The following is a 72,089-nucleotide window of genomic DNA, read 5'->3' as shown; positions in this document are numbered from 1 at the left end:
TTCACTTAATTGGTTAATCCCTAACAGAATTTTGCTCTTCGAATGGATTTAGCGATTAAGCAATTAAGTAAATCTGATGTCCGAAGTCACGCATACAAGAGAGAAATACAAAGAATTATACATTAGGTAGATTAAATGACGTAAAGTGGAAAGAAATTAAAAATCAAGAGACGTAAAGTGTCCAAATTAAAAGTGAAGGACTAATTTTGGAAAATCAATATAGTCGGATGACCATTGTTGGAATTAACTCGTATACTAAATGCTCTGTAGGTAGACTCTGCTGGTCCACTTTTACCTTCTTCAATCTTGACTTCTACTGATATTCAGTCTTTTGAGTCCACTGATTTACTATAACAGCTCCTTTGGCAAGAATTCAGTTGATACCTAGCAACTAATAAGCTTGAACAGACTCAAGCTAATCCAACAGAAATACTATAATTTTACCTTATGAAAGAAAAACAATATTGTGGGTGTCTAAAGTTTTAATACATTTCGTAAGATCAACATTTAAATTACAATGATTCCTAATACAGTAATACATTACCATCAGGTGTTCTGAATAGATTCTAAATAAGAAAAATTTTTCACACATAAAGATGAGAATTTTCAAAATCCTTCAAAATTTAAAATTAATGGTGTTAAAATGAATTGAATAAATATAGTAATACAATTGTAATTTTATAGAAGTTTGAATAACAAAGTTAACAACCCAACAGGATAGCTCAAGTGGCAAATGAGCTCTCTTTGTGAGGGAGGATTATGGGATAACTCGGATTTGATTCCCACAAGTAAGGATTCCCTTTGGACAAGCTCTCGTGCCTCTCGGAGCGAACACCTCGTGGTTTGCACAAAAAAAAAAAAAAAAAAAAAAAAAAAACAAAGTTAACAAGCTAACAGTATGTTGATTATAAAGGAAAATCTTAAAATACACTTTGGTAAAAGTACTACATTTTAATTCTATCTGTGCACCATTTTTTTTTTTTTTTTAAAGTGCATAATGTTTAGGTTAATGCACCTTTAGTGTTTGTAGAGTCTACTTTTAGAATATTTGAGTTGAACTTTTATGATCATATTGTGCACATTTAGTTATCATATTATGCAGTTTTATAATTTTTTTTTTTTTTTTTGCAGTTTTATAATTTTAATTGTGCACTTTTAAATATCATATGCTATCCCTTCAATATATATATATATATATATATATATATATATATATATATATATATATATATATATATATAACACATGCTATACTTTTTGTGCACTTTAAGAATTTCTATTTTGAGTTAATAATCAAAATGGTCCTCGACTATAGTGATTTTTCTCAATTTTGTCCTAAACGACTTTGGTGACTTAATATAGTCCCAGAGTTCTATGTTTTTACTCAATTTAGTCCCAAATTTTTGTGTTTTTGCTCAATTTAGTCCCCCATTTGTTATTTCGTCCATTTGTTGTTAATAAATAGACAATTCAGTAATTTTAATATTGGCATCTCTTTACTCATACACATGTGAAGTGCGAAATCCATCTTTTTTTACGAATTACTCCCAAAATCACTCTTAAACTTGCGAATATAAAATTTGATTCGTAGGTCTGAGATTAATTCTGGGTGTAATTTGTGCAAGAAAGAAGGATTTCTCACTTTGCATGTTGAAAGTAAAGAGAGGTCAATATTGATATTATTGAATTGTCCCTTTATTTAACACCAATTTGATCGAATAACAAACGGAGGACTAAATTGAGCGAAACATAAAAGTCTGGGATAATATTAGGTTACCAAAATCATTTAAGTCAAAATTAAAAAAAAAAAAAAAACCACTACAGTCGATGACAATTTTAAGTATTAACTCTTTCTATTTTGTACTTTACTTCAAATACTCTAGACTTTCATAATTAGGTACATTGTACATTTGTATTGATGCACATTATTATTATTATTATTATTATTATTATTATTATTATTATTATTATTATTATTATTATTATTATTATTATTATTATTATTATTATTATTATTGTTATTGTTATTGTTATTGTTATTGTTATTGTTATTGTTATTGTTATTGTTATTGTTATTGTTATTGTTATTGTTATTGTTATTGTTATTGTTATTGTTATTGTTATTGTTATTGTTATTGTTATTGTTATTGTTATTGTTATTGTTATTGTTATTGTTATTGTTATTGTTATTGTTATTGTTATTGTTATTGTTATTGTTATTGTTATTGTTATTGTTATTGTTATTGTTATTGTTATTGTTATTGTTATTGTTATTGTTATTGTTATTGTTATTGTTATTGTTATTGTTATTGTTATTGTTATTGTTATTGTTATTGTTATTGTTATTGTTATTGTTATTGTTATTGTTATTGTTATTGTTATTGTTATTGTTATTGTTATTGTTATTGTTATTGTTATTGTTATTGTTATTGTTATTGTTATTGTTATTGTTATTGTTATTGTTATTGTTATTGTTATTGTTATTGTTATTGTTATTTTTTTTTTTTTTTTTTTTTTTTTTTTTTTTGTTATTGTTATTATTATTATTATTATTATTATTATTATTATTATTATTAGGGTTCATGTATGTCATTGCTTGGCTATTCCTTTGATTCAAGTCATTTTGTTGTATTTGGTGAGATTTGACATGTTTTGAACTTGAATTTGAGCTTGGTGTTGAAAATCCCCAACGAGATTATTTGGTGTACAGGTATGTACCCGCGTGCGGAACGGCGGGCAGTGGCCTACCCGCCGCCCCACCCGCGGGGTATAAGGTGGCTTGTGGGTATGTACCCGCAGGCAGAACCACGGGTGGGGGTCCACCCGCGGGGAACAATATGGTGTTGTTTGGGGATTTGTTCCCCGTGATTCTTTTGACTCGGTATTTGGTCTTTTGACTTCCCGATGTTCTTTTGTGGAACTATTTGAGCGTCTTCTTGATGTTTCGTATGTCTAGAAATATATGGTAGGAATCCATGTAGGTTTTGGTGTCTTGAATCGTGCTAAGTGTTCAACATTGTGTTTCGTTGAACCATGATGAGTCTGGTGTGTTCTTCGGAACTACGTTTGGTTTACCCGTTTGATAAGCATGCTAGTTCGGTGTTTAAATGCTAGCGTGTGTGTTGTTTGTATCTTCCTATTGTTGATGATGACTTGTGTTATTCGTCGTTGTTGTTGGACTGTGATCCATTTCTTGATTGAGTATGGTTTCATATCTTCGTTGTGATCTGTTGATTGATTCCTGTTGAGGTGTGATGTGTGTGGCTGTACCTGGATTGCACGATTTCAGTTTTTGGGGCCTTAATCACCAAGGTACGGCAGTGGTCCTCGTGGGGCCATGACTCAATTATGGAGTTTGTGACCTTTGTGTAAGGTTCACGTATTTCTTGGGTGGCATGTGTTGCCGTGTGTGTGATCGGTACCCTCGTGTACTATGAAATCGGTGGTTCTGTTGGAGGGACTGTTGGAGGGGGAACGACGGTTCCCGGGGGAATAAGGTTGGACTTGGTGTACAGGGGTCTTGGAGGTAAAGAATGGAACTAGATATAAGGTTGGGGGTAACCATAAGTGATGAGTGATGTCACGAAGGCTTGTGTAGCCGTGGTTGTGTATTTCTCTATTTGTGACATGTGTTGTCACAAAGGCAATGTGTTGCCAATGGTTGTGTCCTTTCTCTTGAATCATGCATGTCGGGTGTTAATCTACTGTGTGATGGTAGATTATGCCTTGAGCCGTTCTTGTGGGTTGTTCTTACTTCTTGTGGTCTTGGGATGTGTTCCCGTATTCTTGTTATGAGTGCATTGAATCTTGTGTTGACTTCTGCTCTTGGTTTTGAACTTTTATATATATATATATATATATATATATATATATATATATATATATATATATTCTGTTTCGCAAATGATTTTACATACGTATAACCTATCTATGTATGATATTTCACATGTATTGGTGGGTTACCAGCATTATTCGCTGACCGGGCGTCGTCCCATCTTTTATGTGTCTATTTCAGATGATGTGTAGACGTGAGCGCGATCTAGAACCTGCTAGTGTAGTTCCCTTTGTTTGTGTTGTTATGGCCTGTGTGCCAAGGATAGACTTTAGTGCTTTGGTTATGTATGGATTTTAGATTGTGAATTATGCAGATGTTTAGCCTGTGCGTTCACCTCTGGGTGAGCGTGGCATAGCACCCTTTTCATTTCCAGTTTATATAATCTTTGTTAGTCTTCCGCTGTGTTTGATGTTTTGGTAAGTTATCTGCATGTTTAAGGCTTAATTCAGTATGGAAATTAGGGGGTGTTACAAAGTGCACCTAACGTTATAACTAGGTACACATATAGTTATAAGTAGTTGCACCTAGGTGCATGAATGTTAACAAGGTAAAATTATATGCATTTGTAAGAGATTTTACCTGCACTTTTTACTTGCAAAGGTGCACCAGCTACTTGCTCTTATAACATATTTACATGCACTAACGAAAATTCCACCGCATCGTTTTTTTTTAAAATTACATCTGATTCATTCATCTGGACTCGTGGATGACGCAGAAAGATTTCTTGTACACAAGAAAAACTTATTTGCACCCCCCTACATGTGAGAGAAATCCTCTATATTATACAATTCAACCTTCTTTTAAAAAGCTCTTGTATATATAGTGGTGCAAACCCACGTCCCAAACCAATGTGTGGCAAGTGCTTTTTACAAAACCTTTCCACCACCATTTCCAACTCAAATGAGTCTATTTTGATAATCAATTTCTCATTCACCCATTATCTGTTTTGAGCGTATAAAAATTCCAACATGTTTATTATTATCTTTATGCACTTTCACAATTTAAATTATGCTTTGCTTGTTTGTAGTTTATATTGAGCGCTATTTATCTTCTATATATATATATATATATATATATATATATATATATATATATATTTTAAGATAAAAAACACCTTGCCACTGCCTTTCCTTCCTCATCATCATCTTCTTAGAAAATGTCTCTTTTTGCATACCTATAAACCTTCCCAATAAAGAATGATAATACAAGACAATCCATGACAAGTAGGATAACTGATTAAGGGTTGAACCCCTTCACTTCAACATGCTAAGCCAAATTTCTCATTTGAGAAAGTTTCACTTTTGATCTTTTGACTATTGCGTCCCATTCATATTTAACCTCTAATTATCAAACTTTTCAAAATTGGTAAATGGTGTAAGAATATTTCTCACAACTCTAAAATAAAAATTTCTCAAAAATTCACATCATGATAATACAGTTAATCCAAGGCATGCGAAATACATTTTTCTTAAAATAGATTTTCTTCATGTCGAGGGTGCTAGGAACGTTGAAGCATTAGTTTCTGAAGATACCATGGATTACAAGAGTAAATTCGAGCACTCAAATATACTACTTTCGACAAACTTAAACAAAGGGAACATAAAAATATAATAAAAGGTTACTACATAATTTTTTTGGGAGTTGAGAGTACTCGAAGTACTGGAAGGACCATCCACATTCAACGACTTATGTCGATTCGAAGTGGATCATCGACTGGTTAGTAGTAATGGAATTCAAAATTTGAATTTCATACCCCCCAACTTAATATAAAATAACACATGTGGGTAAAACAGTTACATATTAAATTCTCAACTTAAAAAATGGAGTTAAATATTTTAACTCCTGAAATTTACAAGAATTTAATCACCCTTAGTTAATTTCGACAAATAAAAAAACGAAGGAGGTATGTTGTACACTACACAAACATTCAACGAGACCTATCCACATGTATACATAGAATAGTTCGAAGTAATTAGCACTAAATAGCATTCGAAACTTTAATAGTGTAACCCCCACAATTTGAAATATTCTCAACTTCTTCGTCTCCGAAATATTCTCAACTTGAAAATTAAACATGTCGGTGCACACGAGTTCAAACTTTCAAAGCTTAGTTTGAGAGCTCGATTTGAAACTCATTTTAGGAGCTCGTCTTCTCAATTCAAGCTCCTTTGTTTCATCGTCATCCATCCAACTAATCCCCACAGTCCCTGCATACAGAATCAATGAATAAATAAAATAAAATAAGTACAAAAATTAACTTACCGCATCCATTAGTTCTCGTATCTCTATATCGTTGATTGTCTGAGAGGAATTTATTTCTGAAGAAAATAGAAAATTTATTAATGAGGAATTTATGCAATGAAGATGCCGTTAAGGGGGATAATAAATTTTTAACGGTGGAGAGTAATTAAAAAATATATGACTTCTTAATAAAATTTATAATTATATAACTTCAAGGATTAAAAGTGACAAAGTGAACGGACTAAGTTTGTTCAAATCAATTGACAGGACCAAATTTACAAGAGTAAAACAAATTCAGAGGCAAAAAGCATTGTTTTTTTTTTTTTATATATATGCCACTCAAGGCTTTCGTTTGGGAGAGGGGTGTGATTGGGCGATTAAACTATCGTATCTATATAATAGTTCGAATTTTGTAATCAATAAGTTGAGATGGCCGAGTTGGTCTAAGGCGCCAGATTAAGGTTCTGGTCCGAAAGGGCGTGGGTTCAAATCCCACTCTCAACAAAATGCTATTTTAAACTTTTTTCCCCGGCTACGTTCCTGTAATACAGATCGAATGTCGAAAAAGAAATTTGTTTGGTCATCTCACTCTCCAGTCTCCATATTATTGTTTTATACATATTCCCAACTTCATTCCTGTAGTAATTTTGTAAAATAAATTTGTTAGGTCCATGAATAATATATACTACTATGCCATGTAATAATTTTGTAAAATAAATTTGTTTCGTCCATGAATAATATATATTACGAGTTAATTCCATTTTTGGTCATAGATTAGTTGAGGGATAAACTTAACTCATCCTCCCATTAAATGTGATGACCAATACCACTCATTAAACAAATAAATGGGGGCAAACATTATGTCCTTAGAATTATGGGTGATAGTCCACTTTTAGTTATTTTTTATTAGAACATCCTCATTTAGTCCAAGTATTATTGTGGCATGACCATTTTTTACTCATCATTCAACAAAATCGTTGAAATGTCGTTAAAACAAAGACATTTCAATCTTTTTTTATACATAGTAGGTTGGACCGCTATATTTTTTTTATTTATTTTTTTGAAAAAAACCCATAATTATTGAAGACCGGAATGCCATTGTATTTAACGATATTTAAAATGTTTTGTTGATAAAGGACCAAAAATGATCATGTCACAATAATACTAGGACCAAAAGTAGATGTTCTAATAAAAAATGAGTTAAAGTGGATTGCCACCTATAAATCTAGGACAAAAAATGGAATTAATTCTACATGTTACTGTGTCATTTAAAATATAATGGAGAAGAGAAAGCATGTATCAACTAGTAATATTTTAACTTTTTCTTGGATGATGGTTTTATTTGACTAGACTCATTGTGGAATTGGGTTGTTAATTTGTCGGCGATAAAATTGGTAACGAATGTAAATATTAATAAAATAGTCAAATACGATGATGGGTCGCAAGTCCCATTTCGATTTGTAATGAAAAATATTAAAAACTACGCACAATGAACAAGCGTGAGATACTAGTCAATGCCCAATAGAGGGTTTATTACAATTTTAGACAAATTAGGCAAGTTGTCTCAAAAAAAAAAAGAGAAAGTAGACAATGGACTAGGGAAGTCAAGTCTCCGTTAATTAAAGTGATAATAATGTTTGAAGGGAATCCAAAACTCCTGATTTATAGTATTTTTTGGAGTTGAAAATAGTGAGAGATGAGTGAACACCAATCTCTAGGAATTTCATACCACACATTCATCGCGCCAGGCATTGTTCGATATCCGATCACCCACCTTTCCATTCACGTGACCCCTAAGCCTAATTGCCTGTCGGCAATAACTGACATTCAATTGCACCAACTGGCCACACCTTGCCATCCCCCATCACACTCTTAGCCAAACACGTGGGCACTGACTGGCATCTTTATCGTCAAAAGATGGGCAGAAAGGTGTCCCTACTGTTTGCCCCTCCTTTCTTCCCCCTTACACCCTCATTTTTTCCATTATTTGCCAAACAACACCCCACTTATCCTATCAAACCTCTCTTCCTAGTCTTTACGCCATGGGATCATATACTTTATGTCTTGCCGCCCTTTAGCTCCAAACTTTCTCCTTTTCCCTTTACACCATTTCTTAATTCTTTGAGCTGCTGATATGAATATTTTTGTAATATAGTTTGATGAGCCAAATGTATCTTAGATCCCCATAATTTTTATTCATTGTAATATAAGCATCATAGTACAAATAGTCAAGTCAAAGATAAAGCCAAGAGATAAAGTCTACTACATGTTGGGATTTATTGAAGAATAAAATTAATTTTGAAGATTAATTTTGTTCATACAAGTATTCGCCCTGGAGATTAGTTGATAATCATTGTTTTCACAATAGTTAATTGAATGAGCTAATGGTGTAATGGTAAAATATTTTGCATTTGTTGTTACATTTAGGATCAAATCTCCTTGAAGATTTTTTTTTTCTTTTTTTTTTTTTGAAAAGCAAAATCTGAAGGAATTTATTTAGCTTAAGTCTTGGTTAAAGAAGCAAAGATACTAGACAAGCAAGAAGTGATCAAATTGTTCCAAGCAAGAAGATGGAACAAGCACAAAGTGATGAAATAGTTCTAAGCAAGAAGGCGGAACAAGCAAGATGTTATACAAGCAAGGTGTGGCTAAATCGAGACAAGCAAACGTGGCTGATTTACTACAAGCTATTTTTGAGAAATCAAGCAAGAGAAGGAGATACCAAGAAAGGGGGAATGCTAAAAAAAAAAAAAAAAAAGAAAGGGGGAATGCTAAATAATTTATTGAAGCAAAAAGTGTTATAATATACTTAGACTTGTCTGCACATGTCACAAAAATCCAAGAGACTGAGGATATGATCAGAACGGTAAAAATTTATATTATCCATCTGACAAGGAGAAGTTGAGAAACAAAGAGTTATGGAGAAAATCTTATCTTCAGAAACAACTTGAAAATCAAGTCAGAAGATTATTTTGCCTTGTCAGAAGACGTTGGTGATCAAAGAAGAAGAAGATATTATTTTTTAGAAACAACTTGAAAATCAAGTTTGATAAAAAAATATTATCTTGTCAGATATAAGTTGACAATCAATCAAAAATGAAGATCTCAAATTGTCAACAATATCAGGCTACAAGATTCAAAATTCGAATATCAAATTATCCCGCTCCAACAGATTCATTTGATTATCTATATAAAAGGCATGGATACTTGAAAAAAAAAAGAACACACGAGACAAGAGATACTGACGAATAACTAGCAAGAGAAATATGCAAGTGTAGAAATATCTTTGAGTCAAAATACTCATTGAAATATTCAAAAGAGACTTAGTCTGAATAGTCTAAAAAAGAGTTGGAGAGAAAAACAATTACCGTCATTTGTAATTGTGAGAGTATAACTGTGTGCAAAATACTCTAGAGAGTGTAGCTGTGTGCAAGACACTCATGATTGCTAAGTGTAGCTGTGCGCAAGACACTTGGCTGGCGTAGGAGTATAGTTGTGTGCGATATACTCGTGGTGGAGTGTAGTTGTGTGCGATATACTCGGGGTTGGGTATAGCTGTGTGCAAAACACTCAAAGAAGTGCCTATGTAGCACTTATACACTATTGTAACTATGTGGAAAAATAGTGAATTACTCCTAGACGTGAGAGGAGTAAAGTGGACTAGGAAGATTATGTCACTTCCGAACCACTATAAATTCTCTCTCTCATATACTTGCTGCACTTACATAACTTGCTTTGCATGATTATTATTTGACTAACCCAATTACTATTCATTGCACAACTTTATCTGATTGGGTTTGTTGATTTTCACGTGTGCATGTAACTCAAACTTTCCATGCATCATCTCTAAGCTATATTGAGAAATCCTAACGTGATACATCTCTTGATTTACTCTGCACGTGAACTTATAATTAATCTCATTTAGTCTTATAACATATTGAGTGAATCATCTCCTACAACTATTTAAAAATAAGTTCTTCGCCTGCTCATAACATTTGATATATTCTAAACTCAATCTAAGTGATAAATCTCTCTACTTGTGCATAACACTTTACATATATTATTCCGTTGTGCATCCAAGTTGAATATCTTGTTATTTACTTGTTACTTGCGATTGAAATTACCAAAGTGTTATTTATTGTGAAAAAGTTTAAGAAGTCTATCCACCCCCCCCCCCCCCCCCCCCCCCCCTACTGTTCGCCCCTTCTTTCTTTCCCCTTACACCCTCTTTTTCCCATTATTTTCCAAACAACACCCCACTTATCCTATCTAACCCATCTTCCTAGTCTTTACGCATTAGGATCATATACTTTATGTCTTACCGCCCTTTAGCCCCAAACTTTCCCCTTTTCACTTTACATCATTCCTTAAGTCTTTGAGTTGCCAACCCCTTAATTTTGCTCCTTAGATCAATTCACACCATAACTCTCTTCCCTCTTTACATAGATTCCTAAAACCATGCACACGAGTTCTAAATCATGATCTAAACCTAATTAACTCCTAGGTCTTGACTCCCTATGCTCAGTTAGCTCTGTACTCCGTGCCCATTCTTCATCATGAGCTCATCAATTCTTCTAGATGGCTAGAACTCTAGAGGAAGTAGTAAACACTAACACTACCACATCACAATATAACAGTTTGTTTGAGCACTCAAATATAGTACTTTCAGTGAATTTGAACAAAGGAAACGTGAAAATTTAGTAGAAGGTTGGCAGAGAATAGTATGAGCATGAAAAAAAAAATAGTACGTAAAACATTCTGTTCAACCACAAGTATATATAGGAGAGAGTTGGATGTAATTAGCACTAATGGAATTCAAAATTTGAATTCTATAAGTTATAACTCCCACTTTAATTTGAAATAACACCTAAGGTTACAACAATTGTATGCACGGGAATATATACAAGTGCAATGTAATGTGATACAAATGATTCTTAAATAAGGCCAGACTAGACACATGAATATATACAATTCTATGCACATAAAGATGGATAATAATTCTCATGTTTATCAAAACTATATATTGTCGGCACTTTGAAAGTCCTTTGTCTTGGGAAGAAGGCCTGATTTGATGAGTGCATCTAGATACGCTATAATTCCCTGCCACTAAAAAACAAATATTTTTCAAGCATGAGTAATAAATCATTCAAACTATATATTCAACTCAACCAGATAGTGAATTTACATGGCTTTTATACTTTCCTGTAGTTATATTTAATTTCTAACATAACTTTTCTTTGTTAATATTTCATTTAGTTGCTTATAGCATGTAATCAATTTCCATTCCAGCAGTATACTCCCCAAAACAAAAATTTACATAACAAAGAAATGATAAATAAAATTCTAAACTTTAGTTATACCTTCAAATGTTGGTATGCCCCTTGAGATCATTAACTAAGTTGTCAAAACTTGATGAATACCCATGAAGACCTCTACAATGCTAAATCTAAGCTAATTCATGGAAAAATCTCCATATTTAGAAGTATCCAACTTCTGAGGAATGCCTGCAAGGGATGCGACAATTTTAATTCTCTTTGAAATGTTTTCTATATTCTTTTATTATGAACACTTGAAGAATACAAAAAGATCTTCAACTACTTCAATTCCTTGACACAAAAATAGATAATAATAAAAACAAAAATTCGCTTTGCAAAATTCTATATGATCCTGTTAGAACAAAACATTTCTTGGGATAACAAAGGGAAAGTAAGTATTCTCACTATGACAAACATCTTAAAAAAAAAAAAAAAATCAAAGTTTCATATGTTAAACATTACCTCCACAAGTTCTAACAAAATGTCAAAAGAGAATCCAAATTAAGCTAGTATGTTAAACTCATAAATTTAAGTTTTATAAAGACAAATAAAATTTACTAAGTCTATGAAAAAATTTCTGGAGAAAACCACCATAAAAATTTAGATATCAAGTATTCCATCCATAGCAATATGTACCTTTTTGTAGATCAAGTTGCCAATCTTGATGATACCATATATATTGTAACTCAAATTCATAATTTTAATTTCCTAAGAGAAAGAACACCACAATTGTGATCAAACAAAAATTAAGAAATAAAACTTAAAGCAAACCACATAAAAATATCAGAATACCATCGAAAGGAACTTTGTGTAAACGACAAAAAATTGAGTAGTGCATGTAATGGTTAAAGTCCCTTCGTGCCTTCATTGTTCATGGTAACTGTGATCCCATTTGTGCCTTCAATAGTTGATGGAGATTTAGTGCATTTTTTCACTTGACTAGGTGCCAATTTATAAACTGAAAAGGGAAAAAAATAATTAAGCTAAAACAATGGTTTGCAATTTTTATGATGCTAAATCATTCATTTTTAAGTAACATACTTTCACAAATAAGAGCTTCATCTTCATCATTTGATATTATAAAATCATCCACCTCTCTTTCTGTTTCAACCACTGTGGGTTGCACAATAGTAGCTTGTACAATATTTGATTCAACACCTACTCTATGCAAGGATGTAGAAATATCACCAAATACTTCGATTTACATGTCATTACTAACTACAATCTCATTATCTTTATAAACTGCATCATTATCTATCTCATTTTCCTAAAAAATATGCCTATGTTGGAACTGTTGGACAACTCGCCAACTTAATCCTAACTTTGGATCATTCAAGTAAAAAACTTGTTTTGCTTGGAATGCTAAAACATATGGATCATTTTTATACCAAAAGTTTGAAATTTTAATGCTAGTGCAACTTCCGTCATGTTGAATGTAGGACTTTTTTCCAATATCAAACCAATCACACTTGAAAGAACAATACAATGATCTTTTATGTATTCCAACTCAATTACATCATTTAGTACTTCATAAAAATCAATCAACTCATCTACATGGTTTCCTTGCACAACAATTCCACTATTTTGGGTTTTATGACAGCTATCTCGACTAGCAATCTTCTCTTGTTGGTTACAAAAGCCATAATTCAAGATCTAGCAATCTTTTCTTATTGTACAGTATGTCATTATCACAGTGATCCTTAATTTTCTTCAGCATTTTCAAGTTTGACGATTAACGACCAAAAAAGTTTTATGTAGAGAAAGCATTCTTATGTAATTATCATTTATCAAAACAATAGGTATACTTAAAGTTATATATGCATACTTTATAGAGGATTTGAGGTATTCTACGATCTTAGCATCATTAGTTTATATTAATTGCTAACTAAGTTCTTTATTGATTTTATCCCCTCCTACTTTTTAGTTCTTACCACTCAAAAAGAGTTAAAGAAAAAATTTCACATCATAAAAAAATACAAAGAAAATTCAAGAATCATCACGCAACTAATAAACCCCCCATTCTCCCTTCTGCTCGGGTGGTCCTAATTTTCTACTTGCACTTGTCTTATTTGGTACCTGCATGAATCTCTCCCCCTAAGGAACTCTCTTCTACATTAGGCGCAAATAGTACATGCACCTAACAGTGTATAACTTCAATCAATATATAACAATAATTATTGGATATACTTATTATAAGTTTTCCATTGACTACATCAATGATAAAAGAAGGGAGAATGCATGAAAATAAAGTGGTACAACTAAGAAAAGGAGAAAAATGAAGCATTACAAATGAGTACAATAGTAAATTAACAACTGTTTAATGTTAACTTCAAGATGAGTAGTTAAGTCACAGTCCAATAATGTGATTATAAATATTCTTTTACTTACAATTCAATACTCCAAAAACAAGCCTCATTGGGCTAGAGTGCTAAAAGGTTGCACTCAGAAGACACCTATCAATCCTATCATAAAATGATAAAACAGGTGCATGAAAATTGTTCCTTGAAGAGAAAACTAGCACAGTTCATTTTCATATTGGATAATATACGCAGTATTGGTACACAAGAAACTAGAAGCACATTGTTATTTCATATTTCCCCATATTGATAGGTTACTTGGAAGATTTTTCTTTAAAGAAGAAGTTGATGACATTTAGAGAGTGAATGGAAACAAACATAGTTTTCAGATAGGGACTATCATGGTTTAATGTAAAAATCAGGCAGAAAACTCATTTCAAAACCTAGCCACTACAACTAGTATTTTGAATACAAGGATCAACACCTTATCCATCAAGCCCACCCTTCACCTATCCTCACTCTCTCTGATGAGAAATTAGCACAATATATCACTTTGAACTTGACAGAAACTAACCTTTAGGAAAAGAGAAGACAATGGATTCTTGTAATTATTTCAAGATGGGAAAATCAAGTTGAGTTATATGGTGGTTCAACTATTCCCAATGGAATATTTTAAATATTGATTCGTTGATAAAAATCTCTCTAATATTGAATTATCGAAGCTACACCTCAAGTAAATTCTTATATAGTATCTAAATAATAAATACTCGACTAATTGTAAGCAGTAAATCACATCCAACCTCACAATCAATCCAACAAACAACATAAAAAACCAAACTAATGCTATAACTCAAGCCATCTACAAAAATATGCCAAAACAAACACCCAGATTTATCACAGTAAAAACTAGATGCCTCCTCCAGAACCTGCAGCAAACAGTAGCAAATTGCTGCTTCTTAAGCCTCTTTAGAGGCCTCATTCCCCATTAATAAGTTGAAACCATCATCAAAACCCAAAAACAACACCTCAATATCCATCATCAATCAAAACCAACAACCAATCCACACTCAAGCTTGCTGCATATATACAGAGATTGCAGCTAGTTGTATCCTACAGCCACCCAAAAACTGCAACAACTAATCCTAGCAACATCATCCCCTAATCTCACATCAAAACCAACATCCAACCTCCCCTCAAAACCACTTGCAAAAACCCAAATCCCACCCCCAAATCTGCTACATCCTGCAGCCAAAACCGCAGGATGCATCACTACCCTAGATTAATATGTTTATTTCTAAACCCCTCACATATGTATAAATAATTCATAATAAATTTAAATATATATATTGTTAGATCTATATAGTCTAACTATATTGAACAATAATATACGAGAGATCTGACCTTGATAAGTGCATATTTGTTCATATTTATACCCCATATTTAGCCTTGTTTTGCTTACGAAGTGTCACAATGTTGTTTAAAATGATCTTTATTTTGCTCATTTGATTCATTATGCACAATTCATTATCTTTGAGTAGAAATGAAGGATTTTAGATCATGTTGGATGCATTTGGAGTCAAGGGGAGCCAAGGTGAAGCTAAGGAGATGGATGCAACACTTCCAAAGGAGCCAAAGAGTGATGTTTTCAATGGTGTTGATCATATGGACAAATTAAACCAAGGCAAAAGTGAAACAAGTGTCAACAAGCTGAAATTCTCGCATGGATTGGCCACTGTTTTGTTTTCGGGCCATATCTCGGTCTACAAATATCCAAATTATGTTATTCTTGTCCCATTTGAAAGAAGACTCAAAGATCTACAACTCATATTCAGACATCGAAGCCTAAAAAGGAAGAAACAGGGGTCGAAATTATCCTTGAAGTTGAAGTTCCAAACTTACAATTCAAAACTGACCACTGTTTGGTTTTTGGACCATATCTCAGCCTAGGAATGTCCAAATGAAGTGATTCTTGCGTCATTAGAAAGAAGACTCGAAGGGATACAACTTTCATGAAGATCATAGTTCCAAATTCTGACGTTTTGAAGGCCAAAAGACACGGACAAGTACACGTCCGTGTCTATGGCCGTGTATTTTCTGTGCAATTCCAGTGTTCACTGCTGTTTTTGGACACGGCCAGGGACATGGCCATGTCCCTGGCAGTGTCACCTGCGCTCTGTTTTATATATGCACGAATTTTGGTCATTTCTACTTGGTTTTGACTCTTGTTAGAACCCTAGACACTCTCTTTCATTCTCCTTCATATTTTTAGGTTAGATTAGGCTTAGATTTATATTTCTTAACACTTTTGAAGCTTGTAATCTTGGATTTGAAGCTTGGATTCCAACATTTGAAGATTGTTCTTCCATTTTCAATACATAAGTTCTTACTTCCTTTTATCTCTTTCTTTTGCAAGATTTATGTTTAATGTTTGTGTTCTTGTGTTCTTTATGCTATTTAATCATGAGTAGTTAGTTTATAGACTTGAGTTAGGGTTGTATTATCTATCTTGATGCTTGATTTGTGATTATTGCAAAAAAGGGGAAGAACTCCAACCTAGGGTTCATGTGTTTGTGAAGGTTTTGTATTTATATCTTGTTAATGTTTGATGTACACATTCATTAGCTTGTTTTTGGAGGATTCCTTGCCTCAACGAGAGTTGGGTGATGAATCCAAGCCACCCCTTGCATAGACCCGATTTCTTCCTACGAAAATAGGGGAAATTGGGGGATTAGATGCTTTGTGTGCTTGATGGACTTGGAATTGATTCACCACGAAAGTGGGGCAATTCCTTGTTCTAATCCTTGTTTATTAATCACGAGAATGGTTCGTAGACTAGGATACCTACGTGCATTCCCGCTTGATTCCTTGGTTACTTGTTCTCCCTAATCCCTTAGGTTGTTAAAGCATCTAGATGATAATGCACCCTAGCTTGAGTCCTATTTCTTTATTTTGTGTTTATATTTGTGTATATGTGTTAGTCTTATCATTTCCTTAAACTTGTAGTTTGCTTAGCTTCTTGTTGATTGCCTAGTGCTAGTGCCTAGTTTCTTGTGATTGCGTATTGCGTGCCATATCCCCCAATCCCCTGAGGACGACATAACACACCCGAGCTCACATCTTATTTTTGCTACTACATCAGACCTCGTATAAGAGCGGAAGCGTAGCCGTGTTGATCTCCAGTCATGGTTGATATTCTTGTTGTGTTGCCTCAACAGTAGACCGTTAGCCGTTATTTGTCTCATACCTGACTCAGAACCCTATATGGTGCATTGGTGTCTACTGAGCAGTACGAGTACCGTAACTGAATGTGATATCATCAATCATCCTGTATCCCATCAATCCATGATTATATTAGGCACAGAGTCTGGTTGACTAACAACTTCTAGTTATTTAGTCCAATCAGACCACTTAATAAGCCTAGTCAACTTGCACCACTTAATTAAGGCCCTAATATATAATATATAATATATATTATTATATATTATTAGGGAAAATCTTACATTCTCCCACTTGGTGCAAGTACTAGCACAACCTTCATCAAAGAACAAAACACACGAATCATAGTGATATGTCCTCTATTTAATCTCAGTAGTATCCATTATGGTCACATGCATTTTAATTCTCCAACTCAGGTCCTTTATGTTCAAACCCTATGTTTATTCTTGGTACCTTAAGGGATGTTTCTCAAAATACATTATGTGCACAACTGAAGGAGAAACATATCCAAATTGTACAAAGAGTACACTGTATGATCTCTAAAACCTTAGAAGCATGCCTTAAGTAGAGATCTCTTAATGTTAGCATAATGTTAACTATATTCTATGACTTCTTTATAAGTTAACTTTTAGTACTATCTCTAACAGCTAAGGGCTTGGAGTTGACACGTCTGTCACTCCCACTCATCAAAAATAACCAAAAGATAGTCAAGTCAAAGAAGTATTCCAATAACTTAGACAATAAACCAAACGTCTAAGTCCATAAATTTAGAATCTTAATCATACACCATAACTTTCCAAATAACTTCAATGTCGTCCATTTTAAATGAACTGAACATAATGAGTCTTACTTATATGTCCCACAAAATTGTTTTGAGCCTTACAAACCAAAATGGCCCAGGATCAATTTTGAAGAAACTAAAGACTCTATTAACCACTGAAGAATTTATTAAATGACAGTGCACCACAAGTTAAATGCTTTTGTTCTAATAAATTCCTTAATATTGTTACAACATTTTCATAAATATGTTGCACAACCAAATGTTCAGTAATTTGAACTTATGAATTTATATGAACAAATGCAAGATTAATACTTGTGGAATCTTTTGGACTTATTGTTTAACATACAACCCAATTTGGAATGTATGAAGACAATAATTAAATCCATAACCTTTAGTGGAGCATCTTAATGATCTTTTTCTAAATGATCACTCCCACTAATTAAAATATTCTTCAGCGAAATTAATAAATGAACTTAATAACATGCATACTCATAATTGATTTGACTAACTAACAAATGAAGATATAATTCCCCACCATTAGTTGGACATACTAAATAATCAATTTTTGATTCCAATTAATGTCCAACTAAATAATGAAGATATAATTCCCCACCATAGTTGGACATACTAAAAAAAACAAAATACACCTTCCAAAACCAAGTTAGAATTTGGCTCAAAAGATACATTTTATCATTATTGGAATTCAAGAGGTATGTCAAATCACGTAACTTACTACAGTTAGTCTGAAGATCCAAGCAAGATTTGTGGATTAATTAATAAAAGTGGCTAAATTTTGGGAAGTAACTGAAAACATGTTTTGCCAATGCAAATCATGAAACTTAGGATTATAATTGAGCTAAATTTATAAATTCTAAGAATTGTGATAAAATTATTATCTAATGGGTTAAGGGATTTATTGACATAAAACTTGCCTATGGGCTAAAGTTTTAATTCTATTAAATCCAATTAAGAAACCCTTATGATAATATTTTTCACAATTACTAAAGAGGCAGAAGAATCTAGTGACATAAAACTTGCCTGTGGGCTATTAGATCCAACTGAAAAATTTTATTTATGATGAAACAATTATCAAATGAGTTGAAGACTCAAATGACATAAAACTTGCATGTAGGCTAAAGTTTTACTCAATAAGATTTATTACAACCATTATGATAAAACCTTAAGAAATCATGTTCCTTTCCTTAATCCCTGTGGGCAAATTAAGAAATATGATCTAAAGTTTACATCATAAAACTAAACTTCATGATAGAATTGGAAATTATTTACAAATAACCATAAAGTAAATAAATTGATTTATTTCTATCATCACTGATAAAACTACTAAACTACATTCCGATACATAATTGCATGTGGGCTAAATTATGACCGTAGTCCAGTATTTCATCCTGATTAATTATACAAATATAACGAAATTGTCTGTGGGCTAAATTCCATCATATTACATACAATTAATCACAAATGATATGTCAAAAACTTTATGTGATCAAAATAAACCGCTTAATATATAATTTTAACAGATTAAGGATGATGTGGCTACTCCCGAACCAAATTAAAATTATAAGATCACTAGACAATTATCTATTCCTTGCCTAACCTATATAATTTTAACTGATTAAGGATGCTGTGGCTACTCCCTAACCAAGTATCAGTTAGGAACGCGGTGAGGTCGTGAGTTCCTTTGTGATTGCTTATATGTTTTGTGCTTTATCAATGTGTTTAAAGTGCTTGTTTATATCCTTTGAAAGTGAAACAGAGAAGTTTTCAATGAGAAGTTAAAAGTGAGAAGTTGAAAGAGAAAAACCAAGAGTTCCAATGTTGAAAGTGAAAAGCTAGAAGTTGAGACTTTGAAAGCTAAAGTTTGAAAGTGGAAGTTTTGTAAAAGTTGCTTGTGTGAAAAGTATAAGAGCTTATACTTGATTCTTGTTTATGTGTCTTACTTGTTGTAAGCCTTGCTTAAAGAATAGAGAAGTTAAAAGTAGTTAATTCCTGAGTATCTTGTTGTGCTCATTGTGCCAAACTTCCATTCCAAATCCCTTGTTGTTAATGGCATGATAATTCTTGAAATTCTATCATCGAGTTTGAGCTTATGCTTCTAGAAATTTTCTCGTAGCTTGATATTGATCCCTAAGTCATTATGACTACTTTTAGTTTGCTTTCAATATCTATCGAAGCTATCTAATGTCTAGAGTTGAGAATGAGAAGTTGTTTTGTTTGAGTTGAGCCTTGAATCCTTGCTAATGTCTATTCTTGACATTCCACGATTTATTGTTGAATCTGTATCTAGAATGCTTATAAATTCCTTCTAAGTATTCTTGTAAGCTTCCGTTGACTTGCAATGCTAGTATAATTGAATCTTGAAGCTAGTAAAATCTTGTTGAAAGCCTTATTCTTGGGATCTCATTGTATTGAATTAAGCTTATATCCCTTGAAATCCATATTGTTGGAATCTATTGAGACGTTGAGCCAAGATCTATTCGTTGTTGTTATGCCGTTGGAATCCATATTTGTTGAGTAATTCCTATGAGCTTGTATCTATTGAGTATTCTTGAAAGTGTTTTGTTATTAAAGAGCTATTTTATTGACCATGTGTTCTTTTGTACACTCGGATCAAGTTGCTATAGTATTGAGATCGTCCAGTGTAGCATTCTTTCTTTGTTATTGAGCTATTGAGCAATTGAACTATTGAGCTATTGATTCTAGATCATCTCTCTTTTATACCTTCATTTGGAATCCACTAGTGTTGATTCTATTGTTTTGAGATTAAATCCTTATTACATCTTTTATTTGGAACCCCATTAGTATTGAGTTATCTCATTGAGATTATTCTTTGTGGTGTCCTTCTCTTGGAATTCGATCCATAAGTTTTGTTTCACAAGACCTTGTTGAATCTTCGAAAATCTTGGAATTGATAATCAGGACTTTGGTTATAACCAGTAGTACCCTCAAGTTTCAACGTTAGAAACCTTTTCCTTTCTTCCTTGGTGAAGTCAAATTCCTTCAAATCAAGTGCATACCTATCTGGTGAAATCAAGTTTGTTAGTTCAGCAGTTGCCTCGTTTAGCCTTGTTGCTACCTTTGTAAAGTTGAAGAATTAAAAGTTGAAAGTTAAGTTGTTAATGTGATAAGTATAAGAGTTATGCTTATATCATGTTGGTGTGCTTTGCTTGTGTGATCTTTGCTTTTGAGAAAAGAAAGTTAGAAGTAGTTATATCTTTTGTTGCGTAAAAGTGAAGTAGTAGCGTGCTTATCTAGCCAACCGAAGAACGTGATGAAGAAGGTTACTCCACGTGCGGCTTGGAGCCAGTTGTAGCAGTCCTTGCTTGAAAAGAGAGGCACCCTCACACGTGCAGCATCATCTGCATGACTTAAGCAAACCCCAAAAGCTGGAGAGAATCTTCGTACAACTGGAGATAAATATGAAGGAAAAGAAGCAACGAGAGCTTAAAGACGAAGGTTTAAAGGTTCTCAATCGTGAAGAAGAGACAAGTGTGAATGCTGATGCAACCAGAAGGAAGACAAATGTAAATGTTTATGCAGTAAGAAGAAGTCGAAGCCACCCAAGTAGATGCTTTTGAGAGCAATGGTGAAGAGAATTTCAAATATTAAACCCGAAGGTTAAAAGTAAAACTTGAAGCACCGAGAAATTGGACTTAAGGATGGATTGAATAAACGTGAAGATGATTCCTTCTATCTTTGAAGAAATAGTAAACGGATGAGACAAGAGTTGTGAACTCCGAAAGAAATGAAGCCTAAGATGATTGACAATGCCTTTTGGCTTGTGAGATATATGAAGATGAGAATAAAATATGTAAGGAGGTTTGTGATCTTATGAAGATTGAGAAATTTAGAATTGAATTAAGTAAGAAATGATAAGTTGTGGGAGAACAGAAAGAAAAAAAACTTAGTGTTGAGATTGAAGAAGTGGTAAGAACGATAAGAATAAGAGGAGTAACAAAGAAACTTTGGGTTAGTGAGTTCTAGTAGTTAGATTGAGCTTAGCGCCTTAGTTATTTGGGTGCCTGTTTGGAATTCAGAGATTCCATTTCTTCTTAGTATTCCAAGAGAACTTCTAAGCCAATTCGTGAAATTCTTACCATCTTTTCGAAAGCTTCTGTTTGAGAAAATTCGTCCGTTCCTTCTAAGTTCCGGGACGAAACTTCCTTTAAGGGGGATAGAGTGTAACAACCCAAAATTTAATTTCATAAATCCAAATTTTAAGAAATTCTGAAATAGCCATTTTCCACCCTGTAAAAATTTTTGCGATGAAATTGGTGTTGAATAAATTATTTTGAGCCACTTTTAAGAAAATTCAACATCGGGATTTATTTTAAATTTAAAATCCCAAGTTTTCAGGTACTTTGCGTACCAAGATTTAAACTGAGAAACCAATCTGAGTGAGGCCGGGAGAAATCTGAACCAAGTGGTTGTTTGGAAATCTTTTTGGAAAAATACATTTTGACCCCAAGTTATTCAAAAATCATCTTTCTAGACTATGGTTCATGATGCAAGGTGAACCCTACAATTTTACTTTACATTTTTACCCCCAAACCCCAAGTATAAGAAGTAGCTTTTTCCTTGAACACTATTCATTCAATAGAAATCAGCAGCACCATCTCTCTCTCTCTCTCCCTGATATATTTTCCTCCTCCATCTTTGAAGCTTCATCTTCCAAAAACCTAGGTCCAAGATTTGTAAGCTACCTCCTCTCTTCTTCCATTCCATTCTCTAGTTTAAGTTGATAAGATGATGTATTTATGTGGGTTTGTTTGTGTGCTTGTGAGTGGAAATGGTGAAGTTGTTGCTATGTTTTGGTTTGGAGAAGGAAGATGAAGGGTGAAGAAGAAGAGTTTAGACATGGTTTTGGCTAGATCAAGGATGCTCAAGGTATAACCCATGGATTCCCAAATCTAACATTTTGCCGTAAGATATGTGTTTTAGTTGTTCAAATGTGTTTTGGGTGCCTAAAATGATGAAATGTAAGTTGTTTGTTGTTGAATTGATCTGTATTGTTAAGAGACGGGAAACAGAGAGTTGCAGAACCCAGTTCTGGGAGATTCACGGACCATGGGACGGATCTAGGCAAGATCCGCCACCATGGCCCGCTGGTGTCACGGACTATAAGGAGGATCTTGAAAAGATTTGTCACTATGGTCCGTGGTAGGCTACTGGTTCGAGCGTTAGTCAAAAATCAAGAGGTCCCAGGGTCGATTCTTGCGCCTAGCATTGATGCTTAGTTTTAGACTTTAGTGTTTAATTGTTTTGGAAAATTTGTTTAAGATGGGATTCAAAACCCCTAATCCTTTTTCTAATAATCCAAGCCTCTTCCACTTAAACTATTCCAACCTTTGAGAAATTATCTTGGAATATATATTATATTACTTAGGCTTGAAGGATTATTCATATATAAAAGTATTTTCCTAAGAAAATCATAAATATGTTGAGAAGGATTTTGATCTACCAAAAGCTATGATTTGCCAAGAAAGCTCTATTTCAAGAATTATATATATGAGTATATATGTTTTGGGGAATGTTATACTTGAATTTGAGAATATATACATATATAACTATGTATGAGATATATATTTGATCACAAAGATATTTGGATCTTATTCTATTATTTTCCTAAAAATACTTAGTTAGTAACATCGTATATTTTGAGAAATACTATGTATCCCTAGAAAGATTTTACCAAGAACTTTTGATCTACAAAGTATATAACCCCATGATTTCTCAATCTCTTTTTCACTCTGTGAAGTCATTGTTATAAAGATAAGAATGTGTAGAAAGGCTAAAGTTTTGTGTTTGAGTTCTCCGTTGGTGTTTGCTCGTGTAGTGGCCGGGCCCTTGTGGCTCAGCCACGTGTCGTTTCGAACCGAGTGTTACAGGCCCTTGTGGCTCGGCTCTTCGGGATCGTCTCGACGCACGTTTTGGCTTTGATTTCGTTGACTTTGGATTAAAAACGAGTATGTTATGAAGGAATTTGTGAAGAATTGCTACACAGTGTATATTTGCTAGTTTACTGTGTATGAAGAATTATTTGATTATTGTGATCTGATGATATTTTATTGAGTAAAGAAGCATGATCATTTGAGAATATGATTTATTATGAATGTATGATTAAATTGCGTTATTTGATCAATGAGAATAGAAGCATTTTTGTTGAGTGAATTATATAGAAATTGCTATGTCGCAAACCGAGCATGATGATATATTCTTGAATACTTCATGTTAGTTTATACATGATTTAGAAGCATGTTATAGAGCATTTTGACATTTCACATGAGTCATATTTCAAAAATGCATAAGGGGCCAACGTGAGCCCAAGAATACTTTCAAAAACCATAAGCATGTGGTATATCATTCTTTGATGCATTGAGGAGTAGTAGAATTGTTGCATGTATGAGAGATATATTTATGTATTATCTACATCGGTGAGGTTTTGGAGGATACCGTTTGGACTATGTTCCTCTCGGGAGATATTTATGGACATTGCGGTCCCAGTATATGTAACACGGCGTATTCTCACGTTACGAGGTTGGAAACTTCCCGCCAGGCTTGGAATCCTGGTTAGGGGGTGTGCACACTAATAGTTCGATACATGATTCCACAGAGTTTGAACCACGAGATTGGTTCCGTAGACGGTAGGAGATATTGGGTCGGGATTAAGCCGTTCCCGATGGGGTAATTCACACTTCTGTGAAACCCTAAGCCGTCTACAAGTATAAGAGAAAGAAAGAGAGTCAACAGAGACTCAAGAAAGAGAGTCAATAAGCACTCGAGAGAAAGAAAGAAAGTCAAGAGAGACTCGAGAATGTAACAAATTAGATAGACCTCCACAGAATGTACTCTAATTTATAAAGAGAGTGTATGTGTATATTATTGCACTAGATTGCATATGAGTATGAGTATATCGTTGCACTAGATTGCACATGAGTATGAGTATATTGTTGCACTAGATTGCATAAGAGTATGATTATATTGTTGCACGAGATTGCATATGAGTATGAGTGTATTGTTGCACTAGATTGCATAAGAGTATGATTATATTGTTGCACCAGATTGCATATGAGTATGAGTATATTGTTGCACTAGATTGCATAAGAGTATGATTATATTGTTGCACTAGATTGCATATGAGTATATTGTTGCACTAGATTGCATAAGAGTATGATTATATAATTGCACGAGATTGCACATGAGTATGAGTATATTGTTGCACTAGATTGCATAAGAAGTATGATCATAATGTTATACGTGATTGCATGCGAATAGAGCATCGTAAGAGATTGTATAACAAGAAGTTTGACTTAAGATATTCCTTTGAGCATAATTATTGTGTTGTATTAGAAGCTCTACTTATCAAGTTATGTGATAAGAATGTGAAAGCATGTAAACACATGTTATATGGTCTTTTAACATGATCCAATCCGTAAGCATGAGTTGCTTGTTATGTTATCTGAGAAGTTTATAAGCTGTTGAATCTATGTGAACAGTCTTGTACATACATAAGCATACCAGCTGATATTATAGGGTGCAAGCATCTAGAAAGAGTATGATAATCTAAAGATGATTTGAGATTAGTTTATTGCTATAAAGATATCAAATGTTTTCAAAGTATATGCTAGAATGCTTTACAGGGTTGAGTGTGGTTATACTTAGCTTCTTGCTAACGGGTGCTTTCCTATTTGTCTATGTGTTGCTTGCAAAAACCCCTTTCAGATGGGCCCAGCAGTGTGAAGATGTCGAGTTAGATTAGTCTCGTAGATAGAGATGTCTAAACTCTAGTACCATTGATGCTATGTATGGATTGTAGTTTTATCGACTTTATGTTTGAGGATTGATGTAGACTATGTTGGGGTGACGTTTTTCCCCTTACATTTCCAGTATTTATTTTAGTACCCAGACTTAATCTTATTTCTAGTTTTACCCTTTTAGCCTGTGCAATCACCAAAGAGTGGTGGTTGTGGCGGTGACACTCCCACTATTTATCTTTTAGTTTTCCGCTGCTTAGTTACGTTAATGACTGTTTAGAGATGTAATTCAGAGTTAGAAAAGTGGGGTGTTACAGGCACGGAATGAGATATCAGCAGTGGTTCTGGCAGCTCATCATTGGGCACGGGATTCGAAGCAATGGTTGGGGTGCTGTGGCTTAGAACATATTCGGCCCACGGTGCATAATGAGAGATAGATAGATCCTGCAAAGAAGTTTTAGTAGCAAAAGAAAAAACTTCTTCATCAAATCAGACATGCATGCATGTGTAAATCTTATTAGTCTGTAAGTCCATACATCTATACCCCCTAAAGGACTCAGGCATAGAGTCCTAATAGTGCAAACCCACATCCCAAACCAATATGGGACAAGTGCTTTTTACAAAACCTTTCCACCTTCATTTCCAACTCAAATGGGTCTACTTTGAGAATCAATTTCTCATTCACCCATTATCCGTTTTGAGCGTACAATTTATCATTTTTTTCGTCTCACTACGAAGAGTAGTGCGAATCCACTTTGACCTGACCCAAATTGGAAGTGGACCTCATATATATTTGTACCATAAAAGAGCTACTTAAATGTTATTTTAAGCTAAAAATTCCAACATGTTTATTATTATCTTTATGCACTTTCACAATTTAAATTATGCTTTGCTTGTTTGTAGTTTATATTGAACGCTATGTATCATGTATATATTTTTCAAGATCAAAGACACCTTGCCACTGCCTTTCCTTCCTCATCATCATCTTCTTAGAAAAAAGTCTCTTTTTGCCAAATTTCTCATTTGAAAAAGTTTCACTTTTGCTCTTTTGACTAGTGCATCCCGTTCATATTTAGCCTCTAACTATCAAACTTTTCAAAATTGGTAAATGGTGTAAGAATATTTCTCACAACTCTAAAATAAAAATTCCTCAAAAATTCACATCATGATAATACAGTTAATCCAAGGCATGCGAAATACATTTTTCTTAAAATAGATTTTCTTCATCTCGAGGATGCTAGGAACGTTGAAGCATTAGTTTCTGAAGATACCATGGATTACAAGAGTAAATTCGAGCACTCAAATATACTACTTTCGACAAACTTAAACAAAGGGAACATAAAAATATAGTAAAAAGTTACTACATAATTTTTTTGGGAGTTGAGAGTACTCGAAGTACTAGAAGGACCATCCACATTCAACGACTTATGTCGATTCGAAGTGGATCATCGACTGGTTAGTACTAATGGAATTCAAAATTTGAATTTCATACCCCCCAACTTAATATAAAATAACACATGTGGGTAAAACAGTTACATATTAAATTCTCAACTTAAAAAATGGAGTTAAATATTTTAACTCCTGAAATTTACAAGAATTTAATCACCCTTAGTTAATTTCGACAAATAAAAAAACGAAGGATGTATGTTGTACACTACACAAACATTCAACGAGACCTATCCACATGTATACATAGAATAGTTCGAAGTAATTAGCACTAAATAGCATTCGAAACTTTAATACTGTAACCCCCACAATTTGAAATATTCTCAACTTCTTCGTCTCCGAAATATTCTCAACTTGAAAATTAAACATGTCGGTGCACACGAGTTCAAACTTTCAAAGCTTAGTTTGAGAGCTCGATTTGAAACTCATTTTAAGAGCTCGTCTTCTCAATTCAAGCTCCTTTGTTTCATCGTCATCCATCCAACTAATCCCCACAGTCCCTGCATACAGAATCAATGAATAAATAAAATAAAATAAGTACAAAAATTAACTTACCGCATCCATTAGTTCTCGTATCTCTATATCGTTGATTGTCTGAGAGGAATTTATTTCTGAAGAAAATAGAAAATGAACAAATTGCACTTTTGGTCCTGTGAGTATTAGGGTACTGACAATTTGAGTACGTGACTTTCAAAACTCCCAATTTAAACCTTTAACTATGCAATTTTTGGCAGATTTGATCCTCCGAGCCAAATTGCCGGCCAATTTTAGCCGGAAAAAGATTTAATGCTTCGAATTAATTTATGATGAGGGTAAAAACGTCATTGCGAGTGTATTTATTTCTTTACTCAGTCAACCACCGTTACACTTAACAGTACGGACAACTCCGTCCACGACCGTCTATATATATGCACGAAGCTTCGCTCCTTAGCCATTTGTTCTTTCGACTGCAGTGGCTATGGTTGGTTTTCATTCCTCAAATTCTCCGAATTTTCATAGTACTTACAAACACTAAAACACTCGCACAGGAAATCCGAAGCTCCTCCTGCGAGGATAGAGATTCAGTGTTCTTCTGCAAATACTATAGTACAGTCTATAGGTATTTGCTCACTTTTTTGTTCTGTTTTTGAATTTTTCTTTCGCATGTTTGAAAAAGATAATCGAAAGGGGAACCGAAATTCAAAGTTGTGATTCGCGTGGGTTGTCATTTTCTTGGTCGAATATTACGGGACTTTTCGAGATTGGGTTAGACTTCGCATGCCGCATAGGTCGGTCAAGGGGTAGAATTTTGCAGAGTTTGAATATTGATTTTTTTCTTCATTGTCGCTATCGCAAGCCGGAAAGATCATGCAGATATGGAATGGTGTTTGTTGAATCTTAGATGGTCTGCAATCCACAACGAATTGCATCGATCTCTTCTTGGAAGTTAATAGTTTCAAATCTTGTTTGTTATCTGATTTGTGCTATGTATGATTGCGCTTATTATTAATTTATAGGGTTTAGGGTTGTAATTCTGAATTATATATTTCTCACAGGTGAAGAAAGACAAAAGATATATGTTTGAACTGTGACAAACTTCGTAGCATGGACTCCCATCAATTTTTTGGATATGGTATACCTGGAGCAGATTTTGCATGCTCTTCGTATCCCGATATTGCTTCAATACCTACTAGGCATATTGGATCCTTAAAATTTGACTCGAGAACTTCTCCGAATTCGCCTTTTGCAACTCACTTCGATCCCCAGACCCCGACCTCTCTAAGCGACAGCCAGGAGCAACAGAGCTCCACTGATAATCTTTCGGGGGTCAGTGCTTCGAGCAAATGGTGTTGCAAGTGGTGCCATAGCAGATGCGTGCAGAAACGAAGACCGAATTCACATTATCGACTTTCACATCCCCCAATTTGCAAGTGGTGTTGTTGACTAACTGACCGGAAGGTGTTTTCCCCCCAAATACATTCACTCAATGACGTTTTTACCCTCATCAGAAATTATTTGAAGCATTAAATCTTTTTCCGACCAAAATGGGCCGGCAATTTGACCCGAAGGACCAAATCTGCCAAAAATTACATAGTTAAAAGTTTAAATTGGGAGTTTTGAAAGTCACGTACTCAAATTGTCAGTACCCTAATACTCACAGGACCAAAAGTGCAATTTGTTCATAGAAAATTTATTAATGAGGAATTTATGCAATGAAGATGCCGTTAAGGGGGATAATAAATTTTTAACGGTGGAGAGTAATTAAAAAATATATGACTTCTTAATAAAATTTATAATTATATAACTTCAAGGATTAAAAGTGACAAAGTGAACGGACTAAGTTTGTTCAAATCAATTGACAGGACCAAATTTACAAGAGTAAAACAAATTCAGAGGCAAAAAGCATTGTTTTTTTTTTATATATATATGCCACTCAAGGCTTTCGTTTGGGAGAGGGGTGTGATTGGGCGATTAAACTATCGTATCTATATAATAGTTCGAATTTTGTAATCAATAAGTTGAGATGGCCGAGTTGGTCTAAGGCGCCAGATTAAGGTTCTGGTCCGAAAGGGCGTGGGTTCAAATCCCACTCTCAACAAAATGCTATTTTAAACTTTTTTCCCCGGCTACGTTCCTGTAATACAGATCGAATGTCGAAAAAGAAATTTGTTTGGTCATCTCACTCTCCAGTCTCCATATTATTGTTTTATACATATTCCCAACTTCATTCCTGTAGTAATTTTGTAAAATAAATTTGTTAGGTCCATGAATAATATATACTACTATGCCATGTAATAATTTTGTAAAATAAATTTGTTTCGTCCATGAATAATATATATTACGAGTTAATTCCATTTTTGGTCATAGATTAGTTGAGGGATAAACTTAACTCATCCTCCCATTAAATGTGATGACCAATACCACTCATTAAACAAATAAATGGGGGCAAACATTATGTCCTTAGAATTATGGGTGATAGTCCACTTTTAGTTATTTTTTATTAGAACATCCTCATTTAGTCCAAGTATTATTGTGGCATGACCATTTTTTACTCATCATTCAACAAAATCGTTGAAATGTCGTTAAAACAAAGACATTTCAATCTTTTTTTATACATAGTAGGTTGGACCGCTATATTTTTTTTATTTATTTTTTTGAAAAAAAACCCATAATTATTGAAGACCGGAATGCCATTGTATTTAACGATATTTAAAATGTTTTGTTGATAAAGGACCAAAAATGATCATGTCACAATAATACTAGGACCAAAAGTAGATGTTCTAATAAAAAATGAGTTAAAGTGGATTGCCACCTATAAATCTAGGACAAAAAATGGAATTAATTCTACATGTTACTGTGTCATTTAAAATATAATGGAGAAGAGAAAGCATGTATCAACTAGTAATATTTTAACTTTTTCTTGGATGATGGTTTTATTTGACTAGACTCATTGTGGAATTGGGTTGTTAATTTGTCGGCGATAAAATTGGTAACGAATGTAAATATTAATAAAATAGTCAAATACGATGATGGGTCGCAAGTCCCATTTCGATTTGTAATGAAAAATATTAAAAACTACGCACAATGAACAAGCGTGAGATACTAGTCAATGCCCAATAGAGGGTTTATTACAATTTTAGATAAATTAGGCAAGTTGTCTCAAAAAAAAAAAAAAGAGAAAGTAGACAATGGACTAGGGAAGTCAAGTCTCCGTTAATTAAAGTGATAATAATGTTTGAAGGGAATCCAAAACTCCTGATTTATAGTATTTTTTGGAGCTGAAAATAGTGAGAGATGAGTGAACACCAATCTCTAGGAATTTCATACCACACATTCATTGCGCCAGGCATTGTTCGATATCCGATCACCCACCTTTCCATTCACGTGACCCCTAAGCCTAATTGCCTGTCGGCAATAACTGACATTCAATTGCACCAACTGGCCACACCTTGCCATCCCCCATCACACTCTTAGCCAAACACGTGGGCACTGACTGGCATCTTTATCGTCAAAAGATGGGCAGAAAGGTGTCCCTACTGTTTGCCCCTCCTTTCTTCCCCCTTACACCCTCATTTTTTCCATTATTTGCCAAACAGCACCCCACTTATCCTATCAAACTCCTCTTCCTAGTCTTTACGCCATGGGATCATATACTTTATGTCTTGCCGCCCTTTAGCTCCAAACTTTCTCCTTTTCCCTTTACACCATTTCTTAATTCTTTGAGCTGCTGATATGAATATTTTTGTAACATAGTTTGATGAGCCAAATGTATTTTAGATCCCCATAATTTTTATTCATTGTAATATAAGCATCATAGTACAAATAGTCAAGTCAAAGATAAAGTCAAGAGATAAAGTCTACTACATGCTGGGATTTATTGAAGAATAAAATTAATTTTGGTCCTACAATTAAGTATTCGCCCTGGAGATTAGTTGATAATCATTGTTTTCACAATAGTTAATTGAATGAGCTAATGGTGTAATGGTAAAAGATTTTGCATTTGTTGTTACATTTAGGATCAAATCCCTTTTAAGTTTTTTTTTTTTTTTGAAAAGCAAAATCTGAAGGAATATATTATATATATATATATATATATATATATATATATATAGAGAGAGAGAGAGAGAGAGAGAGAGAGAGAGAGAGGAGAGTTGGATGTAATTAGCACTAATGGAATTCAAAATTTGAATTCCGTAAGTTATAACTCTCATTTTAATTTAAAATAACACCAAGGTTACAACAATTATAGTTGGTCTTGTGCCTTCTAGTCTTACTTTTGATCATAAAATATTAATTAATTTAATTAGTCTTCAACTTTTTTTGTAGTGGCAAGACTTAAAAAGAAGAAATCCACTCTCCAAGTTCAACCGATAGTGCTTGATTTTGAAGACATGATCGTCTTAGCAAGGGTGTCCTCTTCAATGGAAATGGTGTTTGGTCGGGGAATGACTTATTTATTGCTTACAGTTCTGGACAGAGGGGTTGAAAATTAGGTTGCGTAAATAGCATAAGGGAGGAGAAGAGGGAAGAAATTGGGTAAATATATTAAGTGGTATGTAAAATTTCAAAAATGTCCATGGTCTAAACGGTGTTTAACGGGATTATATGATAGAAGGACTAAATTAACTAATGTAAAAAAGATTAAAGGATCGAATATGTTCGAATTGGAAACCAGGGACTATAATTCAAATACGCTAATAATTGAGGAATCAAAAATGTGATTTCTCTTTAAAATAATGTATTTTATGAGTTTGAATAATGTATAATGTATTTTGTGTGTTAGAATAATAAAATTTCTACAGTAAAATAATATATTTTATGAGTTAGAATAATGTATTTTATGTGATTTTGGATCGTGGTCCACTTAGCTGTCCACGCAATATTGATTGCTTAATGTATTGTGTATGATTAATTCATTAGTTTGTGGTCTTTTGGGTCCTTTTAGCCTTAAGCCTTTTGGGCTCATTTTGGTCTACACTTTGTTAGTTTGGTTGGCATTAGGTCGTGGTTAGTGGTGGGCTAAGGCTATAGCCTCAATGCATTGTATGCAGTCGTTATATCGTGTATCGTGGTGTATGTGCACCGCAATCAAAATGGCGCCGTTTCTTTAAGTAAAGAAACGGCGCGCCGTTAGTTTTAACGGAGCGTGCATTTTTTTGTATATTAATTACCAACTGACACTACAGTATATCTAAATCGACACTGCTTCACGTATTATTTTTTTATTATCAAATGAAATTGTAATTATATCAAAATGATACTGTAGTTGTGGTGAAATGAAACTGCTATGTATATAAAATGAAACTGAATAACATTTCACATATTTGAGTGTATATTGTACAATGAAGCTGTAATTATATCAAAATGATCATATAGTTGTATTTTAATAAAACTATAGTGCATATAAAATAAAAATAAATAACATTTTCACATATTTGAGTCTATAAAATATCGAATGAAACTGTAGTTATATTGAAATGAAATTGTAGTTGTGTTGAACTGAAACTGCAGTATATACAAAATGAAATTGAATAACAGAGTTACTTTTTGCGGAAGGGTGCGGAACGGCAGAAAACGGATGCCGTTTCTTTTCATTAAACAAAAGGATGTCGTTTTGATGCACGGTGCACGATATAATTTGCCCATTGTATGAGAGTGTATATGGTCTCGGTAAATTATATGGTGCACCAGGGCGCACAATGCATTGTGCGCCTTGATCCAAAACGACGTCGTTTTGTACCTTTTTTTTTTTTTTTTTTTTTTGAAAATTCCGCTTTCTGTGTCTTCTGTCAACTTCTTAACAAAAATATCTCATGTTTCGAATGTACATAATTGTATAATAGAATGTACATAATTGTATAACATAATAGTATTATAAAAAAGAGTATGTGTATTATGATAATACACATACTCTTTTTTGGAAAGATAATACACATAATCTAACATAGAATTAGGTTCTGGTGCGGTTAGAGTGCTCAGGTGCGGTTGTGCGGTTTAATCTGGGCCATTCATCTCGCTTTAATCAACGTCTAGGATTACCAAAATTTTTTAAAAAAATGCAGTGGCAATTTTGTAATTTTTGAATCTAGGTCAAAATTAGTGTGAGCGGTTCTGTGATTAATGTGCGTGAGTTTTGTATATAAGATGCGTGAGTCTTGTGCATAAGGTGCGTGAGTTTTGTGCTTAATGTGCATGGGGTTGTGCTTAATGTGAGTAGTTGGTAAAACTTAAAGTGTGGGCTTTTGTGTTTAAGGTGCGTGAGATTTGTTCTTAATGTGAGTGGAGTTTGTGCTTAATTTTCGTATGGTTTGTGTTTAATGTGTGTGAGATTAGTAATTAATGTCAGTAATTGTTGAAACTTAAAGTCTATGAGTTAATACTTAAAGTGTGTGGGTTTTGTGCTTAATGTGCGTGAGATTGTGCTTAATGTGAGTGAGTTTTGTACTTAATGTGCGTGAGTTTTGTACTTAATGTGCGTGAATTTGTGTTTAATGTCAGTAGTTGTTGAAACTTAAGGTCTGTGAGTTAGTACTTAAAAGTGCGTGGCTTTCTTCCAGACACACCTTTTTTTTTTTTTTTTTTTTTTTTTTATAATTTTCATTGATTTGAGCCGTTGATCTAGATTTGATCAACGACTCAAATCTAACCGCACAACCGCACGGGAAGCTATACCCGCACATGAACCCTTTCCATCTAACATAATACATATAAACTTTTAACTCTTAAAAAAAAAATCTCATGTTTCGAATGTACATAAATGTATAATAGAATGTACATAAATGTATAATAGAATGTACATAAATGTATAATAGAATGTACATAATTGTATAACAGAATACACATATACTCTGTCGCGTCAACTCCACATACAACTTAATAAAACGATGTCGTTTTGGGCTGGGCGAGGCGCACAATATAACGATTGTATGGTCTCAAGACTAATTTTGGATCTTTGTACGTTCTTTTATTAATTGAATGACAGTATAAATTTAAAAATAAAAAAATAGTATATGTTCAATGTTCAAAGAAAAATATTTACAAATATATATATATATATATATATATATATATATATATATATATAACAATAAAAGGGTACTAACACATATGAAAAGGGGAAAAATACCACTTTTAAAAACTTAAATACCACATTTCATATCCTTAAGTTTTTAAAAGTGGTATTTTTTCCCTTTTCATATGTGTTAGTGCCCTTTTATTGTTATATATATATATATATATATATATATATATATATATAAGGAAGGGCTCAAGTGCGGTAGGGGCTTTCCGTGCGGTTGTGCGGTTGAACTCACATTAAACATTAACTGACATACTTTAAATACACAACACACGCACATTAAGCACAGAAACAAAACACTTTCAGAACACAAACTCACGTACGTTAAGTACAAAACTTAAGCATGTTAAGTGCAAGTCGCGCGCACCTTAAGAACAGAACTCAGACATCTTTTAAGTTTCAACAATTACTCACATTAAGCACAAACCCACGCACATTAAGCACAAAACTCACGCACCGTAAGCACAAAATTCATGCACTTAAGCACAAAACTCACTCACTTAAGTTTTCAACAACAACTCACATTAAGCATAAACCTACGCACATTAAGCACAAACCTCACACACATTAAGCACAAGACTCACACACTTGAAGTACAAAATTGACGCACGTTACAACTACACAACCGCACGGGAAACACTTAAATGCACTGAAACTTAATATATATATATATATATATATATATATATATATATATATATATATATATATATTCACATGTTTTCTCACATTTAGCATCCTTAATTTTATAAAATTGGTCATTTTTCCTTTGTCATGTATCGTATTCCCTTTTACTGCTTCCATATACTGACTCTCACTAATCTCTTTTTTTTTTTCTTCAACTTGAACAAAAACTCTATTTTAAAATTTTGTGTATGTTACATCCTTTTGCACAATTTGCTTATGATCTCGATAAAGCTAGACCGTCGGGGAAGTTGACTGAGCAGTTCTATCAATTAGAAATTTATTATTTGTTGCAGGACCCCTTTAGAGTTTTTAAATCAATCATAAAAAATAATCGTGTAATCCTCATTAAGCTTTAAGTAATCTAAGCCTGCGTTTGGCATATGTATTGTCTGGTTGAGGCAAAAATCTACCAAACAAGAGTTTTCTCTTTTGATTATGACTATGAACAACTCCATTCCTAACCCGTTAAGCTAACCTACCAAATTGCCAATACAATACAAAATCCACGACGTACGCATTAATTTGGTTTTTATTTATATAGAAATGACCCAATTTCAAGATTTTATAATATATTATTTTCCATTCAAGAATTATTTTATTTATTATTAAATTAAAAAAATAGATATTGTTAAAACAGTAAGGTTAGGTATCACTCCTAAAAACTATCCTCTCAATTTCTCCTCGTGATGTAATAGCATCTAACTGGATTATTTAGTATTTAATTAAAAGTGTGTGGGGTTAGCCATTTCATGGGAATTATTTCTCAAATTGGAGTAGCAAAGTTTATAGAAGATATGCAAAGTCAAAGTTAAATTTATTAGGACTCTACTAGTAGTATTAGACTAGATCTCTATTATATTAATAGTATTAGACTAGATCTCTATTTCATGTCTTTATATACTTTGTATCCGCTACTCTTGATTAATACACAGAAAATATATTCTCATCAGGTATCAGCTAGGTTTTTCTCTCATGGACGGCTATGTTCTTGGTATCAGCTAGGTTTTTCTCTCATCTTAGTGTTAATGACGGCTATGTTCTTGGTTCTTCTGAACGGACCGTTACCGAGATTCCTACGATGCCTGCGAGTGGTAGCCTGTCATCGGCTCATCACTTCGTTTCTTTAAAGTTGACCTCCTGAAATTATCTATTCTGGCGAACTCAGATGCTTCCGTTTCTTGAAGGCCAAGGGCTTCTAGGGTTTGTTGATGGTACAACACCCTTTCCGACAGCATCGCCGGCCCTAACGTCGACCGTGGACAGCGCCCCGGCGGCGGTTTCCGATCTCCCCACCCGGCAGCTCACTTGGCGTCGGCAAGACAAGGCCATCCTCTCCATGCCCATCTCCTCTTTGTCCGAGGAGACTCTTCGTTTCGCCGTCGGCAAGGGCACCTCTCGGCAACTTTGGCAGGTAATCGAACAAACCCTAGGTTCGTCTACCCGCTCTCGTGCACTCCGACTACTCGGCGAACTTCAGGGGCTCCGTCAAGGTGATTCCTCAATATCTGATTACCTTGGTCGTGCCCAGATGTTGATTGATGAATTGGCCCTCGCCGGTCGTCATGTTGAGTTGGATGATCAGAATTTATATGTGTTTCGCGGTTTACGCCCGGAGTTCCGTCCGTTGGTGGCAACCCTAGCCCGTGGTGCGCCTAGGGGTGTGCAAACTTCGGATAATTTTCGGTTAACCGACCGAACCGACAAAGTTCGGTTAACCGTTTTCGAACCGAACTTTTTCGGTTCGGTTAATGGTTAAAGGAATTTTAAAATTTTGGTTAACGGTTAATTCGGTTCGAAAGGTCGGTTAACCGAATTAACCGAACGGTTAACCGAAGTTTTTAATATATATATATATATATATATATATATATATATATATATATATATATATATATATATATATATATATATATATATATATATATATATATATATATATATATATATCAATAATAATATAAATATAAATACTAATTTGAAAGTATGGATGTTTGGAGTTTATAATTCATGTTATTTATATTTTGTTATGAATGCATTATGATATGTATTTTATTTTAATTGGATTTATTATTTTAAGAGTTATTTTTAGAATTTTAAATTTTAGCTTTAAAAAGTTCGGTTAATCGGTTAACCGAAAAAAATTTCGGTTCGGTGAATTCGGTAGAGCAAACTTCGGTTCGGTTAATGGTTAAAGGAAAAAAAACTTCGGTTAATTCGGTTCGGTTAAAACGGTTCGATTAATCGAACGGTTAATCGATTGAACACCCCTAGGTGCGCCTGTTCCCTTCCCGGAGGTTGCGGATTTTCTTGTTTCGAAGGAGTGGATCTGTTCGGACAACGGTGCGGCTCTCAGTGCACCAGCAGCCTTGGCCGTAAGCCATGGTGGTCACGGCGGTCGCGGTGGTAGCCTGCAAAACCGAGGTGGTGGCGGCCGCGGCAGAGGGCGCGGCGGTCGTGGCCGGGGGGCGGTCCAACTCGGGCCCTAGGTGTCAAATTTGTAACAAGTAAAGGCATATAGCTACGACGTGTTGGCCTCGCTTCACTCCTGATCCGGACCCTCAGGCAAATGTCGCCGTTTCTGGTGTTGATGGTTCTATAGACGACTCTCATCAGTGGTTCCTTGACACTGGTGCCACAAATCATGCTACCCCTGATCACACATTATTGACGTCCTCTACTACATATGACGGTCCGGAGGCACTTCGGGTCGGCAATGGTACAGGTTTGCCTATTGTTACTGTTGGTTCTACTTCGTTAGGGACTAATTCTAGGTCGTTTCGTATGTCTGATGTCTTGCATGTTCCTAGTTTATCTTCTTCGTAATTATCTGTTCAGCGTTTTGCTAAAGAAAATAATGTCTTTTTTTGAGTTTCACCCTTCGTGTTTCTTTGTGAAGGACATTCAAACTAGGAACACTCTTTTTAAGGGACATGTGTCCGGGGGTTTATATGCCTGACCTGCCTCGCGTCCGGCTCCCGCTGCTTTCATTGCTACACGGTCCTCTTTCGTTTGGCATATGCGGCTTGGGCATCCACACTCTCGAGTCCTGCGTCAAGTTTTAGCCTCTTCTAGTCTTAGTTCATTTAATTCCAGTGATCTGCCCAATATTTGTTCCTCTTGTCAATTAGGCAAGTCGTCTCGTTTTCCTTTATCGCGTGTTGAATGTACTAGTTCGCATCCTTTAGAATTAATATATTCAGATATTTGGGGCCCTGCGCCGATACTTTCTGCAAATGGCTTTAAATATTTTGAATTATTTGTTGATGATTACACTCGTTACGTGTGGTATTATCCTATGCGAGCTAAGTCTGACTTATATGCAATATTTGATAAGTTTCGGTCACTTGTTGAACGTTCCTTCTCTCATAAAATTCTGTCTTTTCAGTCTGATTTAGGGGGAGAATACAAAAAGCTTGGTTCGACTCTTGCGTCATTGGGTATTCGTCATAGGCAGTCCTGTGCGTATACTCATGAACAAAACGGCAGAGTAGAACGCAAACATCGCCATGTTGTCGAAACAGGACTGGCGCTAATGGCCCAATCCTCTATTCTATCTCGTTTATGGGATTATGCCTTCGAAACTGCTGTGTATCTTATCAATAAAATGCCCACTCGTGTCTTGTCTAATAAGTCCCCTCACTACCTCTTGCATCGGTCTTCGCCCTCTTACTCATACTTACGGGTTTTTGGGTGTCTGTGTTTTCCTAATCTGCGGCCCTATAATCGCAACAAACTGCAGTTTTCAGTCGTCTCCTTGTGTCTTTCTGGGATATCCTCCGTCTTTTCATGGCTATCGTTGTTTAGACACTAACACTAACAAGGATTTTATCTGTCGCCATGTGCGATTCGATGAGACTGTCTTTCCTTTTGTTGCTTCTGTTGATTCACAGGTACCCGCACCACGCCCGGAGCCATGGGGTGTTGCGCCGGTTGTGCCTCCTGGTGAGCCGAGTGCTGTCTTGGCCTTTGATCCTCCTGTCGTGCCCATAACCAGACCCGAGCCACACCGCCAGCAGTCCGTTTCTGCCGAGCCGTCCGTGACCGAGTCTGAGCGGACAGTCACGGACCAGCCACCTGCTCGGCCGAGGGGCCGACCCCGTGGTCGATCCCGTCACGCGCCCTCGCCCGTTCGGTTTCATACGATGAATATGCGGAGCTCGGGACCGCATGACCATGTTGCTCTATCTACTGACGTCACTACTAAGCCTACATGTTTTACTCAAGCGGTCAAATTTCCCGAATGGCGGGATGCAATGGATTTGGATTTTAATGCCTTGGTGCACAACAATACATGGCGGCTTGTTCCTTTTAAATCAGGTATGAATGTGGTTGGCTGTAAGTGGGTGTTTAGAACCAAGAGGAAAGCTGATGGTTCGATTGAGCGTTACAAGGCTCGTTTGGTTGCCAAGGGATTCAATCAGGTTGCTGGTGAGGATTTCTTTGAGACCTTTAGTCCCGTGGTTAAACCGACTACGGTACGTCTTCTTTTATCCTTAGCTATTTCTCGTGGATGGACCATTCGACAGTTGGACATACACAATGCTTTCCTAAATGGCAATCTCGCTGAGACGGTTTATATGCGCCAGCCCCCTGGATATGAAGACAAAACGATGCCCGGGCACGTTTGTCTCCTTCAACGTTCTTTATATGGGCTTAAGCAAGCTCCCCGTGCTTGGTTCACTCGTTTGCATGATTTTTTGGTTTCTGTTGGTTTCTCACCTTCCAAGACGGATGTCTCTTTATTTATATATTCACATGGCAATACTCGTCTATATTTTCTGGTTTATGTGGATGATATTTTGGTTATGGGTTCTGATTCGGCTCATGTGACTGCTCTTATTGACAAGTTGGCTCTTGAGTTTAAAGTTCGTGATATGGGTGTGCCCTCGTTTTTTCTGGGTATTGAGATCGTTCCGTTGTCTGATGGCATGCTTCTGTCTCAATAACGGTACATGAAGGATATTCTAAAATGAGCAGGTATGGTTGATTGCAGGCCCGTGACCACTCCGGTTTCAACCACGAAGGCCGAGACTGATGTCGTAGTACCATACGCTGATCCCGCTCAGTATCGCAGCTTTGCAGGTGCTCTGTAATATCTTACGGTAACTCGACCTGATCTTTCTTATGTAGTCAATCGTTTGTGTCAGCACATGCACTCTCCCTCTACTGCGGATTAGGCGGCTCTCAAGAGGGTGTTACGGTATGTAAATGGGACATTAAATCTCGGTCTTAAGATTGCTTCTTCTCCTTCTCTGGATATTCATGCATATTCTGATTCGGATTGGGCTGGCAATCCTGATGATCGCAAATCTACTAGTGGTTTTGCTGTGTTTTTTGGGACCAATCTTGTCTCATGGGTTTGTCGAAAACAGCGTACTGTGGCTCATTCATCAACTGAGGCTGAATACAAAGGACTGGCTAATATCTTTGCAGAGCTTACTTGGCTCGTCTATTTGATGAAGGAAATCGGGTTTGCGCTACCTTCTGTGCCCAAACTCTGGTGTGACAATCTGGGAGCTACTTATCTGTGTGCTAATCCGGTGTTTCATACTCGCACCAAGCACATTGAGATCGATTACCACTTTGTTCGTGATAAAGTCACAAAGAAGGAATTACAAGTCAATTTTATTTCTACCAAAGATCAGATAGAGGATATTTTTACTAAGTCTCTTTCGTCTGTGCGTTTTAATTTACTCCGTTGCAAGCTCAATGTTTTGGCTGACCAACCTTGTGCTTGAGAGGGAGTATTAGGACTCTATTAGTAGTATTAGACTAGATCTCTATTATATTAGTAGTATTAGACTATATCTCTATTTCATGTCTTTATATACTTTGTACCCGCTGCTCTTTATTAATACACAGAAAATATATTCTCATCAAACTCAAAAGAGTAGAAGAGATGAAAGCAATCAAAGCATGGTTAGAAGCTCATGGTTCGAATCCTACAACGCAACCAACATATTTTTGGAGTAGCAAATGTGGTAGAAAGGTTGCTCTAAGTCAAGTCAACAAGTAGAAGTAGAATAGTTGAATGGAAGTATGGTGATCTCATGTTCGAATCCTACAACCAACATATTTTTGGAGTTGTAAAGGTGGTAGAAAGGTTTCTCCAAGTGAAAGTCAACTAAATAAGAAGTAGAAAGGTTGAGTAGAAGTAGAAGAGTTGGATGCAAGTATGGAAGTCTCGTATTCAAATCCAACAAAAAACAAATATTTAGTAGCAAAGGAAGTAGAAGACTTTGAGTGGCAGAAGAGTTGGCAGCAAAGGAAGTAGAAAGGTCGAGTACCAAAGTTGGTGGAAAGTAGGAACAAATCAAGGAAAATCAAGATGATTATTTGGAATTCCACCCAACTATTCATCAATATAGTAGTATGAATCCAAGAATAATTGATAGATGAATCAATCTAAGAAGGTCTTGAAACTCTTGGAGAAATATCCGAACAAAAGAAGAAGGTAGTAGAAGAAGAGAAAGTAGAATAGGAAGAAGGTAGTAGAAGAAGAGAAAGTAGAATAGGAGATAGAAGAGTTGGTAGAAGAGGAAGTAGAACACTTGGTAGAAGACTTCAAGAAAAAGAAGATGCAACCACACAACCTCCAAGCCATTTTCGAACATCTCAAACACCAATCAAGAAGGACAATCTTTTATCATGAAAGACATTCTAATTCTTTCAAAATCGAGGAAAACAAATCAAGGAAGAAAGAAATGACACACAAGGTAATTGGACACCTTGTAGTAAAGGAACAAATTGTTGATAACCAGACTCAAGGCATGGCTAAGGCAAAACAAATTATGACATACCAAGTAGTACACTTTGAAGCAAAAAATGTAGCAAGACAAACAAACTCACTTGGTAGCAAAGAAGTCACATGAAGGATTAAAACTGAGAGAAGATATCAAAGTGGAGTTTAAGCTCAAAATCAAACACACAAGAAGACCAATCACATCCAAACAACAAGAAGTGACAAGCCTTGAAGATCAACAAGAAGATTTCAAGAATCAAACCCATCAAGATATAAAGTGATCAACAATGAAGAAAAATGCAAGAGGTAAAAGAACATTTGTATTTTCTTGAAAGAAGATTCTCTAGGTGTAGATAGAGGGAAGAGTAACAAGAGGTTCTTGTGAAAACCCTGGGGAGTGTAGCTTTGTGCAAAACACTCGTTGCCTCGTTTGCGTAGAAGTGTAGCTTTGTGTGAGACATTTCGCATTGTAGAAGTGCTGAGTTGACGAACTAGCACTTGATTGTTTCACTATTGTATCTGCTTGATCGAAGATTGTGAATTCCTCATAGAGATAGGAATAGAATGGAGTAGAAGGATTACACCACCTTTGAATCACTATAAAAATCTCTCTCTCATTTACTTACTACTTTCACGTATACTCTGCTTTGCATGCACAATATATCTCTTGACATCAATTTTACATACATTTCTAACGTATTGCATGTGGTGATCACATCTCAAGTTCTTCAGTATTGAGCTTAACACTTTACGTACATTTATTCCGATGTGCACTCTAAGTTAGATTTTCATTAATCTACATTACTTGGAGTTATTTTTCATAAAGTGTTCTAATTTTTATTTTTGCGAGAAAAGTTTATTAAGTATGAATAGATGAATATTTGGTGTAAATTCATATTCTTTAGTTGGTTCATACTCTTTAGATTGTTTTATGCATTCGATCACATTAAGTGCATAATATTAAGTTTGATTATGCAATTAGGGTTTGTGAGATTTTAATTTACAAATGATAGCATATCCTTTTGGTTTGATATTGTTTGAATTTGTAAATTCAGTTATTTCTCATAAAGATCTTGCAGAATAGACACTACACCAGAGCCTTTGAAAGCTAGCCGTTGGAACTACACCGACTTATCAGGAATAGTTGGCAGAGCAGTTACATTGTCTAAGGTTATTTTACAAGAAAGCCCTTACCTGACTGAAATACTTCAAGGGTAAGAAAGTAATTCGTACTACATGGAATATCTTAGGAATTACTTGTCTTCCAAGATTCAGAGTATTATATACTGGTTAGAGAGAAAATTCAAGAAGAATTGAAGAGTTTACAAAGCTACATTTACAATCCAAGAAACTCTCTCTACGATTTGAAACAAAATACTCTGAAATATCATCTTCTCAAGACATTGTTGATGATCTAAGTTTAAGAAGATACTTGAGAAGAATGATCTACAAAGCTTTATCTTTAAACCATATTTTATACAACTGTGGTGAAGTGGTGGGTGAGTCAACGAGACGGATTCGCTCGTTGAGACTCCATTCGATCTTGATAGATTTGACAGACAACGATAATGCGGATCTCCAAAAAGGGATTTTTTTTACTGCTGATTGCACGGATTTTTATCCTTGACAATCCTCTATAGCTTCTTAAGATTGGGTATTTACCGTGTGAGGTATATCGCACATTGGGTTGAGAATGTGTTCTCTTACCGTCTGTTTGAATTGCTGATGAGATAGTGGATTAGATTCACTGATGGTGGTTTCCCAGACCTAGATACGATTGTATCGAACTAGGTAAACAATACTCTGTGTCCTTTACTTTCTATTTGATTTACATTCCGCACTTAGTCGTATCGTTGTTGTAATAACTATTCGAACAAATAAATTTAGAGTTTGCGATAAGCCAATCTATCAAACAGATAAGTCAGTAAGATAACTAGGCCGGATTATTGAATATCACATATACACAAAATCACACTTGCAATACAACATCTACATTCACCAACCTTCAATTTGCAGCAAGAAAATCTCTCACACATTCTAATATTCGATATTGTGAAAGGCTAAAAAACACAAGCATCTGATTTGGACAGTCAGGAAGTTTGATCAAAGCCATCAAATACTCTTCATTTGATAATCCATCAATTTGAATTAACTCTTTCTCTAACTGTTGCACTTTTTCTTGAAGAGTTAATTCAATTCCAATGCTCTTGCTTATTTTATCACCAACCATTACCAACGTTTCACTCAACATCATTGCAACATTGTGAAATTTTTGTGCGGGATGTCGTTGATGGAATCAAAAGTTACAAAAAAATCACTAATGTCTGGAGACTAGATTATGTTGATAAGGCCATTGAAGAATGAAAAAAAGAAGAAGATCACATCCTATACAACCTAGATAACCAGGTCATCAACGTCGTAGATTAGACATTGAATCCCATGACAATCAGCAAGGTCAAAGTTTACACAAAAACGACCAAGTAGCTGTGGGACACCAATAATGAGCAAATTTGTGAGAATAAACTCAATGTTGTAGTTCAACGGTTTGAAAATTATGAGATGCTAACTGGAGAATCTATTGAATAAATGGAGATCAAATTTATTAAAATTTTAGGTGAGTTGTATGTTTTGCAAAAGGAATACACGCACCCATAGAGATACTTAAATATAATAATTAAATTTTTAATTTTTAAAATAAATTTATTAGTTTAGAACTAAAAATAGTAAAAAGTTAACAAGAGTTAGTGAAATGTTTAGAATTCACTATATACTAGTACTTATTTTACTACTATATATATATATATATATATATATATATATATATATATATATATATATATATAGAGAGAGAGAGAGAGAGAGAGAGAGAGAGAGAGAGAGAGAGAATTAATATATCTATAATCTACATATATTAATTATAAAACTAATAAGAGCCAATAATGTTAGGCCCTTAACTAGAACAAAAAAATGTCGGTATAATTATTTCTTAAAATGAATTGTTCATATTATTTTGATTTTAATATTTTTTTAATGAACTTATTTTTCTTATTTACCCTCTATTATATTATTCACTTCCCTTAAATAACGCTAAATTTCATTAGTATAAACTTTATTAACAGAATATTCGGTTAATTATTTATTATTCTTAACTTACTCATTAATTTCTATAAGAAAGGTCTTAGGTTCGAACCCCATCCTAATTAAAGTTGACGTAATTGTTAAACATATACTATGAATATGTTAAAATGTATTTAAAAAATATAATAAAAAATTTTCTTGCATTAAAAAAAAAAACAAATTTATGTTAAGTTTTTTTTTTCTTTTATTTTTTAATTAATCTTCTTTTGATTATTTAGAACAAAACTTAATATTTCAATTATATGATTTTGTATTATTTGAATGATTTAGGTCATTATGTTATTAATATTTTTTGTATGTATTTTTATTATATATGGTACAATTGTACATTACTTTACAAATATTATACTACTATTTTTTTATTTGACACAATTGTTCTTATATCATTGTCAAACCAGCGCGACCAGAATTTTATCAATGCATGAAAACTTCTAAAGAAAGTTGCAAGTTAATTTTTACTATATCATTATAACAATATTTATTGTAACCATATATTTTGAATTATTTATTATCATCCTATCCTCTATTGATAACAATTGATGAGTTGTCATTGACAAACTCTCAAAACAATTTGTCTCAACAGCGAATGAAAATGTAAAAAAAAAAAAAAAAAAAAAAAAAAAAAAAAAAAAAAAAAAGTGATTTCATTATTGTGGATGAAAAATATGTACGCCACTTTATTACTCTTATTAAATTAAATAAATTAGTAGCTACAACAAAAATAATACATATGCATTAAATTAATTTAGAATTGGATGTCTATAATGTCTTTATTTAAAAAAAAAAAAAAAAAACTATTCATTATAAAAAAATTTAAAAGAGATATAATTTCATTAGTTATATTATCTTTATTTTCTACAATTCAAAGATTCCTTACTTTCAATTTTATTAATTTATTTTGTTCACTACATTCTCCATTGTCTTCTTTTTACACTACTAACTAATAAAAAAATAAAGGAAAAAAAAGGAGGACATGTACGGAAGATGAAGACAATGACAATGCTACCCAAAAAAAGAATTAGAGAAATTTAAACCAAAAGTAATATTTATTTAGACTATCGCTTTAAGACTAAGTTTTTTTTTTTTGAAAACCAGGTAAAATCAGATTGCATTAGCCATAACCGGCTCCAAAAAAGACGGAGGACCATCCCTCCAAACTGAACATACATCAGGTGCATTTTCATGCTTAGCCAATGTATGAGCCGCTTTATTAGCGTCTCATCTAACATGCGTAACTAAAGTACCAGGCATAGAAGAAATTAAACGAATACATGAATCCAAAACAAAACCAATATAAGAACGAAAACAATGTGCATTACTAAGGCTTGTAACCAGAACCGCGCTATCCGTGAATAGTGTGACCGCCGTGTAACCATTATTCTTAAGCCAAGATAGTGCCTCACTCACCGCCATCGCCTCCGCCATTAGGGGATCATACGGGCATACCATAGGACCATTTGCCACTGCAACGTAACTCCCATCCTCCTCCATCACCAAGAAGCCGTAGGTAGCATTCTGATGATTATTATGAAAAGCCGCATCCACATAGCAAGCCAAACCATTCTGCATTTGGTTTGCATGCAACCCGGACTGACGCTGCACTTGTGGGGACCTGGGACCAGTGCCATAAACCTTCCACGCTGCCCAACTAGAAGAGAGCCGGCAACACAAAGCTGTTGGAGTTGGCAGATACCCATTCCAAACTGCCGAATTCCTGGCTGACCAAATACCATGCAACACACCACAAATTCTCCCTCTAACATCACAATCCAGTGCCGATGCGCCACCCAGCCACAACTCTGCCCAAAACAGAAAATTGTTACCATTAAATGGGGGAATTGGCAACTGCAAACGATTCCAAACAAGAGAGCCATATGTACACGAAACAAGCACATGCATGACATTTTCCTCTACTAAACCACAAACCGGGCATACATTAACTAGATCCACCCTCTTTTTTATCAAATTATCAAGAGTTGGCAAAATGTTAGAAAGGGTAATCCACATAAAATTCTTCCAATTGGGTGGGATTTTCAACTTCCATACGCTACTCCAAACTTGCGAGTTAGGTGCCATAGCATCCCCTAGCCGCCTATAGCCACATCTTACCGAATAATTCCCCGAAATATCTCCTTCCCAGTACCACAAATCGTCATAAGTGTCATTCAATGGCAGTTTGTTAATCAAGGAGGCATCTCGTGCATTAAAAATCTGCTGTATCAAATTACTATTCCATGCCCCCGTAGCATCATCCACCAAATCAGCAACAACCATACCCTGATTGGGAGCCGGTTGCTCAGTAGACACGTAAGGATCCTGTGAATCAGGCAACCATGGATGTGCCCAAATCTGTGTGGTCCGTCCATTGCCAATCCTTCGCCTGCACCCCGATCTGACAAGTCCCTGACTAGCCATTACACTTCTCCAAACATAACTCGGATTTCCCCCTAGTGCCGCATCAAAAAAAGTGGTAGAAGGATAGTACCTTGCTTTTAAAACTCAAGCCATAAGAGTATTTGGAGCCGTGAGGAGGCGCCAACCCTGCTTGGCAAGCAAAGCCACGTTAAACTCATGTAACCGTTTAAAGCCTAGACCACCAAACTTCTTAGGCGTACACATTCTGTCCCAAGCCAACCAATGAATGCTAACATCCCTATCACTCCGCCCCCACCAATATCTGTTCATTAATCTCTCAAGGGAAGCACACAACATTTTGGGGATTAAAAAGATGCTCATAGTATAAGTTGGCATAGCCTGCGCCACACTCTTCAATAGAACCTCCTTACCAGCTCTGGACAGGAGCCGCTTGTTCCACGTCCCAAACCTTTGCTTTAACTTTTGCTCAATATACGCAAAAACCAACTTCTTATTCCTGCCAATCACAGAAGGGAGTCCCAGATACTTACCAAAATCATCAGCCTGAGAAACCCCCAAGGCCCCAGCAACGAGATCCTCCATATCAACCAATGTATTACGGCTGAAAGAAATACTTGACTTATTAAAATTGACCGCCTGTCCAAAATATGCCTCATATACTCCAAGACACCTCTTAACCTCCAAAGCTTCCTGCAAATTAGCCTTAAAGAAGAGAAGGCTATCATCCGCAAAAAACAAATGTGAGATAGCTGGGCTTGGCCACCCTACAACCATGAATTAACCCCTTGGCCTGAGAATCCTGCAGCAATAAAGATAACCCCTCTGCCCAGATAATAAAAAGGTAAGGAGACAAGGGATCACCTTGCCTAAGACCCCTCGTGGGGACAATTTCCTCAAAGGGCCTACCATTTACCAGAACCTTATACCGCACAGAACGGACGCACAACATAACCAGCTGCACCCACCTATCCTCAAACCCCAACCTCCTCAACATCTGTTCCACAAACGGCCACTCCATCCTGTCATACGCCTTGGCCATATCCAGCTTTAGGGCAGCCCAGCCTACCTGTCCCAATTGCTTCCTCCTTAGGTAGTGTCCCACCTCCGAAGCTATCATAATATTATCTTAAATTAATCTGCCCGGGAGGAAGGCACTCTGAGACTCAGATATTATCCCCTCCAAAAGTGGTTTCATGCGGTTAGCAATCATTTTAGCCATGACCTTATAAAGCACATTACATAGTGCTATTGGCCTCAGATCAGAGACAGACACAGGGGCACACTTCTTAGGGATCAAAACAATATTCGCATCATTTAAATTGGGGGAAAAATAAGACTGGGAAAGACAATTAAGCACAAAATCTGTCACATTCTTACCTACCACACTCCAGAATGACTGGTAGAAGCCGGGGTTCATTCCATCCGGGCCCGGAGACTAGCGTTATTATAAAGTTGCAAACATTTATTTTAGTGACAATTATAATCAATCTCTCATATATTATCTTGCATTTATATACTTTAAATTACCAATTTAAATAAAAAAAAATTCAACATTTTTTTTACCTATGCATGAACATTCCCTATATAATATTGCATTGATATATTTAAAAATAATAATTGGGCATTATTCCATTTGCGTAAAGCGCATAAAAAAACTAGTATTTTTATAAGTAGTTTTATATGTTAACAACCCATTAACATTAGATAATCAATTTTGATTTTTCTTGTCGTTATAGTGGTATGAGAATATTAACCGTATTACGCCTTTGTAATACTAGTATCTACAATTTATGTATTAATAATTTTGAAGTTGATTTATAAATTATGGAAAATAGACTAGTAACTACAATTTATGTATTAATAATTTAGAAGTTGATTTATAAATTATGGAAAATAGACGCTAAGTGCCTTACGTTTGTTTTACTCATAATATATCATGTGCTGGCATTCAAAAAAATTGTCATTAAGAGCATCCACAATGGTTGGGGAGAATTGGGGGATAATGTAAGAGTGATTAGGAGAGAGAATGTGAGAAGGGGAGAAAAAAAAACAAAAAAAAAAAAACCAAAAAAAAAGAAAAAAAAAAAAGAAAAACAAAAAAAAATTTTAAAAAGCAGAAGGGTCAGGCGCGCCTGACGCGCAGCCGGGCGCGTGCCCGGCTGTGGACTTGTTGTGCGCGTTGATCACCTTTCTCTCTTTTTTTTTCTTGGTTTTCGCAATATTTCTACCATTGCAGATGAATTCTCCTTGAATTAATTCTCCCCTACATTAGCTTTGCTCCCCACTGAGAAGAATGCATTCTGAAATCTCCTCATATTATTCACAAGTGTGGATGCTCTAAGCACCTAGACTTTTCTTACTACCTACATACATCATGTTGTTATAATACTAAACCCTAAAATATATTTATAAAGTTGGGAAAAAGAGGCCGGGTTGAAAGTATTCTAAAAAACATTATTTCTTATTTTGAAAAAGTATATGTAAGTTTGATCAAACTATCATAATTGTTTGAATATCACATCAGTAGCTTCAATTTTTTTTTAGTTTATTCCCATGTTTAGTTTGTTTTCATTTACTAAGTCATTAGGAGTTTAATATTTGATCACAGCTGGAAATTATTGAATTTTCGACCACCTAAAAGTGATCTTAAATCAAGTCGAAAGCAAAAAGTGGTCGGAAATAGCAACAAAGGTTTTTCCGGATACCAAAAGTGGTTGGAACAAGGCTTTCTACTTGATTTAAGATCACTTTCAGGTGGTCGGAAATTCCATAATTTCCAGTAATGGGATTGTCATGTTAGTGCCTTAGTGGCTTGATATTAGCTAGTTAGTGGGTTAGTGGCTATCTTTTGTTTGTCAGCTTCTTCTGTGTATTTAAGCATTATTTCACTAGTTAATAAAATGCATCTTTTCTCTAAAATAACCAAAAAATTAGTATCAAAGCTTCCTTTCTTAAAGGATCTGTGAGTGAACCAAGGGAAACCCACCATAAAAACCTTACCTTCCTTTATTCGATCCATAAAATAGATTCAGAAACACCTTTTACACCACTAGCGCCGCTAGTGTTTAAGGGTGAAAATTATCAAATATGGGCAGCTAGAATGGAAGCCCACCTAGAGACATGATCTCTGGGATGCTGTTAAAGAGGACTATGAAGTTTGTTAGAGAAGTTAGGTTCTGGTTGAGAGGATTACTCCCAACCTTGGGTTTGAAATTTAAAATAAGTGGCTTAGTTCCTTCCTTAGCTTGTATATATAGTTCCCTTTCTCTTCTGTACATTGAACACAGTAATACACATACATAGTTTACTACCAGTACTTGTCTAACATGGTATCAGAGCTACGGCGACGGTGAGGGAGTGGGTAGTGCTTGGAGGAGGACAGCGACCTTTCGCCAAGGTTTCGCGAAGCCACCGGAGCCATCACGCGCCACCGCAACAGTTGGCTCGCCGACTCACGTGCCGACGCGTGAGAGAGATTCTGGCGACCATTTGCGATGGCGAACGCACCGGGAAACTCGTCGTGAGAAGGACGTTCGACCTGAGTATTTTGTGAGAGGTTTTGTTCAAGTTTTGTTGAGGGGTTCTCCAAGTTTGTGTCGAGTCTGCGTAGGTTTATCCCAAGGTCTGTTTTTTGTTTTTTGTTTTTTTTTTTTAAATGGCGAAAGCAAGGGATATTGCTTGTAATATTGTATCTACCCCATCCAAATTAGTTGATGTAGTGCTTGCACCAGATGGGTCTAATTTTGGAGAGTGGAGATTTCTGATTGAAATTAATTTAGGGGGTATGGGTAAAGATAAACATTTGAGTATAACATGTCCAATCGAGCAAACTGAGGCTCAAGAGTGGAACATGGATGATAAAGCTTTATTATCCCGCATAATAAATTGTACTAATAGAAAAATAATTCTATCTATGCAACACTGTAAAACCGTGAAGGAGGTTTGGGACTTGGTGAATAAATGGTTTAGTGGAACAAACAACCTGAGGAAATTGTATCAATTGTCTCAAGATGTTCATCGTCCCTCCCAAAATGGATGGGACATCCGGGATTATTTTTATGATTTCAAGAATGTGAGTGAGGCATTATGTACTGCTATGCTGATCACGAATGATGTGTAGAAAATCAAAAATCAGCGTGATCAGTTGCATGTGTTTAGCTGGATCTCTGGGTTGGATAAAGAGTATGATGTCCTGAAATCTCAGTCGCTCGGGAATAAAGAGTTAGAATCAATAGACCAAGTTTTCACAATGGTCCAAAATGCGTCAAGTACAGGTAGTGGAGTCTCAGAGAGACATGTTTTCATGACGCTGGGAGATAATGGAGGTGCAGGTTCCGGTAATCACGGGGGTCGATTCCCAGGACTTGGTGGCTTTGGTAGAGGACGTGGAGGTGGTCGAGGAGGTCCGAAGGTTTGCTATAATTGTGGAGAACCCGGTCATCTACGCAACCAATGTCCAAAACATCTCTGACCAAAGAACTTTGCTAACTCTGCCTCCAAACCAGAAGGTAATGCTGTTGTGATGACAGATGAGGAGTTAGCTATGTTCAAGCAGTTGAAGGTACCTGCCTCACAACCTCTAAACAGTTAGGAAACATTACCATCTTCCTTAGCCACATTTGTCCAAACAGGTAATCCTACTGCTTGTGTCTCCTCCTCGTCCCGACAGTGGGTTATTGATTCTGCAGCTAGTGATCATATGTCAGGTAATCTAAATGTTTTTTCTAAGTATTCTTCCTTTCCGTCTGGTACTACAGTTACTCTGGCGGATGGTTCATCCGCTTTAGTTTCAGGTAGAGGTAGTGTTAGTGTCACTCTATCCATGTCTCACTCTCGCGTGTTATACCTCTCGAAGTTTCTGTTCAACTTATTGTCGATAAGTCAAATAACCTGAAATCTAAACGGTTGTGTCGTGTTCCTTCCAGGTTATTGCTTGTTTTAGGATCTTTAGACAAAGGCGATTATTGGTAGAGGAAATGAAGCTGGTGGGTTGTATTTGCTGGAACAATTCACTCCTAATCCTGAAGATGCTCATTGGGAAGTATGTCTCCTTTCCAATTACATTATTGGTATGGCCACCCACCTTTATCTATTTTGAAGAAGTTATGTTCGAATTTAGAATCTTTGTCTATCTCGCAATGTGAATCTTGCGAGTTTGCTAAGCATTACCGGGTACCATATCCTCCTAGAGTCAATAAAAGGATAGAGTCTTTATTTTAATTGGTTCATTCAGATATATAGAGACCATGTCAGGTACCATCCAAGTTCAAGTACTTTGTAACCTCTGTAGAAAGTGCTTGGCAAGAATTAATATATTCCTAGTCTCAAATGTATTCTTGCCATCTGAGCACAATGTGTTTTTCTAGTCTCAGGTGCACAAGGTGACACCTGAGGTGTTTTTCTAGTCTCAACACAAGGTGCTCAAAAAAGAAAGGTGCTTTTCTAGTCTCAGGTGCACAAGGTGACATCTGAAGCACATGGTGCTTTAATGTCATCTGAGCACAAGGTATTATATTATTCAGGTGCACAAGATAACATTATATTCAGGTGACATTATACATATTCAGGTGTTTTTCTATCTTTTGTGCCTTATTCTTCTAATCCTTTTTAGACCAGCGCTACGGTGAGACGAGATGGCGAGACTTGGCGGCGTAGCAATAACCGTCGAGTTGTGGCTACGACGGCGAGCAGACGAGACAGTAACTCCGTCCGGCGACGGTGCAGCAACAAATCCGGTGAGGTTGGGGCCTTCACCGGTGGTTTTTGGTTCTAGCGAAGTAGAGAGGGCAACAGGTCGGCGAACCCTCCTCCGGTAAATAGCAGTTGTAGCTGTAGATGGCGTGATGTAGAATTTGCACCCGTAAGTCCTCCCTTCCAGATTGACCACAAATATCCTTCTCATCTCTCTCTCTCTCTCTCTCTCTCTCTCTCTCTCTCTCTCTCTCTCTCTCTCTCTCTCTCTCTCTCTCTCTCTCCATCCCTACAACTACTTGGTGCACAACCTCAATAACCCTACTCAAGTTAAACAGAGTACAATTGAATTGAATAAAAGCCTTGAGGAGCAGCGACCAATGCCTAGAGTGCTCACAACACCGAACGAGCTCTTTGCCATGTAACTGCATTTTCCGTTTCTAGACCGGAGAGAATTTTCTCGATGGTTTTCACAACACCGAACGAGTTCTTCCTTCACCGGCCTAGAGGTAGAAACGGCTATCAGACTTGAAACTCCGGCTTCAATTGCAAATCGATCAGTTTCTTCACTGATTAAATAGCAAAACTCTCATAGAATAAGCCTTGCTTTTCTGCGATCTTAAGCTGTGAGTCGCTGTCCAATGCGATAGATTCTACAACTCTGGCGAATTGAATCTTCGAGCTCAAGCTCCCTTTCTAAAGAAGCGGAACAAATCGCGATAGATAATCGGTATCACTCTTCAAAATCAACCTATTCAAGTGCTCTTTAACACAATTCTCCGATAAAATCAGGTCCAAATTTGCAATAATCTATTCACAAAAATCGATTTCGTCGGAATTCTTTAGAGCTGCGACAATACCAGAAACTGCCTCACTGGAATTAGCAAAAAAAATTCGATTCTCCGCCTCTCTAGTCTAAAATGGATTAAAAGAATAAGACAGGAAAAAAAAAAAAAAAAAAAAAGCCCTTCTAATAGAGAAATCTTAGGATTAGAAGAATATGACATAAAAAGATAGATAGACTCTTCTAATTCACAGTCAACAAACGGCTTCATTGACGGAGGATTAAAAGTGTCCAACGACTAATAAGCGTGGCTATAAATTGATAATTTTTATTAGAGTTCTACTACATGTACTCCCAAATCTTACTCCATCAAATTTACTCCCTTATGTGGCGGGCTCTGATAGGTTATTTTCTTCATGTGGGCCCCTGTAAAAGTGTCTACATCAATATTTTAAGTGTGGGAGTACAAGTAGGGAGTATGGAATGGGAATACATGTAGTATTTTCCTTTTTATTATGAAGGATAAAAGGTGGCAATGCCCCAATAAATTTAAGACCAAAAGTGACATTAACTCGATAATTTAGTAACTAATCAATTGATGGCACATCATGAGAGATGAATTTAAAGAGAAAAATATGAGGACTATGCATTAATCATTGCTATACGTGTACTCTATTGTTATTTCCCAATCATCCCTATGTACTCTATTTTTTAATTTTTTTTTGGTAGGGCCCTATGTACTCTATTGTTATTTCCCAATCATCCCTACAACAATGGAAATTATTATGTGGACTCCTAAGTTCTACTCTCAAATTTTACTTTCATTCTCAAATTCTTAATGTAGGCATTTTTCTAGGGATTTACATGATAAAAATAACCTATTATTATTTATCACGTCATAGAATAAAAGTGAGAGAATATAATTTAAGAATGCATATAGTAAAACACCTATACAATATACGTGTACTCTGTTTTGCTGTTCAGACCAAGCTTTTTTCCCCAATCATCCCTATAATTTTTACAAAGGCTATAATTTTTCTTCTTAGCGTAGCTTTTATTTATAGATTTTTTTTTTTTTTTTAAATAAAGTTGATACCACATTCATTTTTGAGTCATAAGTCATAGGGACATGGAAAGCTATGAAATATTGGATATTGTTGATTCTTAATTATGAGTTCTTATTAAGAAAAGAAAAGGTATTCCTTTTCTTATTTTCTTATATTTTATTTTTAATTTTAATATATTTATTGTGGATGTACTGTTAATTTAAATTTAGTTGTTTATGCTAATTTTAACATTATGTAATTTTGATTAAACTTTTAAAAATTGCAATTAAACTCATCAATATGTTATTTTTATGAATTGAAACCCAAAAAAAAAAAGGTCATTGACCTACAATAACATGTCATTAGGGTAATGGGGAAACTAAGGCTACTTCCGACAATTAGAATTGGCAATCTTTCAGTCGTTGGTCGCCTTTAAAGAAGGCAACCAGCTGGTCACCTTCTCTGATGAAGCTAGTCACCAAGTGAAGCGTCGTTGGAGCAAGCCAAAATTTCACTGAAACCCATTGATATGTTATTATAGGTCAATGGCCAATTTATGCAGCAATTATATCGTGGACCATGATCCATAGAGCTTTGTGGACCATATGGTCCAAAAACAGCATCGTTTCTTTAAGTAATTACAAAATGAATTTACAGTGTTTTTTGTGTGTTAATTACAAAATGAAACTACAATGTATCTTAAATGAAATTGTCTCACATATTGTTTTATATTATCAAATGAAACTGTAATTGAATTGAATCAAACTGTAGCTGTGTTGAAATGAAACTACAGTGTATATACAATGAAACTGAATAACAATTTCACATATTTGAGTGTATATTGTCCAATGAAACTGTAGTTATATCAAAATGATATTATATTTGTGATGTAATGAAACTATAGTGTATATAAAATAAAACTGAATAACAGTTTCACATATTTGAGTGTATAATGTCGAATGAAACTATAGTTATATCGAAATGAAAATGTAGTTATGTTGAAATAAAACTGCACTATATATAAAATGAATTTGTAGTGTATATTGTCTAATGAAACTGTAGTTATATCGAAATGATACCGTAGTTCTGTTGTAATGAAACTATAGTGTAAATAAAATGAAACTGAATAACAATTTCACATATTTGAGTGTATAATGTCGAATGAAATTGTAGTTATATCGAAATGAAACTATAGTTGTGTTGAAATGAAACTGCAGTGTATATAAAATGAAACTGAATATGTTATACAAACAGATCTACATTATGCGGAACGGCGCTGAACAGGTGCCGTTTTAGACCATGGTCCACGGTATAATTTGCCCAATTTATGGGCTTCAATGTATAGAAATAATATGTTGATGGCTTAATTGTAAATTTTAAAAGTTTAGGAGCCTAATTGATTACTCATATATATAAAGTTTAGGAGCTGACCATTTTCCTTTAATTAGTTCATTTTTTTGGTTTTTATAATTTTATTAATATTAAAAAGTTTTGATAATATTTTTATGGGAAAATGTCACTTTTTCTCCCTGAATTATTGACTTATATCAATTTTTTCCTTGAGTTATTCATGTATCCACATTTGCCCCTCAATTATTTTAAAAGCGGCGGTTTTTCCTCCTTTGATGTTAAATGGACAATTTTACCCTTAAAGTAATTATTTCATTTATTTTTCTTCTCTAACAAATTATTACTTATATGTAGGGATGACTATGGTTCGATTTGAATTGAACCGGACACCATAGCAATCGGACTGAAATAGTAGGGACAGTTCTTGTTACGATTCAGAACTGGAAAAAATTAAAATAAAATAAAATAATTATTGAATTTAGACTATTTTAAAATAAAAAATAAAATTTACAAAAATAAATAAATTTTGATCCAGCGATTCAAACCAAAACTAGAATTAGAATAAATGTGAATCTGAACGGAATAGATTTATCATTTACAAACGGTGTTTACAAATTTGTTTGGTTCCGGTTAGCCTTTATTCTGATTCCATTTTCGATTTGAACCGCTGGTTCAAAATTTATTTATTTATTTATTTTTAAAATTTTATTTTCTATTTTTAAAATAGTCTAAAATCAACATTTATTTATTTTTTTTTTCCGGTTCTGAATCGTAACAAGGGTCGTCCCTACTATTTCAATTCGATTGCTATAGTGTCCGATTCAATTCAAATCAAACCATGGTCATCCTTACATATAAGCAGTAATTTGTTGGATAAGAAAAATAAATGAAATAATTATTTTAAGGGTTAAAATGTCTATTTAACATCAAAATGAGAAAAACGTCACTTTTAAAATAATTGAGGGGACAAATGTGGATACATGAATAACTCAAGAGGAAAAAAAGTCGTATAAGTCTATATTTCAGGGGAGAAAAGTGTTATTTTACTTATTTTTATTTAATATGCTAATTTAAATATTCTGTAATTTTAATCACTATATTCAATATAGTATAACTATAATTTTTTTTAGTTATTCATAGCTATTTTCTCAAAGTGAAGCACAAATATAGTCAACATTGCCGCCAACAAGGCTTGAACCCATGAGCTCGTAATTGGGAGAATTACTTCATGTTACTAGACCACAAGGTCATTAGCCAATATACTATAACTTTGATATTCTACTTATGTAATACGGAGTATTTTGCAAAATTTATATTTAGTAGTATATTTATTTTAATAATATTTGAACTTATTTTTTGTTTATTTAAAAAAATTATATTTATTTTGATATTTTTATATTATGTTTAAAATTTTAATTAATTGTTTTGCCAATTTTAATATTTTGTAATATTTATTTTTGACAATCTATAACGTTGATGCTTGTTTATTTTAATAAGGAATAAAGGTCAAATAGGCTATCGAGCTGCACAAGATAATGCAATTAGGTCACTGAACCTAAAAAATCAACAATCGGGTCCCTAAACTAACCAATTTCAAACAAATCTTCCTATTTGTAGGTTTCCAACAGGTTAACAAGTCATCCTCCCAAATTAATTATTTTTTAAAAAATAAAATTTAAAAATTAATTATTTAAGTATTTAAAAAAAAATAGAAACGGCCGGAGACGAAGAAACTTCTTCGTCTCCGGCCAGTTTCTTCGTCTCCATTGCCGGAGATGAAGAAACTCTTCGTCTCCACGGCCGGAGACGAAGAGTTTCTTCGTCTCCCGCCATGGGGACGAAGAAACCTTCTTCGTCCCCATGGCTGGAGACGAAGAAACTCTTCGTCTCCGGCCGTGGAGACGAAGAAGTTTCTTCGTTTTCGACAATTTTTTTTTTTAATAATTAATTTTTAAATTTTATTTTTTAAAAAATAATTAATTTGGTTGTTGACCTGTTAGAAACCTTCAAATTGAATGAATTGTTAGGAATTGTTTAGTTTAGGGACTCAATTGTTGGTTTTTTGGGTTCAGTGGCCTAATTGTATTATTAGGTGCAGTTCGATGGTCTATTTGACCCTTATTCCTTCTGATAATTTTGATATTATGTTTGCATTTTAATTTCATTGTTTCTACTAATTTTAATATTCTTTAATTTTGATATTTTGTCTATTTTAATAATTTTATTTATATTATGTTTAAATTTAAAATAATTTTTTATGATACTTTTAATATTTTGTAATACTGATATTCTATTTATTTTTATAATTCTGTTTATTTTAATATCATGTAATTTTTTTTTTTTTGTTTTGGTAATTATTTTTATTTTTATTTTAATATTATGTAATTTTGATACTTGTTTAAATTTTAATTTAACTGTTGTTAATAACTTTATTATTCTGTAATTTTAATCTATTTATTTTAATATTCCGTACTTTGAAACATTGCTTATTTTAATAATTATGTTTATTTTTATATTCTATTTTTTTTTTTGTTGAAAAAGGCTTGATTCAAGCCCGAGCTCGTGTGCGCCGGCACTTGCGGGCACGAATGTCGTCCAGAAATTGGCAGGCCTTGCGGGCTAAGTTATGCCAAACTTCAGAATCATTTTCCAATATATGCCACTGGATGTGGCCGAAACCAGGCTGGTTTCGGCCTGGCTGCCTAGAAGGTCTCGGCCATGAGGCCGAAACCTGGTAAGCACATGTCTCGGCTTGGCGGGCCGAGACATTAAAGGGCCAATGGCCGAAACTTCCAAGTTTCGGCCTGGCGGTCGAAACTGGAAGTTTCGGCCTACACGAACCTGTGCAGTTTTGTGACCGTTGGGTGTTCAATTCTTCTGTTACGGAATTAATTTTTTGAGTTAATTCCAATTTTTAATTTTGAATTGAAGGCCATGTTAATGGAGCTGTTACAGGAAGATGGAGGGGCGCCCTTAAGTGCCTAATTAAAAGCTATTAAATCCTTCGCCCCTATATAAAGAGGAGTTGGGCAGTAGAGTTTTACACACAGAAAATTGAACACGAAAGTTCATCTTTTCAGCCTCAAAACCTCTCTGCTTCTACTCTTTCTTTTGCTTACTGTGTTCATAGCCTTGTCTTGCTCGCCGGATTCTTTGTTTGAATGCTCAAACATTGAATCATAGCAAGTTTTATCCTGGGAAGCCTAGGCCACAATGCTCCTAGCATCTTTGGGAGGTGGCAAATAAGGTTTTAAGGAAAGAGTGATCACTTGACTCTTGTAAAAACCCAACACCAAACACTAGCCAATTTCTTCATCTATTCTTCCCTCTTTCCAGAAAATAATAATCATTTTTATTTGATTATTATTTGTTTTTCCTACCAACGGTTCCAACAGTCTTAAAAGCTTATATATTTGTTTTCCCGTTGGCGGTCTTCTCCGAATTTCTTTGAAGAAAAATGGAGTATCCCGTACTGCCAATCGATGAGGAGGATAATGTTGTTGCGGACAACAATGGAAGAAACGGCAACAATAATGTGGTTGCGGATAACAGTGGAGGAAACGGCAACAATGTTGCTAATTCCCAAGCTACACCAGTGAACGTTGGTTCACAAGATGGTGGGAGCACTGAGGGATATATTCTCATGTCTCGGGTACCTTCGGTACCGAGTGGTTCGGCTGAAAAGCCGGAGAAGTTCATCGGTGTTGGTTCGAACTTCAAGAGGTGGCAACAGAAAATGTTGTTCTACCTAGCAACTCTCGGCTTGGCGAGGTTCTTGTCCGAGAAGGTTCCCGAGTTGAAGGAACAAGATGCACAATCCGTGATGGCAGTTGGCTATTGGAAGGATTCGGACTTCCTTTGCCGAAACTACATCCTGAATGGATTGTGTGACACGCTATACGATGTATATCGAAAAATAAGCACATCAAAAGCGTTGTGGGAAGCTTTGGATCATAAATACCGAAGTGAGGATGCGGGCTCAAAGAAATTTGTGGTTGACCGATTCCTCAACTTCAAAATGGTTGATTCAAAGACCGTGCTAAGTCAGGTAGAAGATTTGCAACTAATCTTTGATGAGATCCGTGACGAGGGCATGGTGCTAAGTGAAGCCTTCCAAGTGGGATCTGTGATCCATTTGTTGCCTCCAGGTTGGAAGGACTTCAAGAACTACCTTAAGCATAAGCGAAAGGAGATGAATCTAGAGGACCTGATCCAGCGACTCAGGATTGAGGAAGGGAACATGACGAATGATAGGAAAGTTCCTATCGTTGTTGGCGCTAAGGCCAACGTTGTGGAGCACGGTAAGAGCTCCAAGAGGAACCAGAAGAACAAGCGAAAGCTAGGTCCGAAAGGTGGCGTTACCAAGAACAAGTTTCCTGGTGAATGCTACAATTGTGGCAAGCATGGCCACAGAGCATCTGAATGCAAGGCTCCAAGGAAGAAGAACAAGAGTTCTGAAGCCAACGTTGTTGGAGATAGCAATCAAAAGGAGGTCGAGATTAGCCTTTCGGATATGGTGACCGAGGTGAACCTCGTGGGCTCAAACCCTCGTGAATGGTTCATTGAAACCGGTGCAACCAGGCACTTGTGTTGCAACCGAGAGATGTTCAACACTTTTGAGACTGTTGAGGGTGAAAAAATATGGATGGGAAACTCTGCTCAGTCTGCTGTGGAAGGCATGTGCAAGGTGGTTCTGAAGATGACTTCCGGGAAGGAACTGACGTTGAACAACGTGCTGTATGTTCCTGAGCTGAGGAAGAATCTTGTGTCTGGCTCTTTGTTGAACAAGCATGGCTTTCGCATGGTGTTCGATTCAGACAAAGTAGTTTTGTCCAAGTTAGGGATGTTTGTTGGTAAAGGATATGTAACTGATGGGCTGTTTAAGCTCAATGTAATTCCTGTTATCAATAAAAGCAAAGTTAATTCTGTTTACTTGCTTGAGTCTTCCAATTTGTGGCATGGTAGACTAGGTCATGTTAATTTTAATTTTATGCGTAGATTAATTAGCATGGACCATATTCCTAACTTTCAAATTGACACAAATAACAAGTGTGAAATTTGTGTTGAGGCAAAACTAACGAAAGTACCTTTCAAATCGGTTGAAAGGGAAACTGAACCACTTGAATTAATCCATAGTGATTTGTGCGATTTTAGATCGATACAAACGAGAGGTGGTAATAAGTATTTTATCACATTTATCGATGATAGCACACGATACTGCTATGTGTATTTGCTTAAGAGCAAAGATGAAGCCGTTGATAAGTTCATTCTTTATAAGAATGAAGTGGAAAACCAACTTAATCGGAGAATTAAGAAGGTTAGAAGCGATCGAGGTGGTGAGTACGAAGCACCTATAGGTGACTTCTGTGCAAGTGTAGGTATAATACACGAACGTACGGCACCTTACTCACCTCAATCGAACGGTGTTGCTGAACGAAAGAATCGTACATTGAAAGATATGATGAATGCGATGCTTATACGTTCGGGCTTACCTCAAGATGCGTGGGGTGAGGCGATTTTGACAAGTAATTACCTTTTGAATAAGGTACCTCACAAGAAGCTGGATAAGACTCCTTATGAGCTGTGGAACGGTAGGAAACCTTCCTACCAGTACCTGAAAGTGTGGGGGTGTCTTGCCAAAGTGTTGGTGCCAACACCTAAGAAAATAAAGATAGGTCCTAAGACGGTGGACTGTATCTTTATTGGCTATGCACATAATAGTAGTGCTTATCGGTTCTTAGTACACGAGTCCCATAATCCAGATGTACACGAGAACACGATAATAGAATCAAGGAATGCATATTTCTTCGAAAATATATTTCCTTGTAGGTCCAACAAGGGACCAAGTACGTCAAAACGAACGTTTGACGAAACTATGGATAATGATAGTGGGGAATCTGAGAAAGAACCCGAGCTCGAGCCGAGAAGCAGTAAGCGGGCGAGAGTTGGAAAAACATTCAGTCCTGATTTTCTAACTTACTTGTTAGAGTATGATTCGGGTACTCTAACTTGTTTATTAGAAAATGAACCCAATTTTCTATCTTGTTTGATAGAGAATGAGCATCGAACGTATGTAGAAACTGTGACTTCTACAGAAGGACCAATGTGGAAAGAGGCTATAAAAAGTGAAGTGGATTCTATCCTACAAAATCACACTTGGGAACTTGTTAATCTTCCTCCGGGTAGTAAACCCTTAGGATCCAAGTGGGTCTTTAAAAGGAAGATGAAACCGGACGGTTCCATCGAGAAGTATAAGGCTAGGCTTGTAATCAAGGGTTACAGGCAACGCGAGGGCCTCGATTACTTCGACACGTATTCTCCCATGACGAGAATAAACTCCATTAGGATGATACTTGCCATAGCCGCGCTGCGGAACTTGGAAGTTCATCAAATGGATGTGAAAACCGCTTTCCTAAATGTCGAATTAGCTGAGGAAATCTATATGGAACAACCCGAAGGGTTCGTGGTTCCGGGCCAAGAAAGGAAAGTGTGTAAGTTGGTTAAATCGCTATATGGTTTAAAACAAGTGCCTAAGCAGTGGCACGAGAAGTTTGACCATGCGATGTTAACTAACGGGTTTAAATAAACGAAAGTGACAAATGCGTCTACGTTAAGGAAACGATAGACGGCTACGTCATTCTTTGTTTATATGTCGATGATATTCTCATCGTTGGTAGTAATTATCGGATGATCAAGTCTACCAAAAACATGTTAAATGCGAGATTTGACATGAAGGATATGGGTTTGGCTTATTTAATCCTCGGGATTAGAATCATTAGAAGACCTGATGGTCTCGTGTTGAGCCAATCACATTATATTGACAAAATTCTTGAGAAATTTAACAAGGATGATAGTCAAGTGGCTAGGACACCATTTGATACAAATATTCATCTAACCAAGAACCATGGAGAAGGTATTTCACAAGTGGAATATGCTCGGGTTATTGGTAGTTTGATGTATCTTATGAGTTGTACTAGGCCGGATATTGCCTATGCGGTTAGTAAACTCAGTAGATATACGAGTAACCCCGATGCTATGCACTGGAAGGCAATAGTAAAGGTTATGAGATACTTGAGGTATACTCGTGATCTTGGACTGCACTACGGGAGATATCCCGCTGTACTTGAAGGGTATAGCGACGCGAACTGGATATCTGATATTAAGGACTCTAAGTCCACGAGTGGCTACGTGTTTATACTAGCCGGTGCAGCCGTTGCATGGAAATCCTCTAAGCAAACTGTGATAGCTAGATCCACGATGGAATCTGAGCTGATAGCCTTGGACAAAGGTTGTGAAGAGGCTGAATGGCTATGCCATTTTATAGAGGATATTCCTAATTGGGAAAGACCTGTACCTCCAATATGTGTGCATTGCGATAGTCAAGCCACAATCGGGAGAGTACAAAGTCATATGTATAATGGTAAGTCTAGACATGTGCGTCGTAGACATAATACCATTAGACAACTACTCACAACTGGTGTTGTCTCGATTGACTACGTAAAGTCAAAAGACAATATAGCGGATCCGCTGACCAAAGGGTTAGGAAGAGAAGTTGTGGAGAAGTTGACACGAGGAATGGGTCTAATGCCCTTGGACTAAAAAGTTCTATAGTGGATACCCAACCTAGCTGGCACCTAGGTTCAATGGGACAACTAAATTATGGAACGGAGCGCGTCACTGTGGGGGTCTCGGACTCCCTACCACTCCTCGTTAAAACAGTGACTCCCGCAAGAGGCTAGCATGTTAATGCTTTAATGATTCTTGAGTATGCGGGATACTCGAGAAAGAATCACCTATGTTAGAGAGAAGTGAGGGTCGCTTCAAAGGAGAATTGTTGGGCACAGTTCTTTAGAAACTCTCGCAGAACCAGGAACGGTGACCCACGACCAAAACGGGCACACTCATGAGAGCAAGAGCATGGTTGGGAGATTCCTGTGTGAGTTATGCCATCGTCTACACAAACGGCAGTCGGTTCAAAGACATCGCGTTCTACCGTACAGCCAGTAGAGTAAACATGTCTTCACAAGGGAAGGTTCAAACGGTATAGTGACTCCCTACCTACCCTATGTAGGGATCGACCGTTTGAACACAGTTGTTTCCGATTTCAAAATACCCCGAAAATCAATTTTTCATTCATGTGGGGGATTGATGGAAAAAATAGCATAAAATGGCATATTAAGTGGCTATTTTGTGGTACAATTATCAGTGGGGTCCACTTCCGATTTGGGTCGGGTCAAAGTGGATTCGGATTCTTCGTAGTGAGACGAAGAGATCGATATATTGTACGCTCAAAACGGATAATGGGTGAATGAGATATTGATTCTCAAAGTAGACCCATTTGAGTTGGAAAATGAAGGGAAAAAGTGAGCTTTTGTCCCACATTGCTTTGGAATGAAGATTCCCCCCCCCCCCCCCCCCCCCCCCTTTATATACAAGAGCTCTTTTGAAGCTTGTAGAATTGTATAGCATAGAGGCTCTCTCTCTCTCTCGCGCGCGGGGGGGGGGGGGGGGTGTGGTTTGCAAATCAAATTCCAACTAGACGAGTTTGAAAAAGGCTTGATTCAAGCCCGAGCTCGTGTGCGCCGGCACCTGTGGGCACGAATGTCGTCCGAAAAATGGCTGACCTTGCGGGCTAAGTTATGCCAAACTTCGGAATCATTTTCCAACATATGCCACTAGATGTGGCCAAAACCAGGCTGGTTTCGGCCTGGCTGCCTAGAAGGTCTCGGCCATGAGGCCGAAACCTGGTAAGTTTCGGCCTGTGGCCGAAACACATGTCTCGGCCAAGCGGGTCGGGGAGACATTAAAGGGCCCATAGCCGAAACTTCCAAGTTTCAGCGTACACGAACCTGTGCAGTTTTGTGACCGTTGGGTGTTCAATTCTTCTGTTACGGAATTAATTTTTTGAGTTAATTCCAATTTTTAATTTTGAATTGAAGGCCATGTTAATGGTGCTGTTACAGGAAGGTGGAGGGGTGCCCTTAAGTGCCTAATTAAAAGCTATTAAATCCTTCACCCCTATATAAAGAGGAGTTGGGAAGTAGAGCTTTACACACAGAAAATTGAACACGAAAGTTCATCTTTTCAGCCTCAAAACCTCTCTGCTTCTACTCTTTCTTTTGCTTACTGTGTTCATAGCCTTGTCTTGCTCGCCGGATTCTTTGTTTGAATGCTCAAACATTGAATCATAGCAAGTTTTATCCTGGAAAGCCTAGGCCACAACGTTCCTAGCATCTTTGGGAGGTGGCAAATAAGGTTTTAAGGAAAGAGTGATCACTTGACTCTTGTAAAAACCCAACACCAAACACTAGTCAATTTCTTCATCTATTCTTCCCTCTTTCCAGAAAATAATAATCATTCCTAGCATCTTTGGGAGGTGGCAAATAAGATTTTAAGAAAAGAGTGATCACTGTTCATATACTTTCTCAACCTACTGAAACACAAAGAATTTGTTTTTCCTACCAACGGTTCCAACAATCTGTTCATATACTTTCTCAACCTACTGAAACACAAAGAACCATTAACGCCTCCACTGAGGCTCGAACTCACAATATTCCAAATGGAAGTTCAACCCGGATACCATTAGACCATATAGTCTTGGTAAATTTTTGATTCAATTGTTTGTACTCATTTTAATATTATATAAGTTTGATATTTTGTTTATTTAATCTATTAGTTTAATTTAATTATTTATGATAATTATGTTGGTGATAATGAACCAAAATCGATTTAATATCCTAAAAAATAATATTTATATATACACACACAAGTATATAAAATATTATTGGATATTTATCCGAAATATATATATACACACAAATATATATAAAACGGATCCAAGGGTTATATATACATGTATATCTACGAAAAAGATATACCAATATATATCAACCAAATTGAAACTAATAATCCTCAGATTATAAGTCCAATCCAACGAATATATCAAAAGAGGGATAACGGATTTTTGCTTAAAAGCATAATCCAAAACAAGAAAGAAGGAGAAGGAGGAAAGAAAAGTACGAGTTTGGCAAAGTGTCTGTCTTTCCTTAAAACCTTATTTGCCACCTCCCAAAAGTGCTAGGAGTATTGTGGCCTAGGTTTCCCAGGATAAAACGTACAACGGTTCGACGTTTGACAACCCAAACGAGCGAACCCGGCAAACAAGAGCACGGGCAAAACACAGCTTCAAGAAGAGAGTATGAGCAGAGTTTTTGGAGCTGGGAAAATAGAATTTTCTGTGTTGTGTGTGAGTGTAGTCTTGGCACTTAATGCACAAAAAATTCATCTCGTGTGACTCCAATTTTTGGGACGACATTCGTGCCCTCAGGTGCCGGGGCACATGAGCTCAGGCTTGAATCAAGCCCTTTTTATATCATTTCTAGTTGGAATTTGATTTGCACCCCCCCCCCCCCCCCCCCCCCCATTGCGCGCACGCGCGAGAGAACCTCTATGCTACACAATTTTACAAGCTCTAAAAGAGCTCTTGTATAAAAGGGGGGTCAAATCCTCTTTCCAAACCAATGAGGGACAAAGCTCACTTTTCCCTTCATTTTTCCAACTCAATGGGTCTACTTTGAGAATCAATATCTCATTCACCCATTATCCATTTTGAGCGTACAATATATCAATCTCTTCGTCTCACTACGAATAATCCGAATTCACTTTGACCCGACCCAAATCGGAAGTGGACCTCACTAATAATTGTACCACAAAATAGCCACTTAACATGTCATATTATGCCATTTTAATGCTATTTTTCCAACAAATTATACTTTACTTTTTTAATTTTAATCTATTTATTTTAATATTTTATAATTTTGATATTTTGTTTATTTAATTTACTAATTTTAATTGTATTTATTTATTTATTTATTTTAATTTTTTATGTAAGATATATGCATTGAGACATTAAAAAATTGCTTGTATTCTTTAAGAAGAAGATACAAAATATAGAAGGGAAAGAAAATTTGAGAAAAGATACTCACAATTTCTGTTGCGTTTCTTTTTTGTTATTTGTATTCTTACTATGGAGTATTCTAAAATTGTATCAATTAATTATCATATTTAATTTTTAAAATTTATTATTAACAATATTTAAATAAGTTGTATTGTATGATTAGTGAAGGCACATTATATGTTGTGTTTTATTCACCAAAAAAAAAAAATATGTGTTGTGTTTTATTATTTTTACAAATAACAAACTAAGCACATAAATAAAAAAAAAAACAAATAATTGTGCAAATAAAAACAATAATAATGTTAATAAAAAATAATATATATAAGGCAATTTATATTATGGACCAGGGTCCATATAACATTATGGACCATAAATTGAAACAATCAGATACAGAATTTATACTCGTAAAGTACAAAATTTCATAACAGAAGACACAAAAAATCACAACACAAGACACATACACATGTTATTATTTACTTATTTTTCAAATCTGATTTAAGTACATAATTTGTTTTCACACCACAATACACATAAATTATAACATAAGACATAATTACTAATTTGTTTCAAGTACAGAATTCAATATACAGAATTTCACAATACAAGACACAAAAACTAACAATATAAGACACATGCATAGGCACATGCACCAAAGTTTATAGTGCACTATGAATCCTGAAGATTGATTAAAAAAAAAATTGCCTATCGCTAAGTTTAAAATTTAGTTTCTAAATAAGATATTGAAGCTAATCATCCAATTCCATAGCTTTTAAAAATGAAATAATAATAACATCTTTAACAAGGGTTAGTATTTCCATTAAAATTTTAACTTAATTATTGTGTTGATACTTGATAAGATGAAATGATTATCTATAAACACAACACATCCGTTTGTTAACGAAGAAAAAGATTCGCCATGGCCCATAGGCCCCATGCATACTATAAAACCCACATGCATCATTCTTATGGTGTACCTAACCCACACTAACACACACACCCTTGTAATGATTTTTCCTAATCTTAAAAATTAAAAAAAAAAAAAAAAAAAAAAAAAAAAAAAAAAAAGAAAAAGGTTACCGCAAAACAAATTGTTTTGTGTTTATCTCTTTCTCATTCTTCTCCCAAAAGATTGAATCTCCAACCTCAAGAGTCCGGCGAAGCATTATCAAATTCTGGTGCGCACAAGAGATCTATTCATTTTGGGCATACTCTCAATATTGTCGCCACCGAGGTTCAACCCTTGATCTTTTCTCCCAAATACCGCATCCTGAATCATTGAAATAAGCACGTGCAGGTATCTCTTTCTCATTCTTCTCCCAAAAGGTTGAATCCCCAACCCTAAGGCCCCCACATCCATGCCCGACAGAGCATCAGCCAAAATAATTACTCCGTACTTTTTATTTTTATAATTTATTTTTATAATTTTTAAATTTAAATTTAAAGAGATAAAAAAAGCAACCATATAAATTTGACCAAAAATAAAATTATGTGCAAGTTCTAAGTTTTTAGATAAAACATCCTATTAAATTTAAAAGAAAAATAGATAAATTTTTTTTTTTTTTATCAAATCATATTAAACATAACATAAACAATACAGAGTATACTTATGAAAACTATCGACTAATTTTTTTTTTTTAATTTAAAAAAATATACATTTCCTATTAATTTAAAAATTAAAATATATTGAACTTTTTTTTAATTAAATTTTTCAAACACGGGAAACCCGAACAAAATTACTTGTTACTGCATCAATTATACTTGCAATTTTTACTTTGTTGACCGTTCTTATACTCCCTTCCACACCCCAGTTCGACAGAGTATTTGAGAGGATGTAAATTACAGCGACTCACTAACTCAACAGACAGGGTAAAAAAATATATCACGGTGACTCACTAACTCAACATGCAAGACCAAATGTTGGTGCACACAAGGGATCTGCTAACTTTTGACATAATTCGGCACCGCATATATGTGGTCATGTCATTAATTAGGTGTGGCAGTGTGGCCGTATCTGTGACGTTGAATCAGTTTAATCTAACGGCGGTGGCTAATTACTTATAATTTGAGGTTTTAAGCGCGTTTTGGTAAGTGAGGGTGTTATAGTAATTACAGTGGCCATTTATAGCGGCCAGGTTCCAGAATACACCAACAGTGTTGAAAACATGCACCAATAGTGTACTAAAACACACCACAGTGAAACACACCAATGGTGTATTTATTCATATCTAATGGCGTGTTTTTTGGTGATGTGTACATAATTTGTGTATGTTTTTTGTTGTGCATTTCATAACATGGATTGTGTGTATTTCTATAACAATTGGTGCAGCCGCACTGACCACACGGAAAGGCATTGCCGCACCTGAACTTGGCACCAAAGGAAATCTACAAATACACCAGAGTAAGGCTAATAATGCACCAATTACACAAATAAAACACACAACAATGTGATTTTCCCTATTCCGGTGTCCTATGACGAGTTTGCCCTTGCAATTCGCTCGGTAGGAGAACGTGCGCGAAAATACTGGAAGAATCTTGATTAATGTGATTCATTGAATCTATCTAATCTAATGGCCTGTAATTGAACACATGACCACATCTAACAACATGGTTACACTTGAGCTCCCCTATATATATATATATATATATATATATATATATATATATATATATATATATATATATATATATATATATATATATATATATATAATAAAGTTCAAATGCGGCGGGGTCTTCCCGTGTGACGGTGCGGCGGAATTCCAGAATACACCACCAGTGTTAACAATATGCACCAACAGTGTTAGAAAAACACACCACAATGAAATGCAATAAAACATCACAGAATACACAACAGACTCAAAAAAATACACCATATAACTCACCACCCCCAAAGGTGTATTTCTGAACAGTGTATGGTGTTTTTACTCACACCTAATGGTGTGTGTTTGGTGATGCAGGGCTCTGTTTACTCTGTTTTTTGTGGTGTATTTTCCTAACGTTGATGGTGCATATTTGTTGAACTAATGGTGTTGCCGCACCGTAAGACACTGCCGCACCTGAAATCGCATATATATATATATATATATATATATATATATATATATATATATATATATATATATATATATATATATATATATATATATATATATATATATATATATAGGGTTTAGGTGCGGAGAAGGTTTTCGTGTGCTATTGATGCACCTTGAGTACACGTACAAACCACGCACCTTAAATACACAAACAAACCACCTTAAGAACACAAATCACGCACCTTATGTTTCATCAATTATTCGCATTAAGTACAAAACCCAATCACCTTAAACACAAAAAATCAGGCACCTTAAGTTTCAACAAATACTCATATTAAACACACAACCCACACACCTTATGCACAAACCTCACGCACCTTAATTAAGCACAAAACTCATGCATCTTAAGCACAAAAAATGACGCACCTTAAGAAGGAAAATCACTCACCTCAAATTTGACCTAGATGCAAAAGTTACCAAATTACCACCGTATTTTTTTAAAAAAAAATTGGTTATCATGTGCGTTGATTTAAGCAAGATCAATGGCTCAGATTTAACCGCACAATTGCACCTGGGCGTACCAACCACATTTGAACCTATATATATATATATATATATATATATATATATATATATATATATATATATATATATATATATATATATATATATATATATATATATACTCGTGATCAAATAAGACCACCCTTCCTATGAGTCCGTATGGACAGATCAGATCTGGACCATTGAATGTTCGAGATCAATGGTTTAGATTTCGCCAATTATGCATCACGAACTGTGCAAGTGAAGTGTACAGTTGCACAATAATTTTATTTATTTACTTATTTGTATAATTGTATTAAATACATTTAAGTAAATTTAGTAACTTAACCTAAAATATAACCCAACTAAATATGTAATCTTACATCCCTGTCATATTACATTACATTTCATAAGGTAATTCTATTATCAAGATAATTAATCTTATATTTCATGAACTAAACGATCCCTTATATTAATATATTTAATTTAGTCCCAATATTATTAAATTAGTCATTTTAGTTCTTTAATGATTAAAATTTAATTATAATTAACTACAATTCTTATTGGCTACGAAATATATCTCTGTGGCTATAATTTTTGCGTGGCTACCAAGTCCTACTTTGTTATGTCTCTTACTTATAAAATGGGTAACTGTAAGTTTGACTATAAATTTATCAAAAAAGGTTTGTAAGGAGATTTGAACCAAGGATACCGAACTTTTCCTTAAATGATTAATTTATTTATTTGAGTAAGTTTTTTTTTTTTTTTTTAAATACTATTGACTCTATTAGAATGTAGTATCTCTTCATACATACTTTTCTCAACCTACTGAACCACAAAGAGTCAAAGCCCCCACACTAAGGTTCGAACTTGAGACATCTCATTTGTAGAAGGAAGCAAAATATTAACAAAGGTCAACCCATAAGGTTTGAACTCATGACCTCCAACATAACAACACAAATACCAAACACTCAAGCCACTCAAGATATCATCTATAAAAAACAAGATGCTCTATTTACCCATGTGAAGATCGCTGGCATCCAGGTAGTGCGCGGGACACGTGTGTGACCAAATATTGAAGACAAGTCAATGTCGTACATTCATCAACCATCCGGAAGGTCCTCTGCACTATATAAGGCATCACTGCCTCCCTTAAATCATCATCACTTGGTCCTTACAATCATCTCTAGTCAAGTGGTACCATACACCAGGGTTAGATTCCTAGTGGTAGCATTATTATTATCTATTCTTTGCGCCACCGTTTCGGGCTAATATCTCA

The 72,089-nt window shown here is 35.3% G+C and overlaps 2 protein-coding genes, 1 long non-coding RNA gene and 2 other non-coding genes across 6 annotated transcripts; 3 read left to right on the top strand and 2 right to left on the bottom strand.

Annotated features, from left to right (window-relative positions):
- Positions 1–6,499: 6,499 nt before the first annotated feature.
- On the top strand, positions 6,500–6,580 carry TRNAL-AAG. The gene has a single exon. It is a non-coding gene; the product is annotated as a tRNA-Leu (tRNA).
- A 15,728-nt stretch (positions 6,581–22,308) lies between these two features.
- Positions 22,309–25,620, top strand: LOC109157590. Of its 2 annotated transcripts, XR_002050255.1 has the most exons (3): positions 22,309–22,397; positions 22,502–22,590; positions 25,426–25,620. It is a non-coding gene; the product is annotated as an uncharacterized LOC109157590 (long non-coding RNA). The 2 variants fall into 2 exon arrangements; XR_002050254.1 differs by having other exon boundaries at positions 22,315–22,590.
- A 3,780-nt stretch (positions 25,621–29,400) lies between these two features.
- TRNAL-AAG lies at positions 29,401–29,481 on the top strand. The gene has a single exon. It is a non-coding gene; the product is annotated as a tRNA-Leu (tRNA).
- Positions 29,482–46,246: 16,765 nt separating this feature from the next.
- On the bottom strand, positions 46,247–47,443 carry LOC109157341. The gene has a single exon (XM_019305241.1). The coding sequence runs from the start codon at positions 47,441–47,443 to the stop codon at positions 46,247–46,249; it is 1,197 nt and encodes a 398-aa protein (XP_019160786.1).
- Positions 47,444–47,527: 84 nt separating this feature from the next.
- LOC109157336 lies at positions 47,528–48,443 on the bottom strand. Its single transcript, XM_019305235.1, has 2 exons — positions 48,266–48,443; positions 47,528–48,168 (listed from the first exon to the last, which is right to left on the bottom strand). Exons 1-2 carry the CDS (start codon positions 48,441–48,443, stop codon positions 47,528–47,530), a joined length of 819 nt encoding a protein of 272 aa, XP_019160780.1.
- Between the last annotated feature and the right edge of the window lie 23,646 nt (positions 48,444–72,089).

This window comes from Ipomoea nil, unplaced genomic scaffold (genome assembly GCF_001879475.1).
Source record: "Ipomoea nil cultivar Tokyo-kokei standard unplaced genomic scaffold, Asagao_1.1 scaffold0298, whole genome shotgun sequence".
Taxonomy (NCBI): Eukaryota; Viridiplantae; Streptophyta; class Magnoliopsida; order Solanales; family Convolvulaceae; genus Ipomoea; species Ipomoea nil.
This window is presented reverse-complemented; position numbering and strand designations above follow the sequence as displayed.

Excerpts from the sequence above, each read along its gene's own strand:
- LOC109157336 (XM_019305235.1), bottom strand. The coding sequence starts at position 48,443 with ATGGCCAAGGCGTATGACAGGATGGAGTGGCCGTTTGTGGAACAGATG. Across the intron at positions 48,169-48,265 it reads CACGAGGGGTCTTAGGCAAG|GGTGGCCAAGCCCAGCTATC; the intron begins GTGATCCCTTGT and ends TCATGGTTGTAG.
- LOC109157341 (XM_019305241.1), bottom strand. The coding sequence starts at position 47,443 with ATGGCTAGTCAGGGACTTGTCAGATCGGGGTGCAGGCGAAGGATTGGC.